This window comes from Peromyscus maniculatus, chromosome 3 (assembly GCF_049852395.1).
Source record: "Peromyscus maniculatus bairdii isolate BWxNUB_F1_BW_parent chromosome 3, HU_Pman_BW_mat_3.1, whole genome shotgun sequence".
NCBI classification, from domain to species: Eukaryota; Metazoa; Chordata; class Mammalia; order Rodentia; family Cricetidae; genus Peromyscus; species Peromyscus maniculatus.
In genome coordinates this window covers 151,826,977-151,890,109 of record NC_134854.1, presented here as the reverse complement: position 1 = coordinate 151,890,109, position 63,133 = coordinate 151,826,977, and the positions used below count along the sequence as shown (strand labels likewise).

At 39.3% G+C, this 63,133-nt stretch overlaps 2 protein-coding genes across 4 annotated transcripts; one reads left to right on the top strand and one right to left on the bottom strand.

The window, feature by feature from the left end:
* Window positions 1-2,446: 2,446 nt before the first annotated feature.
* Clec12a (C-type lectin domain family 12 member A) lies at window positions 2,447-24,896 on the bottom strand. The gene is made up of 7 exons (XM_015989735.3): window positions 24,557-24,896; window positions 21,528-21,652; window positions 18,047-18,145; window positions 17,299-17,487; window positions 16,280-16,431; window positions 13,666-13,772; window positions 2,447-4,532 (listed from the first exon to the last, which is right to left on the bottom strand). The coding sequence occupies exons 1-7, from the start codon at window positions 24,574-24,576 to the stop codon at window positions 4,364-4,366; spliced, it is 861 nt and encodes a 286-aa protein (XP_015845221.2). The 5' UTR covers window positions 24,577-24,896; the 3' UTR covers window positions 2,447-4,363.
* A 7,022-nt stretch (window positions 24,897-31,918) lies between these two features.
* LOC102920298 (C-type lectin domain family 2 member F-like) lies at window positions 31,919-41,830 on the top strand. Of its 3 annotated transcripts, none has more exons than XM_042274179.2 (5): window positions 31,955-32,337; window positions 32,848-32,934; window positions 37,460-37,647; window positions 38,284-38,380; window positions 40,930-41,830. In XM_042274179.2, the coding sequence occupies exons 1-5, from the start codon at window positions 32,271-32,273 to the stop codon at window positions 40,980-40,982; spliced, it is 492 nt and encodes a 163-aa protein (XP_042130113.1). In that variant the 5' UTR covers window positions 31,955-32,270; the 3' UTR covers window positions 40,983-41,830. The 3 variants fall into 3 exon arrangements, with proteins under 3 accessions (XP_042130114.1, XP_042130113.1, XP_006996461.1); XM_006996399.4 differs by having other exon boundaries at window positions 31,971-32,337; window positions 38,284-38,396; XM_042274180.2 differs by lacking the exon at window positions 32,848-32,934 and having other exon boundaries at window positions 31,919-32,337; window positions 38,284-38,396.
* The last annotated feature ends 21,303 nt before the right edge of the window (window positions 41,831-63,133 follow it).

Here is a 63,133-nt window from a genome sequence, read left to right as displayed (position 1 = left end):
ATGACCTAGTAACTTAACTTGTGGTCAGAAAGTTGAATTGGTGAAGATTTAGAGGTGGGATATGCACTTTAACTTACAGTACTAAGCCTGTGCCATGTACTCAAAGAGAGTGTTATCTACTAGTATAAAGGAATAATTCTCTTCTGAACTCTTTGGAGACTCAAAAAATTCCATTGATCAAGATGTTGAAAGTCATGAAAAAAAAGATGATACATTGTGGAAGCCTGTGTAAAAAAATTGTGAATGTTCTGTCAACTATAGATGAGGCAGGGTATGGAATGTTCCTCCTCTGCAGTAGCCTTCTATAAAGAATTGCATAAACTGATAAGTAGATGCACTTGAAAGCAAGGGCATGAAGGGAATGCCCTCTTGTGTCCACATTATCTCTGTGGAAAAAAGCAAAGGCCTAGGAGAATATTCACAGCTCTTTTCACATGACCAAAGATGATGAGACATAACACCAGGTGTATTTCCTCTTATACTTGTATTTGCTTAAGCTAACTGCAAATGTCACCTCTCATTTTGATTGCTTTAATAATAAAAATGAGAAGTGCTTTGTTTGCCCTATTCTTGAACTCAAATGCTTGGAGTCCCCTGTGTCCCCACACAGACCTTTGGCATCTTCTTCAATCCATGGAAACTTAGCCTCACTGGCCAGGGTGGGTCAAGAAAAGATGTTCCCATTTATTGTTTTCCCAGCATTGGCCTGATTCTGTACTTCACCCAGGTTCAAGTTTTAACATTCATTGGTGTTCTGCCCTCCATATTATTAAGCCCCATGAGTGATCCTTATTTTTCTTGGCTTTTCCATTAAGTGAGATATGAACTTTTTTATTCGACACACTGGCAGCCCTCATCTTTGGGGACTTTTTTGTCATTTCTTATTATTCATTTGTAGTTCTGTCATTTATTTTTTTCCAAAGGATCAAGTAACAAGGTTGCTAATGGTTCCCCAAGTTCCCTGTTCTTGCTATTTTTATTCTACCCATGTTTTTCAAACACCCAGTGCATCTCTCTGATACACTCTTGACTCCACTAGTTCACCCATCCAGAGAAGGTTTGTTTGTCTTTTTACAACAATCATGTTGTTATTCTCTAGCTTGTCAGTATTTTTCCCTCTAACACAGTAGTAGATTTCTCATTACTCCATTGAGCAGCAGGCATTTCAGGGCCCCAAATCTCATCTTAGCATCTGTTTTCTTGGACCATTCTTATTGGTTATTATTACAGGTTTGGTCTCCTTCAAAATGTCCTTTGGCCTTTGATGGACATTGGCTTGCTAGGGTATTATTAAAAGCATGTTTCTAAATTCAATAATCTCTCATGGAGGAGAAAGAAAAGGAGGAATTGACCAGGGATATATTCTCAATAAATTACTTGGCCATCTCTATAGCAGATTCTGAAATCTGTTCACAGGCCATTGAATATTGAGATTCCTAGGAAAGAAAATGGATTAAATTGTACATATCCTTTGCATATAGAGATTTTTTATATATATATTTTAAGTAGTTTTAGAAATAGTTTATGTTTGGGGAAGCTGTTAAAATGAGATTGCATTTTAAATTTTATTTCCAACTATTCATTCTAATACATAGAAATATGTTTGAGTTCTGTCAATATTTATTCCATTGACTTTGATATGATATAATATTTACTGTAGCAATTAAAAACTATATTAGTTCAGATATATATAATTATATTATCTACAAATAAAATGTTTTATTTTAACTTTTCCCAACATTCAAATTGTATATGCCTTCTTCTTGCTTTATTCCACTGCTGAGTTCGAACTCTAACAGACAATAGAAGTTGTTGAATGAAGTAACTGAAGTTCATCCTTATCTTGTTCTGAAAGTAGAAATATGTTTTCTCTTACTAGAACTATGGTGTTAATTTCAATTTTATAGTATTTGCTTTTTTGTGTGCTGTTTATTTCATATCAAAATTAGATTATATTTGGGAAATCTACTCCTAGCTTCTTATTTTATTATAACGTGGCTTTAAGTATTCATCAAATGCATTTCTATGTCTATTAAATAATTTATTTTTCTTTCCAAACTTTATTCTGAAAATGCTAATAAACCTCTAATACAAGTTGTTCATTTCATATTATTCTTCCTATGTGTTCCCAGACTTAATTTTCTCTGAGGTCGAAATGTGCCTGGTTCATCTTTGGAAAAGGAGGCAAAATAGGCTTCATAGTCTTGTGTTCAGCATACTGTACGCTAAAAAATACATGGTGATAAGCTATGAGTTAATGTCCTGACAGTCAGTGAAGGAGACAAAGAAATCTGGACATAAACATTAGGAGAAGCAGATCTATAGTCACATTGTTGTTACTATGTTTGTGTGAGGCAGGAGATGCACACTGCCTAATGGTCCTCTATATGACAGGTGTCTTAGCTACTTTTCAACTGCTGTGACAAAACACTATGACCAAGGCAACTTATAAAAGGAAGTGTTTAATTTGGGGTTCATAGTTCTGGAGGGTTAGAGTCTTTGACCATCATGGTGAGGAGGATTGTAATAGGTAGGCAGGCATGCTTTGAGCCGTAGCTGAGAGATCACATCTCAATCCATAAACACAAGACAGAGAAAGAACTGATTGGAAATGGTGTGGCCTCTTGAAAACTCAAAGCCCACCATCAGTGAAACATCACCTCCAATAACGTCATACCTGCACATTTGTCTCACACAGTCCCACCAATTGGGGACCAAGTATTCAACCATGTGAACCCATGGGAGCCATTTCTCAAATATTAAGGACCAGCCTTAATAATCTTCTTCCTAGGGGCCCAGAAAAGAAGCTATGAATGGTGAGAATTATCTTCAGGAAATGAATCTAAGTACACTAAGCTCTTAGTCCGTCTACTGGGATAAGATTCTATCTATAGAGCTACAGTTCTGTACTCAAGCCTAGTTCCTTTTGAAAGGGAAAAATCAGTAGCCATCTTGAGAGATGCTTCTCCCTCCCCTCTTCCAAAAGTATTTGCTGACCAGCAGCTTTAGAAGTGACCAGAAGTTGAACTTACAAAGCTGGGACAATAAATCTATATATCCTGAACTTGGCAAAACAAGATATGAGGAGTAATGGGCTCAACTGACCAGAAGTTGACCTCAGGGGAGAGTAGGACTGGAACAATAAATCTGAATGTATGTATTCTGGGTTCAACAAAAGCAGGACATATGGAGTAAAAATTTATGACTTTGTAGATCCCCTGAATCCTGTTAGCCATCAGTAACTTCATGCTTATAGTTCAGCCAGTAACGTCAAAAAACTGCCTCACCCCAGCCCCCTCGTCCAATCCCACATGTAAACCTTTCCTATATAAACTCCTTAAAGCGAGTACTCAGGCCATTCTCCTCCACCCACTGTGTCTGATGTTGGACATGAACCAAGCCTGCTTGTTTTGTTATTAAAAACCTCTGTGTGCTTGCATCAGATATTAGCTCTGTGGTGGTCTTGCTTGGGGGTCTTGCAACCTGGGCACAACACTTTCTTGCCTGATTTCTCTCTACCTTTATCTGTTGTCCCTTCTAAGTTCTATCTTAATTCTCTCCTCTTAGTTCTGCCCCATCTTGGTCTTACTTATCTTGTTCCTCCCCATCTGGCTTTTCTTCATCTTCCATCTCATTCTTCTAGTTCTCCATCTAGTTCTCCAGTCAAAATCCTCTCCCAGTCTCTGAGATTTAACATTATATACCCATGCAATAGCAGTGCTCTAGCTAAAGCAAGGTCACCAGGCTTGAATTCTTACAGGGTCATAAAGGCAGACAAGTTTTCCTAAGGCAGTGACCTTCAGGCTTTCTTTTACAACCCAAAAAGGGAGTGGTAAAGGAGGAAGTCAACTGAGAGCTAAGATCAGTTAGTATATAAAAAAGGGAATTTATGTGTTCAATCTACATTCCTAGAAGTGAATAGGTAAGAAGTTAGGAGTCTATAATGTTACTAAGGCTATATAAGAAAGGAGGGTCTTAGCTTAAATTGCATGAGAAATAAAGCTATCTGCCTGAACCAAGAGAGAGGTGTTGTTTCTATAAGGGTGTTACCTGAGTTCAGGAGATCATTTGGCCTTAGATGCTTGATAGGTATTTTAGATAAACACACTGCTAGGAGTTCTTGGAAGCACTTATAGCATACATATAGCACATTGCAAGAATTGGCTAATGTATATACAAAAGCTAAAATATCATCAAGACATCTTAAGCCATGGCTCAACCTTCAGAAAAGTCCTTGACATTTCCAAGTAGCAGCTTTTGTGATAGTAGCTGGATTCCATTACATTTTCCTGCGGCTTACAGCAGCCATTCTCCTTCAAACCACCACAGCAGGATAGTAGCTAGAGCTAAACACTTGCAGCAGCTACCCGCTTTCCTGTGGAAGGTCATTCAGTACACTTTCCACCTGTACGTTGCCGGCTGTCTCCTCACATATGATACTTTTCTCCAGAGTGCAGTATGTATAATGAACATATATTCCTTCTATATATCCACAGTACATTTTACGTAAGTCAAATGTGCTTCTTTCAAACCTGTAAGAGGAAAGTAAGTACACTTGGCAAGTTATATTTTGATTACACCCACAGAGGAGAATTTTCAACATAAAATTATTGTTTTTATGGTCTATTGTCTAAGTCAAATTTGAGTTGATTGGGGGTACATACACGTGATATGAAACCCTGTTTTCTCAACTTTCTATATCTGGAATATTTTCTGTCACTTAATTCCAGACTTAGCCTCTCTTCCCATGGCTGATATGATTCACAATAATGCCACATCCTAACTCTCCACCTTAACTTTTTCAGTAGTGAAACTTTGGCACTATCCTCACCAAGTGTTTTCATAATAATGACCCAAGCTAGAATAAAACTAATCTAGGAAACATTAAGTCCTGGATCATCTCTAATGTGGCATTTCCTTCTAGCAAGGTCTCAGGTACTCCATTCTGACTAGTAGTTTGTAACATTGGATGAGTGATCATAGATACATATTTATAAATTAAAAACATTTTCTTGATAAACATAGCATTGATTCTTGGGTCCATTAATAATGGTCATCAAATAACTTCCTCAGTCAATGTGGGGAGCAAAAGAAGCCCTGAGTGTGTGAAGGCTTAAGTGGGTGTGTTTTACTGACATGAGCTGGGCATGTTGAGGACCACGGCCTGATACCCACAGTGAAATGGCAAAGCCTTAGTCCTCCTGGAGTGAGGCTCAAAGGGATGGTGAGTCTTCCTCCCTACCCTCCCTTCCCCCCTCCACCTGCCCTCCTCAGGGTGAGGCTCAAAGGGATGGCAAATCCTTCCTCTGGTCCATGTGCAGATGTTGATGGTGTAGAAAATGTCCACCATAACATTCTCCCTTGGTTGTTTGTGGCCTGGAGAGTGTGCCCCTTCAGAGATTGCTCCTGCTGAGATCAACTAAACCTGCTTCCTGGTTTATCTGTATGAAATAACATCCCCCACATCCAACAGTATAAAATAAACACACTGAACTTCTGAGGTGCCTCAACTTTTCCATCCGAGAGCCCAGACTTTCTGTGCGTTCGTGTGTGCCTGTCTTTTCTTCATTCCCTTGCCACTCCGGTCAGGTCCACACATAAGGCAGTGCAAGAATGTAGCAAGTTAGATTTTCAGGAATGAGGTTTCCAGAGAGCTGGAGAAATGGCCCTGTGGCTAAAATGGAGATTCCAGAGGACCTGAGTTCAGCTTCCAGCTTACAACCATCTATAACTCCATAACCTATAACCTATAACTCCAGCTCTGGGGTTTACAATGCTTCTGGCTACCATAGGTACCTGAAATCATGTGTGAATACTCATATAAACAGATATACACAGAGACACATAGTTAAAAGTAAAATAAGTGTTGAAAAAAAAGGGTTGTTTTTTTTTTATGATGTCCAAGTAAACATCATCGTCCTCCAGAAAAGGCCCCCAAACAATAACATTGAGAATAACAAAATTTCACACACACACACACACACACACACACACACACACACACACCATATTTTTACACTTATTATTTAAGGATTGTTTGATCATATCAAACATCCACTGCTCTTATTCACTTATTGTAGAGGAAGATCCCACAGGGCTTTGCAGTTGGCTTGAATTCAGAGTGTTAGCACCTGGGCTTTGAATGGTCTTTTGTGACTGCTATCTTTTGTAAAAGCTGCTTTTTGTTTGAAGTGTTTAAAGCTTATCTGAGTTCTTCCTGAAAAGTTCAAAGCCTCTGAAAAACTTAGTTGCAAAAGAACTCAGAAAACCAAGAGGTCTTGTGGCTGAAAATTGCTTTTGCATTTGTTTCCTTTGGGAGCTTCAGATAAGAGGTTTTGGTATGCAGAAATTGATTTGCCAAGGTGTAGATTGAATAACAATTTTTTTAAAAAAATGGCTTTTGGAAAGCAATAGCAGTCAGGTCACCAGAAACTGGCCCCCCTACTGCTGTTAAGCCAAAATTCATCCTGGAGTGACCCAATTTCTTCCATGGACCTACAGAAAAACACAACACCAACACTTGGTGCCCAACATCATGGGTCTTGGAGAAAGAAGGGACTCAGGTGCTCCAGAACTGAAGGTTTAAAAAAAAAGGTGTGCTCTTAGAGTATGAGGACTCCAGGGTTTGGCAGGGTCACTGGGAAATTAAATTCCCCAGCTCAGAATTGGCAACAAGTAACATGGCTCCTAGGACAAAGAATAAATCAAGGGAAAAGGCCCTTTTAAGTAGAGAAAAGGGAAGGAAAGGAAATAAAAGAAAATTTCTCAATGGGAAAAGGAGAAATGCTTAATCAAGAAAAAAAGGATTTTCCCTGTAGACGAAAGAAAAATGTTAAATCAAGGCCTAGAAATAAAAAGGCCCCGTAAAAAAATAAATAAAAGAAAGAAAGAAAGAAAGAAAGAGAGAGAGAGAGAGGGAGAGAGAGAGAGAAAGAAAGAAAGAAAGAAAGAAAGAAAGAAAGAAAGAAAGAAAGAAAGAAAGAAAGAAAGAAAGAAAGAAAGAAAGAAAAAAGCCTTTTCCCAGTAGGTATAGAAGAACAGAGAAGGCTCTTTCCAATAAAATGAAGACATTAATGATAACTGGAACTCAGAGCTCTCTGGCTGCCCACATGCTGCATGCCAGCTCTTTCTGCCAGCCCAGAGAGGTGGCATTTGAATTTTAAACAATGATGGGCAGGGCTTAACTGCTTCATCATGAGTTAGCACAGCTGGCCCAGAACTAGAATTTTCTTGTTTGTTTGCTTAATTTTGGCTTAAATGTTTTTGGTTCCCTCCCACGCCCCAATAGCAGGAATAACTCATTATCAATCAATGGTCCACTCATGGGAGAAATAAAAAAACGAAAACAAGCCCAACTTCTGGTAAAAATTTAGGACAATTAGGGCAAAAAAAAAATGGCAAAAAATTGCAATTAGGGCATAAAGTACAAAACCAATCCTGTTTGAATTTCCAGAAGTATTAGTCATTCATTGCATGGAATATGTTATCTTCTCTTGATCATCTGATCAATGCTGTGGGATGTTCTGTATGTTAAATGTGTTGCTCTGATTGGTTAATAAATAAAATACTGATTGGCCAGTAGCCAGGCAGGAAGTATAGGCGGGACAAGGAGAGAAGAGAATTCTGGGAATGGAAGGTGGAGGCGGGAAGACACTGCCAGCTGCTGCCAGCCACCGCCATGGAAAGTGAGATGTAAGGTACCGGGAAGCCACGAGCAACATGGCAACTTATAGATGAATAGAAATGGGTTGATTTAAGCAATCTAACTTTATGTCAATATTTTGTGTATACATCACTGGAAATGGTCCATACACAATTTCCTCAACCCATTATTACCATTATATGGGTGATATTTTATTGGCTGCGTCTGATACAGACACCTTAGAAAAAAAAACATTCAATGTGGTACAAAAAAATTTACTCTGTTGGGAATTACATACTGCTCCTGAAAAAATACAAAGAGGAGATTTTCTTAATTATTTAGGATTTAAATTAAGTAAACAGGAAATCCAGCTACAAAAGGTACAGTTAGGAGAGATCAATTCACACTCAATGATTTTCAAAAATTAGTGAGTAATATTAATTGACTGCGATCTACCATTGGACTGACTATTCAAGGATTAAGTAATTAGCTTCAAAATTTGCAAGGTGACTTGGATGCTGTGGATATCATTCTATATAAATAAAACCTGATTGGTCGTGGCTAGGCAGGAAGTATAGGCGGGACTAACAGAGAGGAGAAATAAAAGAACAGGAAGGCAGGGAGAGACGCTGCAGCCGCCGCCGCCATGACCAGCAGCATGTGAAGACGCCAGTAAGCCACCAGCCACGTGGCAAGGTATAGATTTGTAGAAATGCGTTACTTTAAGATATAGGAACAGTTAACAGGAGGCCTGCCATACAGTTTGTAAGCAATATAAGTCTCTGTTTGCTTGGTTGGGTCTGAGCGGCTGTGGGACTGGCGGGTGACAGAGATTTGTCCTGACTGTGGGCAAGGCAGGAAAACTCTAGCAACAAATGGCGCCCAACGTGTTGGCAAGAGTTTCTACCTAAAACATGAGAAAAGATTCTAAAATGGAGCTAAAAACAGCTTCCTAATTGTGTCTCTCAAATGAGCGGCAGCTGCCGGTTTGAGCTACTTGTGCGTTCCTGGCATGTGCGCTTAACCTGCAGTAAGGCGGAAATGAGGCCTCTGCAAGTGGCACATTAAGCTGCGTGGTGGATTTAGCCTTTGCTAGTTACAAAACAAAAAAGGTTCCTGGGCTACATGCTGCTTGGATAAAAGCATAGACTCATGATAGCTCCCAGAGCTGGCGGTAAACGTACCACTGCCATGTTGGGAAGCTGAGGTGGGCGGAGCCAGCAGCCATAGCGCTGTTTCAGTCTTACAAATGCTGCAGTTTAAGGCGGTGGATTCACAATAAGACAGATTCAGATGGAACAAGACTTTAAATGCTTTACAATGTGTGTAAAAATGTACATAGGCTTGGAAGAGAGAGGAAAAGGAACATAGACAGTTATATAAAGAAATAGAAAGTTTTAAAATAGTAAAGTCTTTAAAGAGAAAGTAAAAGTAATATAAAAAATAAGCCATGTAAAGATGGATATCACACAGAGAGTCTGGATTATATTGTCTTTGGGATTTTTAACTGCAGAAAGACATTTGATTGTAAAGACTGCTCAGTTGAATCAATGTGTATATTTTAAAGGTATTTCAATTTTGAAATTTATGTCTAAGGATGTTTTGCTTTGGAAAGGAGACTCTGCTTTTGTTTCTACAGAAAGCCAGAGGCTATGGATTTGTTCCAGATTAAGATACATCAGGTTTGACCAGCCAAGACCACCTGAAAGGTCTCCGATGACACCATGGCCCAGATGATCCAACATCCAGAATTGTTTCAAGGCAACTGGCTCAGACGATACGGTCTCACGGACTACTCCATGATCCTAAAATTTTCTTTGTGTCCCCTTAAGATACAGCGCCCCCCTCCAGCAGGAAGTAGTAAGAGATGCTACGCCCAAATTCCCAAATATACCAAGCTGGCTTTAGAGGTGGAATTGGCTCACTCCCCCTCTAAACCCAGTCTTATTGCTTAAAAAAAAAATGGTTAAGAGATTCTTGTGTCCCAAATCAGAAGAGCCCTCTGGTGTGGGACAGAGAAAAACCAATATTTTTATTTAAAACAGGTTGATTATAAATGTGATCTCTTTCTAAAAAAGAAAAAGGGGATATGATTAGATATATAGGAGGATATGGAGATGATAAGATAAAAGGGTAGATTAATGAACCTACTTTTAAAGAAAAACTTGTTTAAAATGTTTTACATTGGTATAGATTTTAGTTTATGTTTGAAATGTTTTACATTGGTATAAATTTTAGTTTATTGATACAAACTTGAAGTTAATTTTGTTATACTGTATATATATATTTCTATTCTTGTTTGAGGTATTATGTTTATGTAACTCATTTAAAATTGTAATGGATAATTAAAAATAGATTAATAATTAGTCATCTATGATAATCATATCTGTAGCCATGTTAGTTAAGTCTTCTAGGTATACATAGCTATGTTTCAGATAGATAGGTAATCTTCAAACACTTCATAGACCTAGAGAATATGGCATTTAAATAACTTAAAATTCTGTTGACGTGAGACACAATTGCTCCTGGCTGCACCAATTGATCCCGAGAGAATGTTGGGCTTCTAAGACATTTCCATTTGGAAGTTTGTCTTTTTGGTACAAAATGGCCTACTGGGCAAAGAACTGCCCTTGCCTTGATGGCTGACAGTACAAATGCAATGCTGTCCTTTCTGGACAAGCGGGACACAAGGAAAGCGACCACTGTACTCTGCCAAGACAGGGTAAGATGGTCTTTCAGAAATCCTGCTTCTGAAAGTGGTCTGTCAGATACTCTAGGCCTGTAGCCAATTTAAATGCACCAACAATGCTGAAAAACATTAGGTGACTGTCCAGGCTGCCAGCTGTCTTGGTCTACTCTTACAAGATTCCCGAAAGTTGCTTGCATCCATCTACCATTTCTTAGGTACCATTATGTTCCTTCTCAGGTCTTTGATGTGGTTAAAGACTAGATAGTTGTAATTTCCTCAGTTATGATAAAAGATAAGTTAGATATAAAACTTTAAACTCACAAATATAAGATAGATAGGACATCTTCTTTAATATTGTAACTGTAATTCTTGCTCAATAATTGTTTTATTATATGTAATATTACCATGTTAAAGTTAATACCTTCCTTTTAAAAAAAAAAGAAAAGGGGAAGTGCTGTGGATATCATTCTATATAAATAAAACCTGATTGGTCGTGGCTAGGCAGGAAGTATAGGCGGGACTAACAGAGAGGAGAAATAAAAGAACAGGAAGGCAGGGAGAGACGCTGCAGCCGCCGCCGCCATGACCAGCAGCATGTGAAGACGCCAGTAAGCCACCAGCCACGTGGCAAGGTATAGATTTGTAGAAATGCATTACTTTAAGATATAGGAACAGTTAACAGGAGGCCTGCCATGGCCATACAGTTTGTAAGCAATATAAGTCTCTGTGTTTGCTTGGTTGGGTCTGAGCGGCTGTGGGACTGGCGGGTGACAGAGATTTGTCCTGACTGTGGGCAAGGCAGGAAAACTCTAGCAACACTTGGATTTAAATAGTCCAAGAGAATTAACAACTGAAGCAGAAAAGGAATTTGCCCAAGTAGAACAAAATTTACAAAACGCCTATGGGAATCAATTGGCTCTCACAACTGGATGTATTTTAGTTATATTACCTCCTGCCCATTCCCCTACTGGACTCATTACGAAAAGGGAGGATAATACTATAGAATGAATTTAACTATCTCACAAACAAAGTAAAAAGTTAAAAACCTTTATAGAAAAGGTTTCTGAATTAATTATAAAAGGAAGAATAAGACTTCATCAATTGTCAGGAATGGATCCAGCTGAGATTGTAGTACCCTATATTAATGCTGAAATTATGCAATTGTGGGTAATTAATGATGACTGGCAAAAACTTGTAGCAATTTCTTAGCAGAAATTAACAACAAATATCCTAAAAGTAAGTGACATCAATTTATAAAAAAACTGAACAAATTCTTCCCTGCATAGTGGAAAAAGCACCTATTTCTGAGTCTCTTACATTTTATACTGACGTAAACAAATTAGAAATGGTTCGTTATAAAGCAGGAAACATAAGTAAAGTAATTCAAAGTCCATAAGATTCGGTTTAAAAATCAGAGATTTATGTCATTTTAATGGTTTACACATTAAAGAATCTCTTAATATAATTATTGACTGATAATATAATTACTGATAGGAAGTGTGTTAAAAGCTTCAGAATTTCATAAGAAACATCATGTTAATAGTAAAGGCTAACGGAAAAAAAAATTTTCCATTACTTGTCAACAAGCTAAGAAAATTATAAAAAAAAAAAAAACCAAAAACCTGTCCTACTTGTTCTTTGCATAATCAAGTTCCTTTACCTGCAGGAAGTAACCCTAAAAGTACACAGACACAAAAATAAATTGCAAATATTTATTTTTACTGCAAATGAATGTATTTCATTTAATAGAATTTGAAAATTTAAATAGACTCATTATACCATTGATCTATTCTCTGGATTTCAGTGGTCATCCGCCTTCAGTTCTGAAAAGGCTGATTCTGTAATTAGACATTTGTTAGAGGCAATGGCTATAATGGGCACACCAACAACTGCAAATTAAAACTGATAATGGCCCTGCTTTTATGTTCCCAATAAAATGAAACTTTTTTTTTTTGTACATTATAACATAAAACACATTACAGGGATACTGTATAATCCTACAAGACAGGCAATTATTGAAAGATCTAATCACACTCTAAAAGAGATGCTTTTTAAAAAGAAGGAGAATATGAGGACCCCCAGGGATCTCTGGCAACCTAGACTACACTGGGGGAGTTCTAGACCACTGAGAGTTTCTGCCTCAAAAACAAAACGTGGAGATCACCTGAAAAATAACACCAAAGTTATTCAGAGAATTTTCAGAGAATATTCAGTCTGGGGCAAAGGAGGCAGTTAATGACTATAAGCCAGACTTAACAGAAAAAGAGAACAATGTAACAGAGTCAGAGAAGGGCAATAACCACTCTGATTTCCACTGAACACACACACACATTCATACACATACACACACATCTCTCTCACACACAGCACACACACACATACACACATGCACCATACACACATGTATGTAGTAATACATTGTGTCCCCCAATATACTGTGCACCCTAATAAAGCTTATCTGAGGATCAGAGGAAAAAGCCAGCCACTATAATAAACATAAAAGTCAGGCAGTGGTAGCACACATGCCTTTAATCCTAGCATTAGAGAGGCAGAGACCCATCCAGATCTCTGTGAGTTCGAGGCCACACTGGGAACAGAGCCAGGCATGGTAACACACCCCTTTAGTCCCAGCACTAACCACAGAGGTCTGGAGGTCTGTACAGACAGAGAGGAAGTGATGTAGCTGGGCAGAGAGAGGAAGTGAAATGCAGAACAGAAAGGCATATAGGCCTGGGTATACAGGAAGCAGCTCTCTCTTTGGCTGAGGATTTCCAAGTGGTAAGAACATGGCTGGCTTCTTTCTGCTTTTCTGATCTCTCAGATTTTACCCCAGTATCTGGCTCTGGGTTTTTTTTTTTATTAATAAGATAGTTTAGCAATTCATCTTATACATGTACACCACACACATACACATAAAGACACATGCACATGCACCCTCAACACAAACATATACTTACAGCCTAAGAGTAAGTAATTTAGAGCTCTGTCAACCTTCCATTCACTCATCTTTGAATTCCAGAATATGGAACAATATTAAGTACTTAAAGGTGTCTAGTGAATGGTTTCAGCTTCTGCGATCTTAACTATAAGCATTAATTACACAAAAAAATTTCATAATTTGATTACTGTAGGTTATTGGAGACTTACCAAACTAATGACAAGACATGTATGGCAATTTTCTAAATATTCAAATACATCACAGAAGCCTGGAGGGCAGTTGCCTTTAAAGATGTGGTGTCAGCTTATGCTGCTTTAAAAGGCTCTCTGCCAAGCAATTGAAGAAATGTGCCCACTCACATGTAACCATAAAAATCCAGCAAGAACAGAGACTTACCCAACAGAGAGGAACATGTTCTCATTCAGTATTTCGGATCTTATGTAATTCTTTCTGGGCGACAGCCCCAGCCAATAACCATTTAACCCCTCGGACTTTACAAATTCCTAAAGAAACAGAGAAGGCCTGTTTAATACGCGGTTTCTTTTCTTTTCTTTTCTTTTTTTTCTTTCGAGGCAGGGTTTCTCTGTGTAGCTTTGTGCCTTTCCTGGAACTCGCTTTGAAGACCAGGCTGGCCTTGAACTCACAGAGATCCGGATGGGTCTCTGTGATCCGCCTGGCTCTGCCTCCCGAGGGCTGGGATTAAAGGCGTGCGCCACTACCGTCCAGCTGTTTCTTAAGTCTGTATACTACCTCACAGGATCCCATAGTGCAGACTTCTGTTTTAACATTATAGTTTTGGTGTAGCATTACCACTTCTCAATGTTATTTAAACGAAATTCAAAGGGCTTTTTAGGATGTCAGCATTTTTACAGCACAGTTTCCTCAAAGTGGGCCTGCTGTGTAGACAGGGAAAAATGAGAAGGAAACCTCGGTGCCTGGAGGCTGATGCAATCACAGAGCTGTGTTATGGCAGGACATCCTGCATCTGCTCAAACAGTAAAAACCAGCACCATCCCAAGCTAGTCAGGACCGTGGCTGCTGACCCTGGTAACTGAAACAGTCCTTTGCTTCCCTGTTATGGTCTGATGCGGCTTGCATAAAGTGCCGCTCCCATCATGCATCTAGTATCACAACAGACCCAACCCCACCTGTGTAAGAACAGAAAGGGTCAATCCCGGTCAATCCTAGTTCATTCCAGAATCTCCCCTCCTACACCCAGGAACGTCTCTTTTCTCCCAGTAAAACTTCTCATAAGACAAGCCCTTCGAATTCCCAGGGATGATACTCTCCTTTGAGACGCTCACATCTCTTCTGGTGGTTTACTTGTGCTTTCTGATAAAATGTTTCAACTTTTCACTGAGTGGGAGTTCTTTGTTTGATGGCTACAAGAACTTGGCAACCTTGGGTTGATGTATCTGAGATCTCTTCAGCCTTCCCCACTGGTGATGAAAGGACCCACTGATTCATTGAATTACCTTCATATGGGGTCAGTGAAAAGCTTAACAATTTTCCTGATCTAAATATTTAGGTAGTGAATATTCAGTCTTGAGCAAAGGATATGGCTTATGACTGCAAGCCAGACTTAACAGAAAAAGAGAACAATACAATAAAGCCAGAGAACAACAGCAATAACTACAGAGCCCAGAGTCAGCACAGGATGCTTTGCCCAAAGTTACATGTGTTTTTCTGCTAAAGCCAGTTGTCTTTTTAATAATAAATAATTATGAATGATTACTTGAGAAAGGTCAATGAAACAGAATAATCGATCGAAGTCCCTTCTCCTATAAAAGATGACAAAGTTTTTTATGGTAGAGAAGCTGAGCCATTTAGGGGAGATAAATATATATAGATTTGGTTTTTCGAGACAGAGTTTCTCTGTGTAGTTTTGGTGCCTGTCCTGGATCTCGCTCTGTAGACCAGGCTGGTCTCGAACTCACGGAGATCCACCTGGCTCTGCCTCCCGAGTGCTGGGATTAAAGGTGTGCACCACTGCCGCCTGGCTAAGGGATATATTTTTACTCCAAGATAAATGACTACAGTCTAGGATAAGTGGCTCACACAGGTAATTCCAGCACTTGGGATGCTGAAGCAGGAGGATTGCTGTGAGTTTGAGATAAGCCAGGGCTACTGAGTGAGATTTGTCTCAAAAGAAAGAAAGAAAATAATAAAGGATTACTAAGTGAGAGACCAGAACTATTTACTAATAAGTGACACAAAAAGACATTGTTCAGACCAGCAGTTCTCAACCTGAGCGTCATTATCCCTTTGGAGATAGAATGACTCTTTCACAGGGGTCGCATAAGAGCATCAGAAAAATCAGATATTTACATTACAATTCATAATAGTAGCAAAATAACAGTTATGAAGTAGCAACAGAAATAATTCTATGGTTGGGGACTCCTACAACCTGAGGAATTGTATTAAGGGGTTCCAGCATTAGGAAGGTTTATAACCACTGATTTAGACATAAACAAATAAATAAACAAACCAGAGAATTCACTTTTCATTGGTTCTAAATCTCTGTGTAATATGTCTATTTAACAATTGCCTCCTCTCTATCAACCCAATATACTTATTGAGCAAATATCACCCTAGCTGTCTTAATCTGGCTTTTTTGCCTTGTCAATAAAAAACACAATATATTGATAATAAAGATATTCTCCTGTGTGGTTTTTATGGGGTGGTGATAACTATTCTGAGGGCATACACAGAAACCTGCTCCTACACTTCCAACTTGGAACCAGACAAGCCTGAGGATTCTGGGAGTCCCTGGTCTACCTGCCTATCTTCCAGCTTCTAAGATTCTGCTTAAGCTAAAGCTGTGTGTGTTTTAGCCTGACGGTGATTTCCCTGAGACAAATGTGCAAGTCCCAGTCCCCTCCCCAGGCAACAAAAACAATCCTGAGTCATGAATGGGTCACTGTGTGTCTTCCCAGCACATGCTTCATCACCCCATATTTCACGATGTGAAGGGATTCTGTTCTGAGTGAACAGAGACATGGAACCTTACCAGCTCATTCCTGTTCTTAATCTTCAGCAGGCTGGCATTCCGAGCCGAACAGAGCATTTCACTCTTTTGCCATGTTCCAAACCCATCAAGTTTAGAGTAACAGCTGTCCTTGAACCATTTTGAACCCTTTGGACAAGGTTTGCATTTGTGCTCTGGAAGGAGGGCAGAGTGTTACAGGTTTGTATGAACACCCTTGACCACTATTTCTCTACTGTCTGTGTGACAGTGACAAGATTTGCTGTGTTTCTTCTCTTTAGGTCGATGAGAAAGAAATCAAGTCCTCTATATCACTATACATCACCCTAGAAACATAACAAAAAACTTGGGCAAACAAAAATGTTCAAGTACCTGGCCAGATTCAAACGTATTGTCCATCATTAGGAAACCTGGGTAGTTTTCATTTGTTTTTTGTTTGTTTGTTTGTTTTTCACTTATGACTCTAAAAATTAATCACAGCAAATGCTGTCTAGTAAAAACCAGGCTCATAGAGTCACATTGGTCTGGCTTTCTCCAGCAGGTGTGTCTTTGGCTTTCAACTTCCAGAGTGTTGAAGAGGTACCTTAGAAGCACGGGAACATAGTTTAGCCACAAAAACTACAAAAGCACCGAAAGATAACACTCCTTTCCCCGGGGTCCATACATCGCTTCATTTCTTTGCCAGAATTTTTCACTCCTTCAGCACTAGCTGAAATTTAGGAATGGGATCATGTATACAGAGGCATCCTTCTCTACTTACCACCTCTTGAGCTTTGTGCCCAGAACAAGGGGAATAAACTGCAGATCAGAGAAACTGAGTATACTGTCTGATGCTTCAGTATGTGTCAGAACCTTATAAATTGGCAGTCTAATTATTTCTCCTTTCATGTTTTTCCCCTAACTATGAAGAAATATCAATGACTCATTTACTGAACACATTTAATTCCACGTTTAATATTGGCTCCATAAGGAAGTGATTATTAAAGGACCCTAAGGTTTAGTTTGTTGTCCAGGAAATAGTTTTGAGAGCAATATAAGGTTACCTGGTTCCTTTGTATACAGCTCACGACACAGCTGGATGGCTGTCTTTTGCAGCATGGCAGAGAGGTTCCTGATTTTCTTGGAGCTGTTGAAATTGTGCATCAGCTGTAGGGAAACATTTTTCTGAAGTTCTTCCTTGATGTTTTGTAGTTGATTTGATTTTATCATTTCTGTCTTCAAAGTTGTATAAACTCCAGGATTATTTTAAAGACAGAGAAGAAAAAAAATAGTAGATGATTTTAAAAACCTTATAAATTCTCAGTTATTCTATCACCTTTAGAAATTTGGTGAGTTTTTTCTTCAGAAATAGTATTAAAATATTAAAGTGGTAGGAAAAGGCCTCTCTATAGGATTTATTTGAGGAGATAGAGTGTATGTCTATGGACTATGTTATAAGAACCTCTTTGGGGCATAAAGCCTTAATTCCAAGAATAAACATGGATTCAACAACTCATAGCATTCTAAACCAGCCCGAAAATACCTATATAGATACATACATTTACAAATACATATATATATATATATATATATATATATATATATATATGCAACACTACACAAACTCAGCAGGTTGCATTTATATGTTTATTTATATAACTATGTAACAATAATAATTAAAGATTAGGAGGCTATGAATTTGAGAAGGAGCAGGCAGGGACATGAGAGGGATTAGAGGGAAAAGGAGGGAATGATACAAATGTATTTTAATTAAATTTAAATGTTCATTTTAAAGAATGGGATGATACATACACAATCCTCCTAAGACCCCCAGTCCAATGAGCAGCAGAAAGCACAGAAGAGTCAGAATCAAGACTGCGTTATGCTGTGAATGGGATGGAGAAGAAGGTACTGTGAAAAGAAAAAGAGTGTAGCATTTGAGAAGCAGCTCACACTAATTTCATTCATTCATTCATTCAGTCAGTCATTCAGTCAGTCAGTCATCCTCCCCTCATTTCTTTTTACTATGTATTTTGTAATGAAAAGTATTTTGCTAAAAACTAAAAGACTTTAACTTATTTTCAAGAATAATCAGATAGGAAACCATAAGTAAGACATCAGGTTTTATTTTGAGGCCTTTGACTATGCTGTGTTACACTCCAGATTTTTTGTTCATGAAATGTCTTAAATTTCTTACCAATAAGATCAAGGCAGTGATTTTTTTTTTAAAGTAAGAAACATTCAGTAAGTTCTTTTGAATGAGAAGGGAATCTCATAGACAAAGATGTTAACCCCTAGACTGATGAAAGATATAAAAAAGTAAAGATAAAGTTTAGAAAATAGAGAGGAGGAAGGGAATGGAGAGTACAGATAGTGTGTGTATCCTTGGATACATTTGTGGAAAGTGAGTGTCTGGAGGCTGAGGGAAGCCAAGTCAGTCTGAGGAGTCTCTTGGAATGCAGAGGTGAAGCTTGACACGAAGCAGTTCCAGTTGTTAATGCACTCCTCTGGAATGCCAAGAATGGAGCTGCAGAATGGCAAAGCAGGCTATCACTCTGTCCCAGCATCCCTCGTCAGCTCTCCGCCTCACCTAGTCTGGATCTGCAGTTCTCATTCCAACTTTTTCAATATTGTCTATGATTTTCCAGCAAAACATTGTAATGGAAAGATTTTATTATTTTCTGACCAATGAATCACAGACTACACCATTTTCCTAGAAGGTTATAAAACTTACATTGTGAATTATTTTTAAGGGATTATATGATTTAAATTATCTCTATGTATGGATATATGTAAAGACTGTCTCAAGAAAGTAATTCAAGAATTACCTAATATTCTTTCTCTGTTCCTGAAATTTGTCTTATATCAACAGCTGATAGCATAACAATGTTGTAAATTCTCACAAAAGTGACATATAAAATATAAAACTCGATTTCTTAATATTATTGTTAGTGAAAGTACTATAAATGTTCCAGTCCTTATCTGAAGTTTAAAATACAAAGTCATAGGCTATCTTTCATCAAAATTATTTTCTCATTTTTTTGTATGTATTCAATTATTTAAAAGTTATCAGATTTAGATACTAGACACTGTTGTGGCTGTTAATAAAACAAAGTAGTAAGGTGTGCATGTTTATGTTGTCATGTAGATGCATTTTAAAGTGACAGGAAACAAACAGCTAAATGATTGATAAAGAAATGATAGACAGGAAAATAGATAGAAGATAGATAGATAGATAGATAGATAGATAGATAGATAGATAGATAGATAGATAGATAGATAGATAGATAGATAGATAGACAGACAAACAGATAGATAAATAGATAGATAGATAGATAGATAGATAGATAGATAGATAGATAGATAGATAGATAGATAGATAGATAGATGGATGATAGATAGACATTTGGAACTCATATTTTAGAAAGTATGTGGTTCAGATGTCACGGATACGGGAAGAACTGTGCAGAAGTATTGTGAAGAACGTGACAGTAAGAGCACCCATCCCAAAAACCATAATTTAGGGGAGATTTTTTTTTTTTTATTTGAAGAACAGAATACGTTGAGAGTAGCTAAAGATAGGTTGTCCTGTATGAGAAGAGTTGTTCAAGGGGAGTTTAAAATAGTGAAGCCTGTGCAAGAATGGGACAGACACTGAGTTTCCTTTAGACGACTGGGGGAGGTCCTAAGGGGATACTTGGAGGCCATGGTACTGGAGGCTGAAAGGCAGGGGGTGACTTAGAGGAGAAGGAGAGCTGTAAAGTGCCCTTGAGTGAACCATCAAAGAGTGTAAGCAAGAAGTCAGGACAAGCAACCAGTTCAAACACAGGAACAGTGGGAGTGAGAGGATGTGTCATGGAGAATGCCCAGTGGGAAGGAATTTCACTTAGGTTGTGGTGTGTTGTGTCATGTTGTGTCACGTTGTGTTGAAAGTAGAGCCTCACACATGCTCAGCAAGAGCTCTAGCACAAACCTATATACTCAACTCTCTTTTTACTTCTCATTTTGAGACAGGATCTCACTAAACTAACTGCCCAGGTTGACTCTGAACTCAGGTCTTGAACTTGTAACCCTCCTGCCTCAGCCTCTTTAGTAGCTGAGGTTAGAGAACAGCTCCCTCATGCCTAGCAGAGAAAGTAATTTTAGAAGAGGCTGTTCGGCGTCATGAGGACAGTAGGAAAGGACAGCAGGGAAAGAACAGAGACAGGAAGCCATGAGACAGCCCAGGGGGTAAAGGCACTTGCTGTGCAAGCCTGACAACCTAAGCTAAATCCCTGGTGGTTCACACAGTGGAAGGAGAGGACTGAGTCCCCAGGACGTCCTGGGGCCTCCACACATGCACTGTGGTCAGTGCAAACACACATACCTAAGCACACGTATACATGCACGCATGCACACACACACACACACACACACACACACACACACACACACACATTAAATTTAATCTAAATTTAAAATGAAGAATAGAGATCTGAATGCTAGGATAACACAAGGAAACCCCAAGAGACTTGGACCAGAACTAGCTCCATGAACAATGAGGAAAGAAGCTGGGTAATAAGTACTCTTTCTGGACACACACACACACACACACACACACACATACACGAGTGCACAAAGTGTTCTCTCTTTCTCTTTCTCCTACTCTGTAAGCATTTTACTTTTCAAAACCATAAAAAGAAGAACATGTAAGTCCATTACGTTCCTGCACAATGTATAGTCCTAGTTCCATGACTTCATATAATGAACACACACACACACACACACCAACAACAGCAACATCAACAACAAAAATAAATAGACCCTTCATAATAAAACACTAGCATTTCTACATAGAAAAACCCTGTCTTGAAAACAAACAAAAAAAAAACCCCTACATTTGAAAATACCATCCATGCTGGGCAGTGGTGGTGCATGCCTTTAATCCCAGCACTTGAGAAGCAGAGGCTGGTAGATCTTTGTGAGTTCGAGGCCAGCCTGGGCTACAGAGTGAGTTCCAGGAAAGGTGCAAAGCTACACAGAGAAACCCTGTCTCGACAAACCAAAAAAAAAAAAAAGCATCCTGTTCCATGTACCAATTTTTAGTACTTTAAAAAAATTGTAATGTAAAATACAGAGTGTTTTATTGCAGTGATTTATGCCTTAAAGAAAAAAATTTTTATAATCACTTTTGTACTTTGGATTTAAATAAAAGGCTTAATTAAAAATTTGCACTGAATAATTACTGTATTTGAAGTGTAAGGCTGTAGCCACTGCCACAGCCTTACATTACATCCATGGCTCAAAATCTTACCTTTTCTCCCACATCTTTTAGACTTCTGGGTATTTTCTTTCTTATCAGAGTCCTGGAATTTGAGATTTGCATAAACAGTTTCTTCAGACATTGATGAATAATCAAAGAAAGCTCCACAAACTGTCCTTTGAAAAAGGTGAGAGAGGGCGAAAAGCTGAATGAGTCTATCTGGAATTTTAAAACTTCTGTGTGTAAACTGAAGCTAGTCTCACAAGATAGCAGTTCTTTTTAGAAACCCATTGCGTCAGTCTCTCAAATATGTGCCCAAGAGCCACAGACTGTCTGTAGCCTCAGACAAGAACAGATAAGAATCAAAAGAGGAAACATCTTTCTTCCTTATATGTCTTCCTTTTTCTCATTTCTACATAAAGTAATTTTTGGAATTTTGTTTGGATAATGTTTGTATTGTGCAAGTTGCACAATTCATTTCTACCACATGGTGCAGATACAGCATAGGATTAAACCCTCTAGCAAGAAAATGATTGGAATAACTCAGTTCTCAAATGCTCGCTGATGGAACGGCAGTGGACATGGAAGGTGCCCTATGTGTAAGATGGTCAAGGTGTCCAGAGAAAGATTGGCTTAGTCAGAACTGAACATTCACAGAGATGACACGGGAGGAGTAGGAGATGAAGGACCATGCTTTCTCTCTGGTACAAAGGTTCTGGTTAGATTAACAGGAGCTTTGCTCCCAGCATTAGAGAGGCAGAAGCAGATGGATCTCTGTGAGTTTCACAATAGCCTGGTCTACATAGTGAGTTCTAGGACAGCCAATACTAACATTAGAGGGACACTGTCTCAAACCACCCCCATCCCCGAAATAACTAACAAGCTAAATAAATAACATAAGGCACTACCACCACCGTGTAACTGGTAAATGAATGAACTCAAAACTGTAATACTGAGTCAAAGCTGTAAGACATAACCTGGGTCATGCTGGTACCAGCTTCCTTCCCCTTTTTGGTGGTTCATTGAAGTACCTCATATGGATTGAGGCTTTGTGCAAAAAACGTACATCTGGCTTCAGGTTTCCTGGCCGCAGGGCTGTTCACAGAGCCCTCAAACACAGGCTGTTGCTCTAAGCATGCACATCCCCAGTTGTGGTTCAGAGCCCCAGGTTCACAGTTTTCTGTTGTTATTGTTGTTCAGAGAAACTAGGTGTTTCCAGGGTTTGGAGACCTCACCTTAGAGACTGGGAGTCTCATCAGTGGGCAGTGTCCATTTTTTAATACCTTCTCCTAATATTTCTTTGGAATTCTTAAGTGATATCAACACATAAATAATGATATCAACACATAAACAATGTTAAATAGGTTGGCATTATTTTTAACTATGAAAGAGAATGTTTTTAATTCAATAAAAATTAACTGCTTTGTCATGATAAAAAAATGTACAGACAAGCAACACTAGATTGACTCAGTGAGTATATATCTCTGTGTGTAGACATGAGCAACAATAATTATCAAAGAAAGGAAGGCTATGAATTTGAGAGGAGGTAATGACAGAATGGGAGAGTTTGGAGGGAAAAAAAGAATGGGAGGGGGTGTGATTAAATTTTAATTTTTAAAAAGATAGCAAAGAGAAGAGATTTTCTACATCTGCCAAAAGTAAACAAAAGAATCACAAGTACAAATAAAGTACATATTTAGAAAACGATATTGAAGAAAATTCTAAACTATTACGAAATCAGAAAAGTATGCTTTAACATTAGAAGTACTAACAGTGTAAGATCATTTGTAAAAGTTTCAATAAATATTAGTTGAATTAAAACAATAATGGATACTTTCCTGATACTCAAAAAGACTATTTTAGAGTATAATTCAAAATAATTACAATGGAAGATTTTGAATGTTTCCATCACAAAGAAACAGTATGTTTGAGGTCATGAGTAGCCTAACAACCTGAGTTCATCATTGTGATACTGTACTGAAGGATCAGAATCTACCCCATAAGCATGTACAATGACTAGTTTTAAATTTTAAAAAATGCTAAATGGGCTATCAAAATCCATATGAAAATATAAACATAAAAATGGCATAAGCAAAATTTAAAGGATACAGTATCCAAGGAGATGGCTCACATACAAAGTGTTTGCTGTGCAGACGTGAGGGCCTGAGGTGGATTGCCTCCACCCACATAAGAAACACGGCATGGAGCCGGGTGGTGGAGGCGCACGCCTTTAATCCAAGCACTCGGGAAGCAGAGGCAGGCGGATCTCTGTGAGTTCCAGACCAACCTGGGCTACAAAGTGAGTTCCAGGACAGGCTCCAAAGCTACACAGAGAAATCATGTCTCAAAAAACAAAAAAAAAAAAACAAAAACAAACAACAAACAAACAAACAAAAAAAAACCCCATGGCATGGCAGTCATACATGTAATCATAGGACTGGGGAGATGGACATAGAAGGATTCCAGGGTCATATTGTGTTAGGACCAGGGATCGGCTCAGGACACCCCAAGACCAAGTTCTAAGCACAAAGGAGATTTATTTGCTCCAGATGGGGAAAGGTCAGGGAATAGAGGACTAGGGAGAAGGAGGGGAAGGGAACAAGGGAGAGGGGGACAAAGGACTGCCTCTGCACAGAGAGGAGACCAACATTGCCCATAAGAAAATGGTGGTTTATAAAAGTAAAAGGAGAAACTCCACGTTAAGATGAGGTGTTTAATTCTAACTGGACATATTAATAAGGTGAGCCAAAGGGGGCTTTTGATTGCTGGACTTCAATACTTTGATAGCCCAACCTTGGTAGTCAGCCTCAGGAGGAAATGAACCTCGGTAGCTAGCTTTAGGAATACAATCTAATGTTTTTAAACAAGGCAGAAGGAAGGGGAGAGAAGGGCAAGGCCTGTCAGAGCCATGTTTGCCATGCTCAAGCTGGCTAGATTCCCTTTACATTGTCTAGCCAACCTAGTGATCACCAAACCCCACTAAGATCCCACTAAGAGATGTTATCTCAAAACACAAGGCAGATTCCAGCCGCATGTTCACATGTACCCCTACATATTTGTATATGAAAATCCACACTTACCTATACATACAAGTGTGCATGCACACACATATATACTTATCAAGACGGTTAAAAAATATATAATTTTTATTTCCTTCTAACTACTTCATGAGTGGTGGTTTCCTGTTTACAAGCCTTCAAGACAGATGTTCTTATTATCACCTTGATTCCCTTCCCAGGAATGCAAGTAAACTATAACCAGCATAGTCCTCAACTAATGTCACACAGGTGTCATAGCAGATGGAGAGCTGAGATATGAGTAGATCCCAGCTGCTTGTTTCAGACACGTATCCTCCCATGATGGGAAATCATTGGCCTTTCCTTCTTCCTGGCAGGGAATCAAATATTTCTATAGGAAGAATAAAAACATTCACATTTTAGAATATAACACATGAATGTGGGCTAAGTCTCTGAGTAGAGAAAGTTTTCTCAACAAGATATGAAAAGTCATTAAGGATGAACAAATTGACTACATCAAAATCAAATACATATATACAGCAAAATAAAACAGTAAAAATAGCCACAGTAAACTGAAAAAGTGTAAATATACATAAAATACATCATATATATCATAGAGGATGGGGTGAATTTTATAAATTCACAAAGTTATACAAATTAATATACAAAAAGGTGAATGTTGATAGGAAATTTGACATTAGTAACAAACTCTTTTGGTTTTTGAAACAATTTCTAATAATTAAATTTTTGGCAGGAAAAAGGGTGAGGAGATTTAGGGTTTTTTGTTGTTGTTTTGTTTTTCTTATTCTTTTCATCACATGTGACTATTATCACTTTATTTTTTTAATTAAGAAATTTTTTTATTCATTTTACATAGCAACCACAGATCCCCCTCTCCGCTCCCCCCCCCCAGCCACCCTCCCAAAACCTATCCCCTATTCCTTCCTCCAACACAGTAAGGCCTCCCACGGGGAGTCAGCAGAGTCTGGTATATTCAATTGAGGCAGGTCCAATGCCCTCCCCCTGCATCAAGGCTGTTCAAGGTCCCTCTGTAGGTAGTGGGCTCCAAAAAGCCAGCTCATGCACCAGGAATGGATCCTGGTCACTACTCAGCAGTATAAAACAATGACATCATGAAATTTGCAAGCAAATAGATGGAACTAGAAAACATCATCCTGAGTGAGGTAACCCAGATTCAGAAGGACAAACATGGTGTGTACTCATTTATAAGTGGATACTAGATGTAAAGCAAAGGATAACCAGGCTACAACCCACAGCTCCAGAGAAGCTAGTTAACAGGGAGGACCCTAAGAGAGACACATGGATCACCCTGGGAAGGGGAAACAGATGAGATCTCCATGAGTAAACTGGGGGTGAGGGGTGGGCAATGGAGGTTAGGGGATGGGGTGATGAGAACATAAGGGAACCAGATGGTTGATCTGGGACAGGGACGGAGTGGGAAAGCAATGAAAGAGATACCATGATAGAGGGAGACATCATGGGGATAGAGAGAAACCGGGTGCTAGGGAAGTTCCAAGGAATCTACAAAGATTCAGGGTTTTATATCTTACAGGATTCTTACATGTAAGGAATCTCCCTCTCTTCTTCCCTCCCTCCCTCCCTTCTTCCCTTCATTTGTTCATTTGTTCATTTGTTCGTTCCTTCCTTCTCTAAATGATAATTTTTCATATTTTAAAGAAAAAATAAGAATATATTTAAAATTTAATTGAAAGAAAAACAATCTAGTCTACTACCCTGCTTCTAATATGGGACTTGGCTAAATGTGTATTGAAAAATAAACAGTGAATAAATGAACCTCCCCTGGATTGTGGGAGGGCAAAGGCCACCAGCCAGGCAGAGTACTGCTCTGTTTTCAAGGAAAATTTGTTTAATCAGTTATCACCATGGGATGAATGTTTACAGATCATTGGTAAGGACTTTACACCCAAACTGACAAATATGCTCTATCTGGCATTTTATATGACAAAGATGTAACCAAGATTTTCATGATACAAGTTCCATACAAAGTCTCTGTTAAAAAGCTAGCTGAAATGTTTATTTTTATATGAATTACCTGAGATCTGGAGTGAGTCTATGCTTTATATTTCATAGCCTTTATCTAACTTGATTCCAGTCAAATACGCAGAGACCCTCTTAAACACAGCTACAAATCTCTCTCAGTGTTAAACACAAGTAATGCCAATATATGCTTTGTGGATTGTCACAGAGGAGACAAGGGGAAGAAACACAAGGGTAAACCAAAGGGTAAATAAAGTACCAAAAGTTCCAAGTCACACAGTTTAAGAGCTAAGAGACCACAGCAAGCAACCACACAAACAGAAAGGCCTCTGTCCGGGTCCATAAATGGGAACATTTGAAAGAGGGAGGCTGGAGAAAATCAAATTGTGGGAAATGGATAAAAAGTGGACAGGATGAAAGGGAACCAAGAAGACCATAACCAAGTTAATTTTTAAATTAGCATTTACAGTCAGAAAAGAAATGAGACTCAAACAAAAGCCATTGTAATATTATGATTTTCTATTCCATTAGAAAAATATAGCTATTGTTTAATTAACTTAATCCCAGCCAACTGTGCCATGAGACACCTTAATTACTCATTTAACCAAAAAATATTAACTATGTGGCAACATGTAAATTGATAGAAGTGGGTTAATTTAGGTTGTAAGAGCTAGTTAGTAACAAGCCTAAACTATTGGCCAGGCATTTATAATTAGTAATAAGTCTCTGTATGGTTATTTGGGAGCTAGTTGGTGGGACAGAATATTGCGCCTATACATAGCACCCAATGTGGGGCACCTACATCCACAGACATAGGGAAGAAAGCCAAAAAAGACTACAGGACAGGTGTTGTGTATGCTGATCCCTTGACACTGGAACAGCTCAAAGATGAGATGAGACATGATAAATCTTGTTGGCTACAAAGTCCTCATGACTTATTATTGTATGTCATACTTTCATATGGCATGGATAGAGATTTATATTACAGTTTGATTATACAGTCCAAATGGACTTATAAAATTGACAGATGCATTTTATCTGCTCAAACATAAAACAAAAGATCATCTTTAATTGACTTGTGCATACTGCACATTCCATACTTCTGTTGATATAGATATGTATGTTACCCTTGACAGTTTATGTGTTTTAAGAGCAAGGGGACTAAACACCAATAAAATCACATGGCCTAAGTGATCCAGCCTCTTGGAGTGCCTCTGCTGTAGTTTCCTCAGAGTTCTGCATTTAGAACATCTTCAAGTCTGCTGGCTGAGATGGTCCAGCCTCACAGAATACTCTAACCAGTATTTCAGATAAGCTTTGCACTTTCCCATTTGCACAGAGACTGGACAACAAATAGCACAATTAACTCTCTTGGGATCTGACCATTATCCTGATTTGCCCACGGCCTCCTAAAGAACCCAGTGTCCCCAGTCAACAAGGAGCAGTCTAGAGAAAACAACACCAACATTCCCAAGACATGGGTTATGGATGTTTGTCACCATCTGAGGAGGTTGGTGACAAGTTGCTACTAGTCATGGTCTGGAAAAAAAGTTTTAAAAGGGAGTTAGACTCAAGGATCTCTTTCTGAAGAAAAAAAAGGGTATATAGTATAGATATGATGAGATGAAACGGTAGATTATTGAATCTACTTTAATCCAAAAAGTTACTATCAATCTCACAATATTTTACATTGGTATGGATTTTGGTTTATTGATACAAAATTGAAGTTATTTTTGTTATACTATATGTATGTTTCTACTTTTTTGGGGGATAAATTGTGTTTATACAGCTCATTTAAATTAAAAATATAGGTTAGTAGTTACTCATCTATAAAATCAAACTTGGGCCAGGTGGTGGTAGCACATACTTTAATCCCAGCACTTGGGAGGCAGAGGCAGGCGGATCTCTGTGAGTTTGATGCCAGCCTGGTCTCCAAAGTGAGTTCCAGGACAGGCACCAAAACTACACAGAGAAATCCTGTCTCGGGGGCGGGGGGGGGGGGGCAAACTTGTAGTCATATTAAGTATGTTTTCAAGGTCAAACATATATTTAGATAAATAGATGGTCTTCAAACACCTCAAATACCTACAGATTATGGCATTTAAGATGTTTAATAACCTGAGGTTTTTCATGACCCCACCAGCTCCATATTTTGCTTTCACACATTCTCTGCCTCCCACTAATGCCATCCTAAGGATTTAAGGTTTCAACAACCAGGCCTTTCACTGGCATTCAAGACCCAAGCCATAGTGCTGAATGAAGTAAGAACATCACTAGCCAGGTTTCTGCAAAGTAAGCTTGCTATTTAAAGAAACTTAGTAGCACCAGCTTCTAAATCCAGGTTGCCGAAGCAACAAAAAAGCCAACACACGTGTGTGCATTATACAACAGAACACTTGGTATAGCTGTAATCATTTCTGCTTTTTCCAAAAAGAACTAGAGATGTGATGGGAACAAATGCACCACCAACTCTGTACAACTGCCTTTTGGATGTGAAAACAAAAGGGATGTTGCCAGGCAACCAACTTTATTCCAGACCAAGTTCTAATCATTGTCACAACTACTGCAGACTCTGTCAGAACATTATATCATGTACTTTTACTTACTGCATTGCCAGGGGATTCTAAATCTCAAACAATGTAGCTATGGACAACAAGCTGTCTTTACTTTGTGTCTAAAATCTTCCTTTCTCAAGTAATTCATTCCAAAATCAGATGGTAGAAAAGCTTCAGAAAAATGAAAGGATTATGGCATAGGAGATGACTGACATAAAGGCTTAAAATAATATGATACGTTTAGTGTAATCACAAAATATTTCCTCCTGGGATAAATGAGGAAAAAGCTCTAGAAGACATTTTTTAAAAGTTATTTGTAAGATTGAAATATCTTTAATTTTCTGCTTCTTTTTCTCTTTTCCAAATGACAGGAGTAAAGTTATGGTGAAAGAAGAGCCACTAAGCAGTAACTCTCAGCCATGCTCACAAAGGGCTTGGCCTTGTAAGCCTCTGGATAGATCAGCCACAGCACAAAGGAACCTGCAGGTTGGGAGACAAATAAGTAAAGAAAGAATGGTGGTTCATGGCCAGGCATCATGGCTCATAGTTGCAACTCTAGCACTCAGAGAAATGGGGCAAAACACTGGAAAGTTCAAAGTTGGTGTGGTGGTGTGAAAGAAAATGGCCCCTAAAGGGAGTGGCACTGTTAGGAGTTGTGACCATGTTGGAGTAGGTGAGGTATTATTAGAGGAAGTGTGTCACTGTGGAGGCAGGCTTTGAGGCCTCATATATGTTCAAGACATTGCCCAGTGTCTCAGTTGACTTCTTGTTGCCTGCAATATGTAAGACTCTCAGCTGCTTCTCCAGCAGCAATCTGCCGGCATGATGTCATGTCCCACGATGATGATAATGGACTGAACCTCTGAACTGTAAGCAAACTAGCCCAATTACATATTTTCTTTATAAGAGTTGCTGTGGTCATGGTTGTCTCTTCATAGCAATGGAAACCCTAACTAAAACAGCCGGCCTGGTCTAGATGGAGGAGACTCTGTCTCCAGAAACAGACCATCACCAACAAAGAGAGTCAGATTCCTTCACCCATGAATCATTTGAAATCACTCTCAAGGATTTTTTTTCTTCGTGAGTACATATGTGTGCATGTTTATATGTATATGTATGTATGTGGGTAAGGAAGGTAGAAGACAGCCATGAGTAACATTCCTCAGGAATTGCCCACCTTTTGAGACAGGGCCTCTCGTTGGCTTGAAACTCACCAGCTAAGCTTGGCTGGCTGGCCAGCAAGCCCCAAGGACCTGCCCATCTCCACCTCCCTAGTGCTGGGATTACAAAAGCATCATGCCACCATACCTGGCTTTATTTACGTGGGTTCTGAGGATCAAACTTTGGTCCTCATGTTTATAAGGCAAGCACTTCACCAACTGAGGCATCCCTCCACCCCATCCCACCCTGTCCCACCTCATCCCATCCCATCCCATCCCATCCCATCCCATCCCATCCCATCTCAACTCATCCCAACCCATCCTACCCCACCCACCCCTGAGCACAATTGCAAGATTGCTATGTTCCTTTTCAGTAATAAGAAGTCTGTAGTGAGAAATTATTACCTTCAGTCCAGCACATCATAACTCAAAACTATCATTATAAACTTCAATTTCCATGTAAAAACTCTACCTTCCTCTACCAGAAAAGCTACAGAGGAGGAGGTGGACTGTTGGCTTCCTTTCCCCTGGTTTCATCAAATGTTCTATTTACTGCCTTGTCTTCCTGTTTCCCCTTGGGAGAGAGTGATAAGAGCATGTACCTGTGCTATGTAGGGCCCCCTCTCACCCCTATGCTTTTGAGGGTTTTCTAGCCATCATCTCATCTGAGGAAGGTCCTTCTCACAAGGTGTCACTCAGCTTCCGGAGTCCTGTAAATCTTCATGGTTAGAAGTCCATCACCAAGTATCCTAATTAGCTTCAGCTGTCAAGCTTCACACACCCTATATCTGTTGGGGTCTCAATTGAGAGACTGGCCAGAACAGAAGTCTATGCCATGTCTATGAGAGATTATCTTGATGACTGAGGTGGAGGGGCACAGCTCACTGTGAGTCACATCATCCCTAGGTAGGTGAATCAGGGCTGTATGAGAAATCTAGCTGAACAGCAGCCTGTGAACCAGCAAAGAGATAGCCAGTAAGCAGCTTTCTTCCATGGTTCCTGCCTCCAGGTTTCTCCTCCATGATCCTGCCTGAGTTCTTGCCCCTCATTAATGGGCTGTGGCCTGAAAGTGTGAGCAGAATAAACCTTTTCCTCCCCTGAGTAGCTTTTGGTCAGAGTTTTATCACAGCAACAGAAAAGCAAACTTACACAGTTAAGTCTTCTTACATAGGATTACAGGTGCGTGCCACCACATACAAAACAGGGGAATTCTCCATGTTTCTAATGTTTTAATTACAATGGACCGAAACTATTCCTTGCACTGGTTTTCAGATCCCCCAATACACATATGAAGAATAGTTTTATTGTTTTTTTTGGGGGGGGAGTTAAAAGTCAACAAAAATTGTAATTCCCCTTTCAATTACTGAAATCTGTAGGAATGATTCCAGCTTATGCCAGAATCTATCATGCTAAGCTGCTGTGCAGAGGATAGTGCCTATGTAGGGAGCAAGCCTTAATTTACCATGTAAACGTGTAAAACCAATGAGTTTACTTTGCCAAATTTCACTATACAATCTGCAGGACAGATAAAGATCAAACAGAGATATTAAAAAAAAAAATGGAGGCGGAGCTCAAAGACCAAGAAAGAATAAGCACAATTTACAGTTAGTTGAAACAACCCCGAAGTTACAGAGCTTTATCAGATTTGAGTTTTGGGGGAAGACTACACAGATTCTAGGAAAGTGCAAGCCATGGCAGAGCTGATGCCAATCAAGCTTTCCCGCGGTGATCGTCAGCCAATCCGGGGCTGCTAGCGGACACCGTTGGGGCGTGTCCCGCTGCCGTTACTCCCAAACAGGAGCGAGGACAGGGCCAGTGAGAGATCTTGTGGCCCCTCCGGATCCAAGCCTGGCTTCAGTGCTGAACCATCAAGCTGGAGTGGTGCTGGGTGCTGTATCATCCATTTATCAGTCTTGCTCCATCCCTGACCCCAGAGAAACAGCCCTCAGAGTCCAAAGGTTTGAAGACAACGGATAGGGTTATCAATTCTCCTTTCGTCCTAAGAATTTTCTCAGCTTCTGTAGTTACTGGGTCATTGTTCCCATGATGGAAATTTTATACAGAGGATCCCAGACAAGCCATTTATCTGGGCGTCACAGGACAACTTTTGGTAAGGAGATGACAGGGTTTCTTCGTAGGCTAAGGCTGGTAGCCTTTGCTTAGCCTGTAAGGCAAAGGGTATGCACATGCACTTTCAATGAAAGCGGTCGGTCGTCATCAACAAAACCAAGGCTCAAAATCAAAAGGAAAAATGAAGCCGGATACTCTACTTCTCCACCAGATCTGCCCCTCCCTCCCTGCAAAAGGAGACATTTCATTAAAACAAAGCAAAACAAACAAATACAACCACAAACCGAAACCAAACCCTGGGGGGTGGGGGGTGGGAGGTGGGGGGGGCGGTTGTTCTGCAAGCCTTGCTGGAGAACATAGGGTAAAACAGTTCTTGGAAATGACACATAGATGCAAAGCCACACCTGAGTACCTTTTGCCCTTTTCCAAATATCAATGACTGAGTTGTGAATAGGACACAGAGAATATGGATTTTTTTTTTAATGGGGGTTTTGTTTGCTTGTTGCTTTTCTTTGGTAAATAGTGACCTGTCTGTTTGCCTTATGTGCAGATGGGAAGAAATTGCTGACCCTCTGGACCGTGCTTTGTGGTGGTGTTATTATTCTTCTTTGGGGGTTTTTCAGTTTTCCTAAAAAATGTAAGTGATCATTTTCCTCTGGCCACTTTACCTCCTAGAAGATCAGTCTTTTGATACATAGGCTGTACTCAGTGCCAGCAGCTGCTGATTCATTCAGAAATGCGATTTCTTTTTCTTTTTTTTTTCCCTCTCACTGGATATGACAATCGCAAGTAAACAGCTGTGGAAGAGTAGAGCAAGTGCAGAAGTTGGTTCAGTTTGAAGCAGGAGGAGAGGGGGTTATGTATGAGTCACGGTGGTCAGGTAAAGCTTTATCAAGAGCTGTGTGTGTGTGTGTGTGTGTGTGTGTGTGTGTGTGTGTGATATTCATGTCAGAAAATCAAGCCAGCTATAACGGTGGTGGAGGCAAAGAGCAAAGGGAGGTTATACTGTGCTGCATTTCCAGAGTGGGTTAACCGTCACTGCCACAGGTGAGCGTGTGGCGCCTTATTCTAACAGAAGCAGTGGTGAGAGACATCTCCTACCACCACCGCCACCACCAAACAGATTCTCCTGGCATGGGGTGTTCGGATTTTACACTAGATGCTGTATCATCTTCTTCCGTTGATAGCACTGCCCTTTTCTCTCTCATACACCATTGTTCATTGTCCACTGCCACATCGTTATCGGCAATATAATAAGATCATAGCTTACCCCCAAATTAAATGAAAACAAAAAATCTCATCAGCCCCTACTCTTCATATAAGTTCTGCTTATGTTTGCTGCATGAGACAGAAACCTCCTTGACATCTTTTTTTCCTGTTGTTCTCCTCTCCTGCTCCTCTGCTCCCTGCCTGCCTGCCTTCCTCTCTTCCATTCATTCACCCACCCTTCCTTTCTCTCTTCAGGGTCTGCCATTAGACTACATCTCCAGCTCAAACTGCTAAGTTTTGCTTGGTCTAGCTCAGTTTTCTGTGAAGACAATTGGTGAACCTGGGCCTTGCTCAAGCTCAGCAGGGGCCCTTGCCATGGGGCTAGACCCCAGCACCCTTCCTGTCCAAAAGTTCTATTAAACCCACTTTGATCAGGTTTCTGCTTCTGCTTTTCTCATGAAACCGGTGGTCAAGTTTACCAAAAATGCTAGTGCCACTAATTCTGGTAGCTGTCATCTGTTTAATCTTATTTGACGATTCACATTCATTTTAAAAAATATTCTATCTTCCGAAGTTTCATACTGTTCTACAACATATTTTGATCCTATCCATCTCCCGCGGGCCGTTCACAGTGGCTCCCTTCCAGTTTCATGCTCTTCCTTTTGTTGTTGTGATTTTTGTTGTTGTGATAATCCTCTGGATCCAGTTAGCACTGCCTGTATCTAGATATGGACCACCTACTTGCAGCCATGTCCCCAAGGGTGAGTCACTCCCTCCCTCTGCAAGGGTCCACAGTCAACCCAACAAGGGTGGGGTCTCAGAGAGAGGCTCCCTCATTAATGTTGGAATTTTCACAGGCTTGATATTGAGAAAAGTCTTTTCGAAGCAAGAAGTGGTTGATGCGGCTACAGATATCTGGTCAAACTACCAAGTATAAGTTACTGTGTGTGAGTGTCCGCTGTGGATAAATCATCTATACTAACCTTCCCCCATCCAAGGCTCATATAATTTCACAGAAGAGTGAGTGGAAACTATGTAACTCCTGATGGATACGGAAAAGAGCTATGAAATGTTGACTTCTCTATATCAGGTGTTGCTGGCATCATCTCAGATCAACTCTGCTGGATCTTCACATGTTTTAAAACTCCTTCCTAAAGATAATTTCATTTAGCCTTCAGGTCAGTGCACTCCCACTGTTTGTGTCCTGCCTACGCCACTGCTGAGTTTATTTCCTTTCCTCGTTCCTTCCTTTCCCTCTGCACTTATGGGCCGTGTTCAAACGTGTCTCGTCATGCATCCAATCTTTGAAGCATTGTTGGCCTGTTGGCCTTCTGAACTGGTCTCAAAACTTCATCACATAAATGCATCTCCAATCTGGGACACTTCTCAAAATCAATCATTTTTTTTTAAAACCAATCTAACTACTTGATTATCTAATAAATAGCTCAAACTTAATAATGTTCATGCTGAAATATCTCTCCCTCTCTCCCCCTCCCCGGGAATATGCAAGAGTATGGGTTCCCATAGAAGTAAGCCTTGGATATCTGTCTTCAAGACTCATCCAGCTTGTTTTGGAGAAAAAGGCCCCTCTAGGTTTAGCTGGCTAGCCAACACCTCCCAGGAATCTGCCACTCCCCTCCTGGGATTACAAGACAGTGTAACCACACCCAGCTTTTCCTGTGGGCTCTGGAGATTTAATTCAGGTAGTCATGATTCAGTGGCAAACAGTGTATTAGCTGAGCTGTGCCTCAACCCCCAAACTCTTCATCGCTCTCTCTTCTCCCATGTCCTTTATCTGTGGTCCTCCTCATCTCAGGGAACAGTAAATATATTCTTCTAACTTCAAAGTAAATAAACCTTATGTAATTTTTAACCCCGCCCCCACACTTTCCAAATATAATCAGTAAACTGTGACTCTCCTTTCACTGAGCCAAATGTGAACTCTCTCCATTCACTTCCCGTTAACTAGCCAGCACCTCATTCCCTTCTCTGACTCTGATGTTTGTCTCTTTTCTACCCCTGATCTCTTAAAGCAACTGTGGATATATCACATAGTAATACACTTTCTAGGAATGAGATTTTTACATCCTTTCTTTCCTCCCATGACTTTATAATTAAAAGTGAATTAGATTTGAACTGGCCACATTTCAAGGTTCTTCTAATCACATATGACTGATGGCATCCATATGGACAGAGCTTATTTTCAACAATTAAGAAAAATTATCCGACCTGTTGGAAATTTTACACAGTTTTTCATTCACTTAGAGCCAAGTCTTATGGGTGGCTACACTGCCCTTAATGCACATAGTCACCCTAGACTACTGATGTCCTGCATTACTTAATCCTTCACTTAGGCTGTAGGAATGTGGACATCTTCATTATTTGGTGAACAAGCCAGGCACACTCACCTCAAACCTCTGCATCATCTCTTCCCATTGATTAGAAAAAAATGTTCTTACCCTGGAGGCAGAAATACCTCCCTGTAGTGGGTAGCTGTTCCAGCTTTGATCTGAAAGTACCACCCCCATTGAGGCTTTGGTAATTGTCCCGCCTACAAGGCAGAGCCAAGAGAGGACCCCTGAAGACCCTAGATCTGGATGGGCTGGCTCTCTTGGTTCCTGGACCCTAAACACTGGAAGAAGACCGAGCAGAATTCTCCGGAGAAGACCCTGTAACCTATCCCTTCACTTGTAAGTTACCCCACAAAATAAACCTCCCATTTAACTATGTGGACTTTCCTTAATATTTTAACCAATACCTCCCCATCCACCTTTCTTCAGGTCTTTACTAGGCATCACTTTTGTCTAACCCTACCCTGAATGTTGTGCTAGTATCCAGCTGTCATCCTTATCCCTTGACCTGGTTGTACTTCATGAGAAACTGTGTGGTTCCAGGCATGCAACTTTCATAAAAGCATGTTATATTTCATGTATTCCAAGAGCTACAAAAAGATAAATGTCTGTCACAAGGTAAGTGCTCACTTTGGATGTGGTTGGATATGCAAACGAAAGAAAAAATAAGCTAGTAGATGAATGATAAGACTGGATTTCTGATAGTCAGGTTTGAACCAACTATTCAACATTGACAGTAGTTGTTTATTTGAACCCAATGTTTTAGAGTAATTTGGGATTTTCTTTTTTCAAGCAATTTTAGTGAAATATGTGTTTTTGCTGTACTGTCATATCAGGTTTTGTGTATATAGAACCTTACTGTTAATTAATGCTTCCAACTGAATAGTCTCCTATTTATGGACTTGAGTAGGAGACGGTCACCTATTGGTTTTTGTTTTTGTTTTTTTTTTTTCCCCCAGGCTTTGGGGGAAAGTACCTTCAATACTGTTTCTCTCAGAGTTATTCACAAACAAGTAACTTCATATATCTAGTGCTTTGAGTTAAGGAGTAAATGGGAAAAGTTGTAAAAATTTTTTCAGTGTTTTCCCCTTTTCTGTTTTATTTCCTCAAGAACAAAGGATAAAGTAATAGCATCAACTTTTAAGGAAATGCTGTTTCTGAGAAACAATTGAGTATTGGTTAGGTCAATGGGAGAGAGCCAATGTTTTGATGTTATGACTATAGAGGAATCCATTTGTGGTAAAATATCTCAGATGGCATATCCAGTTTTAAGAGAAGAAGTGAAAAAGTAAATAATATCCAGTAGTATAAAAATATCAGAGAAAGAGTCAGAGGACATTACATTTCTCGAAGCTGGTCACTACTATTTTAAGTTACACGTAGATCTTGATTCTCCAAGGCTTCTTTCTCTTGCTATGCTCTTGGTTGACCTGTCATCCCTGAGTTAATGGCTAAAGCCTCTTGAAAGTCATTTCAGTCTCTTGACTGAAATGGGATGTGAAAGTGAAATCCTTTTTATCAGTGTGAAATATAGGAGACTATTTACAATGGAAGTCAGACTCTTTTCTCTTACAGTTTCTTCATGTCATGTGTTCATTTTAGTTGGAGCCACAAGAACAGTCAGAAATAAGACGTGTGAGGATGAAATGAAGATATGCATGAATTCCTGGAATAAACTTAATCAGAACTGCTTCTTTATTTTCCAACATAAAAATTCATGGCTCACTGCACAGGAGACCTGCCAGCACTATGAAGGAGATCTGGTTAAATTCAACGACAAGATTGAATTGGTTAGACTTCCCACTTAGCATACTGAGTAGTTAAGACACAGATCTTTTGCCTTTGGGGGAGTTGGAGCTCAGAAGGAAAGAAAGGCAACTAGAAATAATCAAAGAAAATACATAAATTACACAATATATTAGATACAATCAAAGTATGTTATCACTTCTCCAAGGGGGTAGATTGGCAACAAGGTCACATTTCCTTGAAATAATGACATTTGAGCAAAGGAATAAAATTGAGGTGATGAAATCTCTGGGGGAAATAAATCAGCTGCAACACAGGGTTGAGGCAGGTAAATGCTTGGGATAGCTGAGGAACTGAAGATAGACAGGCAATCCCCTTGTTTACAGCTAAGGAGTGAGTATGGGTATGACCACAAGAGTTTTGTAGGCCATTACAGAGACTAGTTTTCTGTTTCAGGAAAAGCAAGGAGATATTTCAGGATTAGGGTCAAAAGTGCTATACCTCAGTCTTAACAGACTCATTTTCTTTGCTGTAACAAATATAAAGATAGGGTGGTAGGTCCTTGGCCCCCTGCAGGACCTGGTAAGAGCATGATGGACTCAGACAAGGGCAGTGCCTTTTCATGTCCTGAGAATGAGACTGCTAGGAGATGTCCCTGATAGTGCTCTGTTTTGTCACAGGAAACTTTGATGCATCATGTGCAGGCACTCGGATCTTCAGCGTGGATTGGGCTGAACAAACGAAATATACGCAAATCCTGGGTTTGGACAGATGGAAGTAAATACAATAATTTGTAAGCCTTCATAAGATTTATTTAGTGTTAATTGTAAACCATAGTCAAAATTCTAACTCTCTAAACAGCTACATCTACTGTTCCTTAACGACATTTCCTAAAGAGGCCCTGTGTGTCTCTTTGTGTTTAATTGGGTTGTACCTATCTTCCTTTTCTTCTAGACTGGACAGAATTCTAGGCAGTTTAATTCTTCCCTGAGTACAGTTTACTCTTGCGTGTATGTGTATGCAAGTGTGCACCCGTGTGTGCTGTGTGTGTGTGTGTATGTGAGTTTGTGTGTGTGTGTGTGTGTGTGTGTTTCATTTCTTGGTGAAGAGTGAGTATCTGAAGATACACTGATGACTACATGGTTTTTACCCATTAGGGGCCTAACAATATGGATAAGAAGAGATTGGAAAGATAGATGTTTAATTTCCTTTTATTTAAAATTCCAGAACTTCTCTGCTATCCCAAGCCTAAAGAATTAATTGTATCCTTAAACACTATTTTTGTTCTGGAAACATTTAAAATTTCCTTCAACTTCAGAGTGAAGGAGGACTTAGAAGAATGTTGTGTTTACCACAGAGGAGCCCCGAGCTCCCAAGCACTGGGTGCTTCCTCACAGCTTACTCTGTGGTATTAATATATTGTATGTACCTCACCAAAAGAATTACTTTAACCAAGAGAAGTTTCCATGATCATTATATTTATATAAAATTTAGGTTGAAAACACACAATGACATGAAAGCAGCAATATAACCAATAATTGTGGTTTCACTTTGAAAACCAATGTAAGAAATCTATGAAGCAAGTGAACTTGGAGAACAAAATATAATTTCTATGGTGTTTTCTTGAGAAAACAATATTGACAGTTTAAGATGTTGTGTGTTACCATTTAAAAAAAAACAGATGGAAAGGGAAAGGAATGAGCTAGTGGAAGTTGGTATACTAATTTGCTGGGATCACCACAGTAAGTGACATAGACTGAGCAGCTTAAACAACTGATCTGTAGTCTAGAAGTCCACAGACATGTTGTTGTCGGGGCCTATTTCTTCTGCCCTCTTGCCTTGGTGTGTAGGTGCCTACCATCTCACTCCATCTTCCTATGGCTCAGCCTGGATACACGCTCAAGGAAGTGCCTGGATTCTTTTTACTTAAAAGATCATCAGTGGTGCATGGGGCAGGAGAGTGTTGCTCAGTGGTAGAGAACTTACCTAGTGATGCAAAGGGCCCTGGGTTCACTCTCAAAATGGCAAAAGAAAAAGAAAAAATTGTCAGATTATATGATATTAGTGTTTATCCAAAAGACATTATTTTAAGCCAGGTATGGTGATGTGCCTAGAATCCAATTTCAAAACATCATTTTTTTTAAAGAGCTTATTTTACTTATTCAGACCTTTTAAAACCTTATATGTAAATACATTTCCATTCTGCACTCCTAAGGAGTAGGGCTTCCACATATGGAATTCCCATAACAGTTGATGGGAATACTGGCATATGGGCATGTGTAGGCATGGAAGTACAGTAGGTCCTCGCCATCTACAGGTTCCATGTGTGGGCTCAACCAGCTGCAGATGGAAAGCTTTAGAGAGTAAACTAATTATGCTTCTGCTGAACATGTCTGGCTTATTTTCTAGTCATCATAGCTTGACAATACAACATAAGTACCACTTACCTAACATGGACATGTTCTAGATGAGTTATTTAGGGAAAATCTGAAGTCTGTGAGAAGATGTGTGTAGGAGCTGTGCAAACACTGCATCATTTTATGTAGGGGGCCTTACCTGAGCATCTGTGGCTGGTGGTCCTTCAACTTCTTAAAGGATACTGAAGAGCTGACTATATGCATATGTTTTAGAAAAGGATAAGATAAAAATTTGAGAGTCTCCTGGAAATCAGCAAAGTGTATACCAGTGCTGACATGTTCTCTAAATAAGGAACTGAAGGCATTTTTTAAAATTACATTATAGTCAGAACTTCACCAAGACTCACTGTTGGGCATTTTCTAATTTTGAATTTTCAATGTTACATGTTTATATATGTGACCTAAAGTAAGAACTTTGAAAATCTTTCCTAGTAACTCTGCATAGTGCCTTGCATGCACCATGCCACTCTACCAAGTAAACAATATCTATCTCACAATTGAGATGGTTACAGAGTAGCTAAGTGAAAAGACTTGTGCTGAAAAAAGCATGAAAAATGTTTCCTGAAATGTGAGTTACACTTTCCCCCTAAGTTGCCTCTAAATGCCTAAATATGTTGATTTTGTCATTTTCATTACCAACATAACCCCTCTATGAAGGATTATGATGTTTTCTTTCTTGTTGGCAGCATAAAGTGTCAGGCTGTGGTGCTGAGGAGTGGAGTCCCACAGAGTACCTCCCCAGCCGACTCCAAAGGTTAAGTGTGATGGTTGATAAGACAGCAGCAACAGCTCACATAACATTCTTTCCATAGAGCACATTTTGAAGTGGGATCACCAAACTTTAGATTCATTATATGAGGCTGTGCTGGGTCTGATAAATAAAGAAGTCTACTCTTTGTTTTGTTCCAGGAAGACCATCCAAGAGCATGGTGACTGTGCCTTCATGCATAAAAATGGTATAGACAGTACCAGTTGTGATGACCTAAAGGACTATATTTGTAGCAAAATAGGCCAGTGCCCTTGAAGATTTCTTCCATCCAAAAGAAAATGAAGAGCAATGTCTTGTTTTATGCATGTTAAACCCATGGTAATGTGTTTTCATTTCCATCAACATTGTTTTTAAATCTAATTTGACTGATGAACATTTACATGAATTTTATCTTCATCGAAATAGTTATTAATAAGCCTATAGATTAAGCGAAATTTGAGATGGTACTGCTGAATCACCAAAGTTGGTGCATTTGAGGCTTGGGGAAGGAAGGTCCTTGCTCAGAAGTGATTCATCTCAGTGGAGTACAACGGAGGGCAGAGAGAAGAGAAAGGAAGATCCTCTGCTTGTCTGAAATCTGTGAAAATCTTCAGAAAAGAGAAACAAGGGCTGTGGGAGGACATGAACTAAAAAGTGTTCCATTTGCCCTTAACACATGGTTCATGTGGAATGGTTAACGAAGGCATGATGGGGAACTATTCTGATTCGGGGCCTTGTGTCATCACTGGAGACCAGGCAACTCTCCACAGGTCTCTAGACCCTCAGTCAAACTGCTAAACTGAAGAACTAAAGAAAACCTGGGTTTGTTGTTGCCATACTTGCAAAAAGAGCAAAGGAGGCAAGTTTTGTCGTGAGATAAGGACACAAGCAGTCGGACGTAGAGAGGAAAACAAAGGAAGGATCCTGGTGACCTCAAAGGACCTACGGAGACGAGCCTGGGTCCCCAAAGCTGTTTCAGATTCTGGCTAATATTGAAATGGTCTTGGAGGGAAGAGAGAGAAGAGGTTAACACTGGTCATCATTAAAAATCTCTTCAGCTACCACAGGTCTTCTCTCATCTCTGATGCTAGGGTTTGTTTTACATGTATGTGCAAGTGTGGAGAGGTAAAGGAACATAAACTAGAAAAGGGACTGTGGGTGGGGTGAAAAGCTCTGAAGGAGGAGAGAGGGTAATAGATACATGTGACGTGAAACCAGGAGGACCACCGCGAGGAAGGTTGGGACCATCAGGATGAGGACAGAGAGACAGAAGAGGAGAGTGGGGTAGAAGGACTTAGAACCTGAAACCTGTGCTGGCCTAGATAAGTGCCAGCTACTCCTCATCTTGGAAGGGAAGGCAAGGATCACGCAGCATTTAGGCAGCTTTGTAACTTAAAGAGTCTGGTTTGTCATTTAGTTTTCTGTGGTCAGGAGCATGGGTTTGCCTTGTGGAAGTCGCAATAGAGACAAGCTTGGGGAAGACAGGCACTGGTTCAGGTGGGGTGGGGGGCTCCTAGAGCAGTTTCCACTGGTGACGCCCACCTCTTCCTTCCATTCTTAGGAATTCTTTCCTCCATCTTTATGGTCTGTGAGAGTTGTCAACTTCCTTAATCGCAGTGTGGTATCATCTGTACATAATTATAATGGGGGGGCACTCATTGGTTTACAGGCTACATTAACTGAGGTGTGTTTACAATAGCCTTAGCTCAGGGCTTCAACTACAGTGTTTTGTTTCAGCTGTTCTCATCTCTAAAGTCATTTTAGCAACAAAGATAAGTCCACATTAATTGTTCACTACCCAGTAGATATTAATTAAAATACATAAAGCATAATTGATCATTTCCTCCAAGTAAAAGGATAAAGCATGTATGAAAATGTTATGATGAAACCCATTACTTTGCAGGCTTATTTACAAATTAATTTTAAAACTAAAATGTCTTGTGTCCTTTAGGCAAGGAGGGGGTATCACAGGCCTGTAATCCCAGCACTTCAGAGGCTGAAGCAGAAGAATGGTGAGGTCCAGGTCAGCCTGTGCTATGTAGTGAGACCCCATTTAAAAACCAAACTAAGGTGCTGGGGAGATAGCTCAGTCAGTTTAGTGTTTGTTGTGCAAACATGTGTTTTATTCTCCATCACCAGGTCAAAAGCCCAGCCTAGAAGCCTTGGGTCATAATCCCAGCACTGGAGTGTCCCGGAGAGGACTCCTGGGGCTTGCAGGCCAGCCAGTCTTGAACAAGTAAACTCCTGTTGGTTCCAGGGAGAGACCTCAAGGACTAAGGCATAGGGCTGGGGAGACGGCTCATTGTGTTTGCTGCTCTCGTGCTGTTCCTAGAATCCATGCTCAGGAACCCATCTCTCCCTGTACCTCCAGCTCTGTCTCACACCCTCTCCTGGCCTCCAAGAACCCCTGCACTGACCTGTTCCTCTTCACACATGCACAAAGATACACACTTTTTAAAAAAATTGTTTAAAAACGAATAAAGTGGTAAGCAGTAGAGTAAGACAACCAGTGTCAACTTCTTGCAGATGTACCTCCATACACATTTACATACTCATTTACATACATAGGTCAAACTCAAATGAAATTCTGTTGTTCAATATTTTACCTTAGCTTCATTTTTGTGCTCCCCAATATAATAAAGAATTTTGTTTTGAATATTAACATTTCCTACAAACTATGGTATTCGTCTACCCTTTAGTATTTTAGGTAATTCTTTGAGCAAATTAAAACTTAAACTATTTTGCCTGACATTACACTAGGTGGTAGAACCACATTTTTAAATCCCATTCCTTCTCATGCACAATGTAGATGCTCAATCAACAGAAAAAAAATAGAAGAAGAGTTTATCAACATTTTCATTTACTCTATAGAGTGGACTTCAATAACGCTTAAAATGTTAACAGGGGAAATAGAGTTTTTGTTAAAATAGAACTTACATGCTGTGGAAGAACCATACATAGTCTCGGGTTTCAGATTCTGAATGGGACTCATACATGCTCAAATTTCTTGTATGCTGGAGCTCTCCAGAAATCAATGCAGAGCAATGTCTATATCTGTGTATGATGAACCTGCCACCAAACTGTACTGAGACATTATATATATATGTGTGTGTGTGTGTGTGTGTGTATATGTATATATATGTGTGTGTATGTATATATATGTATGTGTATGTATATATATGTATGTGTATGTATATATATGTATATATGTATATATATATATATGTATATTAGAAAGAGCCCCAGGCTGCCCTATGGTGAATAGGACAGACTATGAAGGAAAAGATAGCAAACAAAGGGCCAGGGGTGAACTTCATGATGGTGATCATGCCTTTATGTAGAATAGGTGGGTGATTTTCATCCACTCCCAACTTACACCAATGATGGTGCCCAGAGTGGATCTCACATGCATATTGGATTACACAACTCAGAATTATTTTACATTTTATCAGTTTCCTTGGAGTGCTAACCAGAGACCTTAGAATGGCCAAATCATAATTGGACTGTTGTCTGAACTCATCTGTCACTACAATCTCCCTCCAGATGAGACCACTCGGAGAAACCCTGTCTTGAAAAATTAATAAAAGAAAAAAATATTTTTTTTTAAACTAAGCTCTTTTGCTGTCTATGCAAACATGGCTTGGGAACAAAAGGACACTGTTTTATGTGCCTGTGAGTAACCCATATAACATAATATAAATGCAATGGATAAAATAGTTCGTGAAAGAATTCATATAACAAAATCAAAATAATATATGAATATATATGTGAAAAATGTCTTGCTTTGCTTTGTTGAGACGGGGTCTCCTGCTGTAGCCCAGGCTGCCATAATACTCGTGAAAACCTTCTTGCTTTGGCTTCCCCAGTGTAGAGACCCTAGGCATATGCATATCTGACATGTCTGACAAACCCCATGATTAAACACCACTACGTTGCGTAAAAGAGTAACAGCCTTTCTCATGGTCATAAGTGTTAAGTATATAGAGACGATTCATCTCACTCGGCCGTGCATGCATGCATGCATTGATCTAATCAATATTAACTAAATATGTAGAATCTTTCAGATATTGGAGGTATATGGCTAAAACCATAATTATAAGAAAGTGATACCAGAGTTTAATTGTAGCAAATCTATTTTATCCATGTATCATAATAGCTTATGAAACATGAAATAGAAGCATTTGTAACTCTTGTTTTTATATTCTCAACATTCCTCGGCTTCCACACACTTGTTTAGAATACCATGTTGGTATCCGGATGCAGAAGGGGAAGGGTTGCAGGTAGGGTTACCCCGCTGGTCATTCCCCGCAGGAAGTTCATCTGGGATCAATAGCTCCTTGCTGATGTTTCACACGACCAGCAGGGGGCACTAGCAGGCAGAAAGTCTTCAATGACCTCACTGGGATTGTAGATCTATTATGTCCAGGAACATGGAATCATTAGGTAGTGGTTCTTAATTCACTGGCTTTGAGGGTTCTAGTAACTAGGCTAAATGTGTCCTTGAGGTATAAAGAAGCTATAGATTCAGTGTTATTTCTTTCATATTGATTAGGCGTTTCCGTTGATCATTCATCGCATCAGAATTGCCACACACTATCTGCTAAATGTCTCTGAAAAAGTTTCATCTTTTTAACTTTGGGAGATTATCTTCTCTTCCAAAAGTTACTAAAATATTTTAGATTTGAGGAGGCCAGTGAGATAGCTACTGGTAAAGATCAGGCATCTGAACCTAACCACTTGAGTTTGGTTCTTGGGACCCACACCATGGAAGCAAGGAGCCAAATCCTGCAAGTTGTCCTTTGGTCTCCACACACACTGTAGTGCCTACGTGTACATACCACACATACACACCAATTTTAAATGTCTAAATATTTTAAATTTTTTGCTTATTATTAAATGTTCTGTTAGATAAACAAATATGCATATCAAATTTATGAGTGGAAATAAGTACTAACCCTGTGGTATCAAAGCCAATTGTCCTCAGATGCATCTAGTTTTATTTATTTCCTTATGTTTTGAGACAAGGTCTTACTGTGTAGCCCTGGCTGTCCTGGAACTGACTGTGTAGACCAGGCTGGTCTTGAACTCACAAAGACTTGCCTCTGCCTCCTGGTTGCCGAGTCTAAGACCATGCTCTGCTTTGCCCAGGCCCTGAATAATGTTTATTAAATACTCTGTCAAAGCATGTGCTGCTAAGCTCTGCCTGGAGCCTCTGCATGATGCTTCCTGTCTTGCCAGGGATTCCTAGTCCGGAGTGAAGCCTCTTTCTCATTCACCATCTACTAAGGAAACAAGCGGGGCATGCCCTTTAGCTCAGCCAATAGCAGAGTTATGGTTACGGGGGCTAATTTTGCTCAGCCACACTGCCTTGCGAGACAGTTGCCAAATTGTCGCTCCAACTGTAACTACAACCTTTGTAGTTCTTAGTGTCTCTGTGGCTTCGACGGTGTTCCCAGTGTTCAGAAAGGAGCACCCAGCAAGCTGGGTTGTTGTATTCCCATTTGGGGGCCAGTACTGAGGAATTAACTCAGGATCTGAGCCATGCTATGTAAGTGCTCTACCATTGAGCTACATCCCAGACTACATTAAATTATGTATAGACACTCCCTCCAAAAGTTGGTTGAAATATTTTTTAAATGCCAGATAGCCTCTACACGTTTTATCATCTATCATCTATCTATCTATCTATCTATCTATCTATCTATCTATCTATCTATCTATCTATCTACCTATCTTTCTTTCTTTCTATCTATCTATCTATCTATGATCTATTTTCTTTTACTTCTTCCTTCTTTCCACACAATGTCTATTATGTAACTTAGGTTTCCTTTGAAGTGCAGTGGTTGCTATGGTTATACCTGACAATGTCAATCAAATTTTGGAGCTGATTGACAGAAGTATGGCACAGTTTGGTGCAGAAAACTAGAGAAGACTCAAGGTGTAGTAAAGGAGCTTGGTGCTTGATTCTTTTGGGACTCACGAGACCAAAATGATGAAAGAAATGGAGATAACAGTGATTATGATGAGGTTTCAGATGGAAATGAAGTTCTATTAAAAATTAAACCATTGACCACATTTTTACACCAGGACAAATAACTTGGCTACACTCAACATTCCAGCATGGGGAGGAAAGGTAGACATACAATAAATCTAATTTCTAAGATTTTTTTAAATTGTTCTGAATTATGTATATGTATATAGATCATGTGTGAGAATGTACATGTGAGTGCAGGTGTCCATGGAGGCCAAGGGTATCAAATCCCCCCTGGAGCTGGAGCTGTAGGCAATTGTGAGCTACCCAACAAGGGTGCTGGGAAGTTAAGTTCTCTTAATAACTCAGCCGTTTCTCCAGCCTAACCACCCCACACCATTTGTTTGTTGCTTGTTTTTGATTCTGTTTTGGTTTTTGTTGAGACAGGGTTTCTCTATGTTGTCCAAGATAGACTGAAACTACCTAGCCCAAGATGCTTTCAAACATGTTACAATCTGCCTGCCTCAGCCCCCTGAGTACAATCCTAGGATTATAGTCAGGAACCACTACAACTGTGTTATACTCCTTGTGAATTCTCTCATTCGGTCTTCTTTTACATTAGTTCAATTACTTACTGGATTTGTACATACATTGCATTAGAGTAATCTTTTGTTAGAATTGCGAAAGATCCCATCTAGACATGTCTGAATTTTTTATAAAATTTTGAATGCATAAGACCTCCCAAAATACCCTTCAACTTTGTGACTTCTTGTTTCTAAAAAAAGAACTTAAATGAACTTCTGATAAATGACATAGGTTTTGTGGTAAAATGAAAAGAAACTGAAGAGGAAGCAGCCACGTGAAGTAGGATTTACATCCTCATTTGGTCGTAAATGAGCTCTGAAATTTTTTTTTTTTTTGTGATATTTATTTTTTATTTTACAATACCATTCAGTTCTACATATCAGCCATGGGTTCCCCTATTCTCCCCCCTCCCACGCCCTCCCCTTACCCCCAGCCCACCCTCCATTCCCATCTCCTCCAGGACAAGTCCTCCCCCGAGGACTGTGATCGACTTGGTAGACTCAGTCCAGGGAGGTCCAGTCCCTTCCTCCCAGACTGAGCCAAGTGTCCCTGCATAAGTTCCTGGTTTCAAACAGCCAACTCATGGAATGAGCACAGGACTTGGTCCCACTGCCTAAATGTCTCCCAAACTGATCAAGCCAATCAACTGTCTCACCTATTCAGAGGGCCTGATCCAGCTGGGAGCCCCTCAGTCTTTGGTTCATAGTTCATGTGTTTCCATTCATTTGGCTATTTTTTTTTCAATAATTGAGTAAAACTGAAATTTATTATGTGCCACAGTCGTCCTACGGACCTCCATGCTATATATATATAGCCTCTATGGTTCTATGGGTTGTGGTCTGATTGTTCATTTTATATCTAGAATCCACCAATGAGTGAGTACATACCATAACTGGAGCTCTGAAATTTTAATGAAAAGTAAAAGGTGAGTTTTCCTAAAACCAGCATAGAAAAAAGTTACTCCAATTTTCAAAGACTTTATATAGACTAGTTGAAAGGTGGTTTACTGTATAATTGCTTAGCAAACTTTATTATTTACTAATTTACTGACTACAACCACCTTGTGTTGTTACATCATTTTGCAATAGCTTTGCAGATAAAATGAGTGATTTATGAGATTTGTATTTAAAAATCAGTCTATAGACACACATAGCAGGGACATTGTCTGAGTGTCTCATCTCCATAGTTGGTTCTTCTAAATACTTGTGAAACACAGAACAATAAAGGTTTTTGCATATAATCTTAAAAAACAAAAAAAAATTTCCATTTTGTCATCAAATTAATATTAGTATGCTCTATTGCATTTCTGGGTATGAAATGCTCATTTATTTAGCATTGAATCACATTCAACTCAGTACATCCATCAGTCAAGCCAATCATTTGTTTAATATAAACACAACACAAACACACAGATCAATTTAGCTACCATAGTCAGATTTACAAAATTTGCCTTTTTAGATACTTCTTGCTATTTCTTTATAAGAGAAAAAATATTAATGCATACATTATGGTGAGTAGAGGCTGTCAATGAGATCACACGCCTCCACTGTTCAAAGTATTTACTTTAAAATGGGCAGATGGAGTTGCTGTTGAGATACATCAAAATCTATGGGTGCTCACTTTGTTAAATAGAATTGTTTGCTTTTCCTTTGCCTAAGACATTGGTGGTTCCTATAAATCTGATAGGTTTCACACAAATTGTTCTTTTTCCTGCATATATTGGAGAATGAAAACACCTAGGGCAATTATTTCCCAATGCTAGATTCACAGAGCTGAAGAAGTAGCTGCTATTGAGGTTTAGGCTGAGAAAAGTTCTGCATCCCTCTGTGGTATTGCTCTCAGGGAGTAAAGATTACATCATCATGCAAAGAATGAACAGGTTATAGGTGACACCTCACTACTTGCTAGGGTGTGTCTCAAAATTTATTCTTGACTGCAGGTCAAGTTCTCCAGAAAAAAAAGGAGGTTTACATTTGATATTGAGGTTTGTATTTGATACAGGATATAAATTAGCAAGTGGTCCCCCAAAAACAACTCTTGTGGCTGAGAAAGACAGGATTGGGCAAATAGAGATATTCTACAAAGGACTTGGCTAACTAACACCACTGGAAGCACTGGAGGTGAGTGTCATTCAAGTTTAGATAGAACTTAATAGAACATAAGTGTCTGGTCTTCCATAGTGCCTTATGTACCAAGCACAGAAGGGTAACAGTGTATAAATGAAGAGATAAATCAGGCAAAAAAAGGAGCTAAGTAAGAGAACAAAACAGAAGCCGTGTAAAGAGAGAAGTGACTCAGAAAAATAAAGTGAGTTTTGTATGTACAGATTCATTTCATATCATTGAAGATTAGATTATCAGTTGGTTGTAGATTCTTCCACAGACCCTGGGAGAGAGCTATCAAGGGTCTGGGCCCCAATAGGCTCCATTAACTATACTAGGCTGAGATGAAGGTAAATTCCTCTCTGTGTGCTCTACAGAATAACTTTCTCCCATCAAAACCTAAGTCACGCTCCATCAGCATCTATTTCCTCTCCCCAGCCCCATCTTCCTCAGCCACAGGTGCTAATTTGATCTCCTTCCTGTGCACAAACCTCTAGTTCAGAGTCATTTTCCCAAGGGCCTTGACCCACGGCAGGATTTTACTGAGAATAATGAGCTTCATGAAATTGTGACTTGCTCCCACCCCCCTCACCTCAGCGTCAGTCACTTTAGCTGTAAAAACAAAAGAGCTTACAACTAGAGTACTCGTGGAAAATAGCAGTCTAGTGGGCATGTGAGGGGGCAGAAAGAGTGCAGGACTTCAAAAGACTATGCTGAGAGTATTTTCATTTGGACTGTTTGGAATTCCCCTGGAAATTCCCACTAGTAGGGTATGACTTTACTCCATCTGAGCTGCTGCGGTACAAACAGCCTTTCCCCCTAGGGACATCTGTTAAAAACAGCACCAGCTGCTTAACACTGTAGTTTCCTGAAGTGGTGCTGTGGCTGGATATGGTCTGAGTACAGCCCCAAAGCTTTGTGTGCTAGAAGTTCAGTTTTCAGTGCCCTGAAGCCTTTTAGAAGTGGGATTCCAGTAGTAGGGTGCTGCCGCTGGATGAGTAGTTCTCATGGGCACCTTTGACATCTGGGTATAATAAAAGGATCCTGGCCTCTGGCTCTCTCTGCCTTCCTGACCTTCCATGTGACTGTTCTTGCACTTGTTTCTCCCATCATGATGCCGTTGGCTCCAAGGTTCTCAAGCCAAACAAATGGAGTTGCCTGATCTTAGATATTCAGCCTCCAAAACTGTAATGTAAATAAACCTCTTTTCTTTATATATAACTCAGTCCTGGGCATTTTATTAGAGCATAAGAAAGCTAACTAACACACATGGCAATAATCATTGGAGCAAATGAATAGTTGACCAAAAAATTCAGGTGGGAGTAAGATGTACTTAGAGGGGGCTTTAAACACTCAACATTATTGCTAAAAATAATATGTGCTTCGGTAAATCTATATTTGTGCCCGAGATAAACTTGGAAAGACCCTAAATTCCCCCTCTAATTATGTTTCTCAGCAGACATAAAAACAAAGTTTTCAAATCAACTGTTTTAAATACAAAGAACTAAAGCAAATCATTTCTAAAGTAATAGAAGGACGCATAAGAATGACAGCCCCCCAAAAGAATGATTTCCCATTGGATAACAAACAGTTATAAACTGGTGCAGATATAAACTGACCTGTGTAATTTAGAGAAGATTATGGGAAGTGAAGAAACTCTTTATGGAGTTTACTTTCTTTGTGGCAAAAATTAGTCACTGGGTAAGAAAGTACCCTTGCCTTGACTGCTGACAGTATGCTGTCCAAAATAGACAAGCAGGACACAAAAGAAAGAACTGCCAATCCTTGCCAAGAAAAGGTAGGGAGGCTCTTCAGGATATCCTGTTCCATAGATGAGTCTGTCAGATATGCTAGACCTGAAGATCGAAGATAGATGCCCCAGTGTTGCAGGAGAACCTTGGGTGACTGTCTAAGCAGCCAGCTGTTTCTGTCATTTCTCATATTTTTTGCAAGTTGCTTGTTTGCATTTCCTGTTTTCTCAGTAAATATTATTTCCTTCTCAGGTCTCTGAGGGAGCTGAAGACTAGATAGTTATAGTTATAGTTTGTCTTGTTAGGAACTCAGAAAAGAAACTCACTAAAGAGGTGTAAAGTGTGTAAGTTTGAAAGACATCAAAAGATAGTTTTTGGTTGTTAATACTGTAAGGATTATGTCCTTATTACATCACCAGCCTAAAAAGCAGGAGTGTCCTCTCTGTGCTCTTTCTTTCTGCTCTCTCTCTCTCCCCTGTATTCCCTCTGTCCTCCATGCGGTCTCTCTCTCTCCTTTTTTTTTAAAAAAAGTTTTATTTATTATGTATACAGTGTTCTGCCTGCATGTGTCCGTGCAGGCCAGAAGAGGGCATAAGATCTCATTACAGATGGTTGTGAGCCACCATGTGGGTGCTGGGAATTGAACTTAGGACCTCTGGAAGAGCAGTCAGTGCTCTTAACCACTGATAATAAAGCTCTAGAAAGGTAACCTAATAAAGCTCTAGAAAGGTAACCATGGCTCGTGATTCTTCGGCCACCACAGCATCCAGCGCTCTCTTCCGTTGGCATGGCTGCCGCGAGCGCCGCTTAACCAACAAATACAGTTAGGATAGAAAGTGAATTAGGTACAGCATTTTGGACTCACCAAAATAGGATAAGTAATGGAATATTTTCTCTGAATCTGTCAAATGTTAATAGACTGGATGTTGTTAATGTAATTCTTAATTATATATATTATATATGCTTATTGTACTTATTGTATAAAGTTTTTCTTATATTAGTTATAATCTTTTATTATTTTAGACAAAAAAGGGGAATGTGATTTTATTTTGTGTACCCTAATTTTGTGTGCCATTTTTATTGTGTACCCTAATAAAGTTTGCCTGGGGATCAGAAGACAGAGCCAGCAACTAGATTAGACATACAGGTCAAGCAGTGGTGGCACACACCTTTAATCCTAGCACTCAGGAGGCAGAGATCCATCTGAATCTCTGTGAGTTCAAGGCCACTTTGGACTACATGAAATTGACTCAGTCTAGGAGAGAAAACAGAGCCAGGCAGTGGTGGCACACACCTTTAATCACAGGAGGTGATTAAAGAATTATTCCTTAATCCCAGAAGTCATAGCTGGGGAGAGAAAGGTATACAAGGTGTGAGGAGACAGGAACTAGAGGCATTCAGTCAGAGGATTCATGGAGTCAGCAAGGTATGATGTGGCCATGGCTTGCTCTGCTTCTCTGATCTTTCAGCTTTTACCCCAATATCTGGCTCAGGGTTTTCTATTAATAGGACCATCTAAGATTCAAACAACAGTCCTGGGCGTGGTGATACCCACCTGCATCCCAACACTAGGATTATGGAAGTGGGAGCATCCCTGGGAGTTTGATGATAGCCTAGGTTACAGAGAAGTCCCAGGTTTGTGTGAGCTATATAGTGAGATTATGTTGGCGGAGTACATGAATTTTTTTAAATAACCAAATAGGAAGGCTAGAGTTGGAAAGCAAAGTAAAGAGAAGCTCAATGGCAGATTTGAACTGATGGAAGAATTTTTTAAGGTAAAAATGGGTTAACTGAAATTATCAAATCTGAGAAAAAATAAAATAAAATGAAGAAAATAATATCTCTGAGAGCTGATAGTAATATACATGTCAGCATCATGTTTCTGAAGAGAAATGGAAGGAAAGGGAGAAAAAAGAGTATATGAAAAACTAACTACCACATATTCTGAAATTTAATGAAAACAATAATCTCTACATCCAGTAAGCTCAATAAACCACATATAATAGATCCTAGGAGATTCAGCACTAAATACCCACAGTATTAAAAATGATGACAAAAAGTTTATCTTGGAGATGAGCATAATGCCTCATATCTGTTGTCGCAGCACATTGGAGGCTGGGGCAGGCAGGTATTTTGTTGTTGTTTGAAACAGTATCTCACTGTGTGGCCCTGTCTGTTCTAGAACTCACCTTGTAAACCAACCTGGACTTGAACTCACTGAGACCTGCATGTCCCTGCTTTCCAAGTACTGGGATTAAAGGTGTCGCACTAGCATGACTAGATGGAGGCAGAAAGGTTGAATGACTCAGGGTGATACAGTTTGGGCCAGAAGAAAGTGAACTGACATATTGAAAATTCAAAGGCTAAAAGTTAGCAATGAGAATTTTATATCCATAGAAACTATCTTTCAGAATGTAAAACATAACCAGAAAAGTAAAAGCTATAAGGATTAAATACTAGATGACCTGCTTACAAGAAATATTGGAATCCTTCCATACAGGCTATTGTACAGTAACTTCAACTAACTAAAAATATATTTAAGATTAAAATAAATTTTGTAGTAAATGAAAAGATAATATGAAGAGAAATTATAGCTCTATTTCCCCTAACTTATTAAAAAATTGTGTAATGCAACAATTTAAATTTTTCAAGTATTGTACTTTAAACTGGTGTAGATATATGATATATCAAAATGGAATATGTGGAGCTGGGGAGGTTGTTCAGTGGGTAAAGAACTTGTCATCCAAGCTTGAGGACTGGTTTTCAGATCTCTAGTACCCTCATCAAAGTTGGGTATTTATAAATATATTCAGTAAGTAGTATGTAACAAAGCCAATTTAACTATACAACAGTGATAAGTTGGTCCCTAGGGCCTAAGATCTCCTCAGCCCTTGTTTTTTGATTTTTGTTTCTGTTTTTTGTTTTTGTTGTTGTTTTTAAACTTAGTTTAAACACCAGGCATAAATTCCCACCTCAAAACTAGCCAGAGTGGCTGGTTACCTCCATATCACGTGTACCACTATTGTATCAGTGTGCACATCTTGCTGGCAGATTGATATTGTTCATACAGTTCAAAGCAGGATGATATCATTGTTGCCTTTTCTCATCCTCAGCTGCCTGTACAGCAACTTCTATAAAGACAAAAACTAGGCATCAGGGGAAAAGCTTCCCACTTTGCAGCTTGATTTCACTACATCTTGTTATGGAGGTGTGTGGTTTCTTCAGCACCAGGGTCTTATCAATTAGTTCTAGTGTGAAATCAATTGGATAGTAAGAACTTGTGTTGTCTTGGGAGTCTCTCTAACCAATGACTCATAAGGAAGGATCACATATCTGGAGTTGGTATTTTTGTTTAGCTGTCAACGGTTTACAGGAACAACATTATTTTGATTTGCATGATATCTCCCTTCTAATACTTTTTAAAACTTAGGCTTTAAAAACTGTCTTGCAAAGTAGTTGGTTTCCATATGACTTTTTGATATACTCCCACTTCATGTCCCCCACCCCTCCCAATACCATCCATACTTAAACCATTCCAACCCCAACTTTCTCCCTCCCTACTTACATATCATATATATTCTATTTTCCCCTCCATTTAGACATACCCCAACTAATAGCCTCCTTCTATTTTCCCAGTTTCTAGAGGTGCTACAAATTGAACTAACATGTCCTGTGAGAATGAATGTGGCATTTGTCCTTCTGGTGTGGTTTACCCCAGTATAAACTTTTCCAGTTCCATCCACCTACCAGCAAATTTAATTTTTCCTTATAGTTGAATAAAATGTCTTGTGTACACATACCACATTTTCATTGACAATTTATCAGTTGATATAAATCTGTGCTGTTCCATTTCCTGGCTATGATGAGCAGAGCAGCAATGAACATGGTTGAGGCACGATCTTCATAATAGGATACAGGATCCTCTGGGCTCATGCACATGGATGGAAGAGCTAGATCATATAACAGTTCTGTCTCTAGGTTTTGTTTTGTTTCAGTAATGCCACAGTGATTTCCAAAGATGTACCAATTTACAGTCCCACTAACAATATGTGTGGGTACCCATGTTCCCATGTATATACTCATAAACAAATGCTACTTTCAGCCTTAATCAGAGATTCTTATTTTTTCAGTGAACATCAGTAGATAAAGAGACCTGTGATTGGCCAAAGTAGTGAGAATAAATGATGGTTGAGTTTTCAAGGACCAGTATGACAGAGTGTGTGACTTGTGCATTGTAATCATGATCTCACAGTAACTATGGTTGCATACATAGCACCTGCACAAGACTTGACCTGTCAACAGTTAGTCATGGGTCAAGGAGGGGCTCACAGAGCCTATCACTCGCTAAAAAATATTGGCTACTGATGGGTTCTGGGGTAGGAGAGCTATTGTCTTCAGCTGCCTACTCACTAATGAGTCCACCAGACATAGAGGGATAGTTTCAAATTCTCTATCACATCAACATCACTAGTTAAACTCATAAACTCATTGGGCCACAAAAGAAAACAAAATGACATGATTGTGAGGAAGGGATGCTTATGGATAGATAAGGGTTAAAAGGGATGAGAGAAATATAAGGGAAGGCCAGGGTTAGAGTAGTCAGAATGCATTATATACATGTACAAAATCCTTAATCAATAAATTTAATAAAATTTATCAAAAAAAAAAACATTGATCATGATGATCTGTCTATGATCATAGTACTCAAGAAGCAGACAGATGATATCTCTAATAATCTGGCTAGTTAAAATGGATCAGTGAGTTCTGGTTCAGTGAAAGAGTTTGCCTCAGTAAAGTAAAAATTGATCAAGGAAGACCCCACCATCAACCTTTGGCATTCATATGCATGTTCATAAATGTGTGTGTACACTTATACACATATATCTATCTACCGATACACATGTGAACACATACATCATATACATATACATATAAAATGTAATTTTGGTGGAAATTGTACAGAGAAAGGAAAAATGAACAGAACAATTAAAATTACATTTGTATAATCTGAACTAGATTACTATAAATTAAGACTAATCATAATCCTCAAGGATTGAAAGGATGGATGAAAATCACTACCAAGTATAGTCAAGTGAAGCAGTATACTTGTATTGCTAGAAAATATTTCATTTCATTCAAAAGGTGGAAGTTATAAAACAGAGGAACCACAGTGTATAAAACATGAAAACAAGTAACAAAATGGCAGATCTAAATACCCTCAAAAAACCTGAAATCCTATTAAATGTAAATATATTAGGCATCTAAATCAAAAAGCACAGACTGGCTAACTTGATAAGAATCATGATTCAACTAAAAGCTGTATACCAGAGATACATTTTTACTAAAAAGTATGGTATGAAGAAAAGTGATATTACTAAAATAATGAAAAGAATGGTAGGGTGGGTATATTAACATCAGATGAAACAGTCTTCAAAAAAAGTATTGGTGGATTCAAAATGATCCTTAAAATGACAAACTCAATCTATCAGAAAAGCATAATAATTTAAACATAAGACATTTAAAATCTAGCCAAATTATCTGAAATGAAAGCCAACATAACTGAAAGGAGAAAACAGTTGAGCAACAATGGCTGGATAATTTCAGATCTCTTAAAGGAGTGGACAGAGTGAGGCAGAATATGAAGAAGAGGATACACTACTCAAGGTGTATACAAACCAACTAGACCTAACAGACATCTATAGGAAATTTTACTTAATAAAAGAATCCAGACTCTTCCCATGGTAATATGAAAAAATTCTCCAAATTAAGGATATGTTAGGTCAAAATAAGTGAAATCTTAATCAGTTTAAAATGACTAAGTGTTCTCTGACTGAAATGAGTTAATATTTGAAATAAATACTAACACGTTATGTTAAAGCATAAACATGAGAAAGTGAAATGACACAGTTATAAATAACCAGTAGATCACAGACGATATCATGAGATAAACTATCAAATACTTTGAAATATATGAAAATAAGCACACAACACACACAAATTTATGGACTATGAAGAAAACCTCATCAATAATGTATTGTTCAAAATATAGAGATATTTATGATCTAGATTTTAAAAAGAAAATTAGAGTCAATAATTAACCTTTTACTTTGGAGAACTAGAAAAAGGGAAAAACTGAACTCAAAGCAGTGAAAAAAGGAAGCCAAACAACAGAGACAACCATTCTAAGAAAAATTATGTTGTCTCAGAGATCAACAAGGCTGATAAAGTTTTATCTATAAAGGACATGAAAAAAAAATGAGAGTAGACTGAATTATAAACTGAATGGCCTGTTCAACTGCATACTCTGAACTCACAAAATCATTGTTATTTTGTTCAATGTAATTCTGCAGTGCATATTTTAGTGTTTGGCACAATGTAGGTGCTCTTAAAGTGTGTGTGTGAATGAATAAATGCACTAGTGAGTGTGACTCAGCAAAGCTCAGAGGGGCCAAAGAAATGGTTCAATGAGAGAAGGTGCTTACCACATAGTCTGGTGACCTGAGTTTGATCCCTAGACTCTTCATAAAGGTCTATCCACATAGATGCTCTCTGACCTACACCACACACACACACACACACACACACACACACACACATGCGCGCGCGCACGCACACACACACACACACACACACACACACACACACACACACACACGCACACACGCGCACACACGCGCACACACGCACGCACCAGAGTGACTTCCCTAGACCCAAGCATTAGCAATAGTAGATTCAAATTGCATCCATTTATGCGTACCTGGCCAGAGCTCTGCCCCCTGCATTCCAAGACACCCACTGGTTCTTTTCCATTTCAAGGTTTTACCATTGGTCTGCATGAACCTCTCTTCTTTTTTCTTCTTTATCCGATCCTGCTACTCCCCACCCACTTCTTTTAACAATATTTGCAGGAGATGTCTCTACAGGACTTGGACAGCAATTCAAGTTATCTGATGTGGTTTTAGAGTTTCCTGTTAGGAGAATTAGACAAATGTAGTTAGGAACACTGAGTTCCTAGGTTTGATTAATAACAAACACATCTTTGGGGCAAACATTTTAATTATTTTGCAGGATTTTCTCCAACCCAGTAGGCAACTCCTTCCTTTATCTTCATCCCCTTCCATGACCCCACCAGGAGCCAGAAATAGGAGACTCTACCCTGAAACTCAGGGAGCAGAGCCTAGCTGGGTAAGATAACCATGGTGACATTAATTATATGCCAGGAACTGAGTTATAAAAGGCCACTAAGACAGAATAGCTAATGCCTGTTGAGAACAAGCTTTCAGGGGTGGGGGGATGGCTCAGTAGGTAAAATGCTTGTTGCACGGCACGAGGGCCTGAGTTCAGATCCTCAGCACCCCCACAAAAAGCTGGGTGTGGTGACATCTATGCTAAATTGTCACCATACATCTAAGGAAGAGCTGTAACTTCCTTATCTACCAAGCACCAAGAAACACCTCCCCCTGACCCCAGGTGTCCACAGAGTCTGAGTGGAGAACCTGGCAGGAATGAGCCAGCCGTCCCCTTCCCACCCCCAAGAGGTGTCAGAGGAAGCCAGCCAGGACACAGCTGAAGGACTGTCTTAGTTAGGGTTTCTATTGGTGTGATGGAACACCATGGCCAAAAAGCAAGTTGGGGAGGAAGGGTTTATTTGGCTTACACTCCAACATTGTGTTCATCAGTAAAGGAAATTAGGACAGGAACTCAAACAGGGCAGGATCCTGGAGACAGGAGCTGATGCAGAAGCCATGGAGGGGTGCTGCTTACTGACTTGCTCTCCATGGCTTGCTTAGTCCACCTTCTTATAGAACCCAGGACCACCAGCCCAGAGCTGGCACTACCCACCATGGGATGGGCCCTTCCCCATTGATCACTGAATGAGAAAACGCCTTACAGCTGGATCTCATGGGGGACATTTCCTCAACTGAGGTTCCTTCCTCTGATGACTCTGGCTTGTGTCAAGCTGACACACAAAACCAGCCAGTACAAGGACTATAGGAAGACACTGCAGCAGATGAGCAGAGGCACATGGTTTGAGTCTTAGTTATCCCCAGCTGACACATATATATGTCCCAGCTGGCAGAAGCATCGAGAAGGTATAGAATCTTTAGGAGATGGGGCCACACTAGAGGAATTGGTCCTTCTAGGAAAGTCCTTAGGGGAGCATGAGCCTGTCTCTTTCTGCATACTCTGTTTCCTAGTAAGCGACTATGTGAAAAGTGGTCACTCTACACTCCACTGTGCCAGGGACGGTGCGTCCCCATGACATACAACACCCTCTGACATCATGAGCCACAGTAAACCTTTCCTGCCTTAAGCTGTTTCTGTCTTGAATTTTGTCACAACAATAAGAAAAGTAAGTAGGTATGTTAAGTTTCGGTGTTTACACACACACACACACACACACACACACACACACACACACACACACACACTTAGTACTCAGAACCTGAAAATATGTACCTGAATGAGCACTGACAGCTAGAAAACCACTACTGAGAAGACAGATGTAAGGGTGAGCTTAGAGAAGACAGATGCTACAATCTAATTAAAATAAAAACAACCATCATATAAACACTTTAATAATTGTAGATAAATTCAAATCAAGTAAACAATACCTACAAAGAAACAAAAAGTTCAACAAAATCAATAAACTCATTTGCATAATTTAAGGGGTAGAAGAAAATTCCATAGATTTGGAAGGAGAAATAGGAATCAACCATCTGAAAAAACAAAATCAAACACTTGATAATTAAGATTTTCAGTTAGACCCTTTGGTTATGTGAAAGGTTCCTGAGAAGGAGGAAGACAGGAAGGAGAAACTAGTAATATTTCTAGATACCCTATAAAGACTAGTATACAAGAGTATACAAGGAATTTCTCAAGATAATAAAACAAACTATTTAGAATTGTGCAGAAGATAAGCATTTCGCTCTGGAGAACAGACACATGGGAACATTAATGGTTTAGTACCATTATGCATTAAGAAAACAAGTTAAACCAAAATTCAGTATCACAGCACACTACAAGAGTACCTAAAATAAGCAAAGAAAGCAGACAATTCCAATGGTGGGAAACAGTGTGGAGAAACCGGGTCACTGAATCTAGGAACATTATGTACCACATTGCCTCTGGAATGGAGTTGGGCTAGTTCTTAATTGACCAAGGTAGGGGTGAAAGACAATGAAGTAGGAGAATGGTTTAGGATCTAGAAGGACAACAAAGAGATTTGTTCTCTAGATGAATCACACCAATATCAATATCCTGATTACAGAGGCTGGAGAGATGGCTCAGCAGTTACGAGCACGTACTGCTCCTATAGAATACCTAGGTTCAGTGCCCAGCACCCATAGGACAGCTCACAGTCATGATTAAAGTCCAGTTCCAGGGAATCTGATACCCTCTTCTAGTCTCCATGGGCACTGCACACATGTGATGCACTTACATACAGGCAAAACACTGACATTTAACATAAAAAAATAGATAAAATTTTAAAAATATATAGCAATTACAAAGATGCACTACTGCTTTATATGATGTTGCTATTGGTTAAAAAAAGACGAACATTTTAATTTAGTTTTTATAATTTCATAAATGAATAGAATGAATTGTGATCATATGCACCCCTATTATGTTCTGTCCTCTCACTCTTGCCAACTCCATTCTTCTTCCAAACTAGCTCTGCTCTCAGGCTTGTCTTCTTTTTTCTTTTATGAAGGTCTTGTGCAGGTAACCATTGCTGCTGTGTGTTCACGATTGTTTCAGCCAAGCCATACCCAGCAGAGAGCTTCTCACAGGGGTCTTCTCACCATCTTCTGGTCTCTCTACTGTGATGTTTCCTAGGACTTTAGGGAGGTGATATAAATGTCTCCCTTCAGGATGAGCTCATGCAGGAATATATTGCAACTAGTCACATCTACAGTAACTTAGGTTACCATATGTGATGGCTAATTGATTGTTGCCTTAACTGAACGTAGAATCATTTGGGAAGAGAGACTCAATGAGGGACTGTTTAGGTCAGATTAGCCTGTGGGCAAGTCTGTGGAGGATTTTTTTTTTTGGACTGGATTATTTAATATGGAATCATCCAACCTGAAAGCGATTCTCTCTCTCTCTCTCTCTCTCTCTCTCTCTCTCTCTCTCTCTCTCTCTCTCTCTCTGCTTTTGACTGTAGATGTGACTAGTTGCAATATATTCCTGCATGACTTCTCTGCCATGATAAATTGTGCCATAAAATTGTCAGCTACACTAATCTCTTTTGCCAACTACTCCCCAAAAAGACTAAGTCTCAAAACCAAAGTCAAATCAAACCAAACAAATTAATTTAAAAAAGAAGGAAGAAATATAATAAGGAAGAGGTTCTTTACAGATGTTCAAGTTATATAAGTGCATTAAGGTGGTAAGCTCCAACAGTATGGATTGCACTTACTGTATCTTAAACACTCTAATCTGTAGTTTCAAGGCTAGTATCTGCATATAAGAGAGAACATTTGGTATTCATCTTTCTGGGTGTGAATTATCTCACTCAACATACATTTTCCAGGTCTAGCTATATACCTGCAAACCTCATAATTTAATTTTTCCTTACAGCTGAATAGAACTCTGTTGTGTATATGAATCAAGTTTTCATTCACTACTCACATTTAGCTGTATATACACAAAGGACCTTAAAGATGGTGGGGGGAACACCCTGACAATATTATGAAGCAAAGAACCTCCAATGATGTCATTGAGTCAATTTTGTGTTGGCCATCTACTGCTGGGCATAGTGACTAACCTTAAGTGTGATTTGTTTCCCGGGTGAGCTTCCCTTGGAGAAAACTAATTTTTCATTTGCAAATGGCTATCAATTAGAGATAACTTCTGGTTTAGAGATGGGTGCATAGGTCCACCTCTCCTTTCAGCTCTAGGACACCATCCAATACAGACCCATGCAGGCCCTGTACATGTTACCACGGTCTCTGTGAGTTCATATGCATACCAGCCCTGCAGTGTCTAGAAGACCTTGATTCCTTGGTGTCCTTCATCCCTTTTACATTCTTTCTACCTCTTCTTCAGCAGAGTTCCCTAAGTCCTGAGGGAAGGTATTTCATGGAGTTCATACTTTTTAGGAATGAGTGTTTGAAAATCTCTCACTCTCAGTATATTGTCAGAGAGTGGGTCTCTGTATTTGTTCCCATTTGCTGCAGAAGGAAGCTTCTTTAATAATGTCTGAGGAAGGCATGGATCTATAAGTAAAGAAAAATGTCATAAGGAGTCATTTTATTGTTTTTTTTTTTTTTAGCAGAATGGTAGTATTTTGATTGGTAGGATTTAATATAGTAAAAATGACCATCTTACTAAAAGCAATCTACAGATTCAATGCACTCTCCATCAAAATTCCAAGAGAATTCTTCAAAGAACTTAAAGGACAGCTTTCAGCTTCACATGGAAACATAAAAACCCCAGGGAGAGCTAAAATACTCCGGAAGTATAAAAGAACTGCTGGAGGTATCACCATCTCTAATCTCAAATTATACTACAAAGCTATAGTAACAAAAATAGCATGCTATTGGCACAAAAACAGACACATTGATCAATGGAATCAAATTGAAGACCCAGACATAAGTTCTATGGACACCTGAATTTTGATTTAAAAAAAAAAAAGCCAGAAATACACCCTGTAAAACCAACACAGTATCTTCAACAAATGATGCTGGTTAAATTGGATGGCTTCACATAGAAGAATGCAAATAGTTCCATACTTATCACCCTACATGAAACTCAACTTCAAAGGATCAAAGACCTCAACATAAAACTAGATACATTGAATTTGACAGAAGAGAAAGTGGAGAGCAGTCTTGAACTCATTGGCACAGGAAAAGATTTTCTGAACAGAACACTAATAGCACAAGCACTAAGAACAACAATTAATAAATGGGAACTCATGAAATTGAAAAGCTTCTGTATGGCACAGGGC

Excerpts from the sequence above, each read along its gene's own strand:
- Clec12a (XM_015989735.3), bottom strand. The coding sequence starts at position 24,576 with ATGCACACTTGTATGTATAG. Across the intron at positions 21,653-24,556 it reads ATGCACACTTGTATGTATAG|GACAGTTTGTGGAGCTTTCT; the intron begins GTAAGTGTGGAT and ends CCTTTTTCAAAG. Across the intron at positions 13,773-16,279 it reads TTAAGAACAGGAATGAGCTG|GAATTTGTAAAGTCCGAGGG; the intron begins GTAAGGTTCCAT and ends CTGTTTCTTTAG.
- LOC102920298 (XM_006996399.4), top strand. The coding sequence starts at position 32,271 with ATGATGGAAATTTTATACAGAGGATCCCAGACAAGCCATTTATCTGGG. Across the intron at positions 37,648-38,283 it reads TCAACGACAAGATTGAATTG|GAAACTTTGATGCATCATGT; the intron begins GTTAGACTTCCC and ends GTTTTGTCACAG. Across the intron at positions 38,397-40,929 it reads GGAAGTAAATACAATAATTT|GAAGACCATCCAAGAGCATG; the intron begins GTAAGCCTTCAT and ends GTTTTGTTCCAG.